This window comes from Adiantum capillus-veneris, chromosome 8, assembly GCF_014529385.1.
Source record: "Adiantum capillus-veneris isolate H3 chromosome 8, ASM1452938v2, whole genome shotgun sequence".
Taxonomy (NCBI): domain Eukaryota; kingdom Viridiplantae; phylum Streptophyta; class Polypodiopsida; order Polypodiales; family Pteridaceae; genus Adiantum; species Adiantum capillus-veneris.
In genome coordinates this window covers 44331856-44403944 of record NC_140938.1, presented here as the reverse complement: position 1 = coordinate 44403944, position 72089 = coordinate 44331856, and the positions used below count along the sequence as shown (strand labels likewise).

The 72089-nt window shown below is 44.5% G+C and overlaps 1 protein-coding gene across 1 annotated transcript; it reads right to left on the bottom strand.

Moving 5' to 3' along the window:
- Positions 1-19660: 19660 nt before the first annotated feature.
- Positions 19661-48766, bottom strand: MED21 (mediator 21). Its single transcript, XM_086518874.1, has 4 exons — positions 48329-48766; positions 21508-21585; positions 20147-20198; positions 19661-20059 (listed from the first exon to the last, which is right to left on the bottom strand). The coding sequence occupies exons 1-4, from the start codon at positions 48536-48538 to the stop codon at positions 19983-19985; spliced, it is 417 nt and encodes a 138-aa protein (XP_086375000.1). The 5' UTR covers positions 48539-48766; the 3' UTR covers positions 19661-19982.
- Positions 48767-72089: the final 23323 nt, after the last annotated feature.

Here is a 72089-nt window from a genome sequence, read left to right as displayed (position 1 = left end):
TAAACGACTTCCTAATCAGTATATTCCATCTCTTGCAAGACCCTCCACGGGAGGTTTCAAGGCGTTCCAACCAAATGCTAAAGTATATATACCTGCAAATGTTATGAATATAGATCATGTTCTTCCAGTCAATTCATTCTAATATTAAAAAATGCATATATAGGTTTAGGAAATAAACACCAAATGAACATATAATTTTGAATACATGATAACTAGCACAACCTGTTCTAAGTAGGTACATGTGCACCTACCTGATGGACATTTCGCTTTGAGAATCAGAGTCGGATATAGTAGACTACTTTCTTCAAAATCAGGTTGTGATGGCATCACGTTCCGTGTGTGCTTCCATCAGCTTCCATATGCATTCTTGATTTGTTTACTGAGCCGATGTGATTACTCCAATTGCCTACCTTTGTCAGAGTCACAAAGTGCATGTACTCATCTGTGTGCGAATGTGTATCGCAAGCCATGAAGGAACAGATTGAGAATCGATATGTATTATGACCTGAGGAAGCGTCGATACCTGACTGTGCAATGCCATGATAAGTTTATCTTGCAAGCAAGTCTTCATGCCAAGAGAAACATCAGCAATTCTGAGATCATGCCAAGAGGCACAACAGCAAAGGTGTGGTATCACCTATGGGTGTGAGATAAGGGAGACAAAAAATGTGCATCTGTGACATCCTATATTTACGGTATTTATGCATGTGTGTGTGTGTGTGTGTGAGCTCATGTGTGTGTGTGTGTGTGTGTGTGTGTGTGTGTGTGTGTGTGTGTGTGTGTGTGTGTGTGTGTGTGTGTGTGTGTGTGTGTGTGTGTGTGTGTGTGAAATTTCCCCTTCCAAGCGAAAAATGCAAAGTCAATCCATAGGATTGCCTAGTGCATACCATTCCTAGCATGGCATGCGAGCTGAGCGAGAAGGATAGAACATGTGTGTGTGTGTGTGTGTGTGTGTGTGTGTGTGTGTGTGTGTGTGTGTGTGTGTGTGTGTGTGTGTGTGTGAAGGGAAGGGAGGGAAAGGTTTTCGAGACTGCTTGCACAGAAACATACCTGCGATCTAATACGAGCAAATCATTGGGAAATTATTCTCTCACAAAGGTATGCCGATGATTGCATGAGGGGAAATCCAGTGTGTAGGTCGCTCCATGGAGCAGCAAATGCAAGGCGCAGCTGGTATTCTGCAAGGTGAAGCCAGTATGGCTGAAGAACAGTGTGCATCCCACAAGGCCTATCGAACAAGCTAAAACTTGAAGGGTTGGGGTTGCCTAGAAACCATACCCTCACCATGTACGAGTGGACACGACTGGCAAAGATAAGCCGAGCAAGAGATGGGCCGAGCTGGCAGAAGCAGGACCACATTGAAGTATGCGACAAAAGGCCAGAGGGATTCAAATAACCCCACATCCTTAGTTGTCTATTTTTACCAAAGCTTGGTATATATCCCTTGCTCAATACTTTGCTCATGTGCTACAAGTTCAATGATACATCCACTGCAAGTTAAGTGCATGTATGGTGAACCTATGTTTTCCTCTATTATACATGTTATCACATGGGGCACAACTACACCCACTTGGAATTGCCAATCCATCAAAAATGTGACCCTTTGATTCTATTTTGGACCTTGACTTCCAAAGTCAGTTTTAAGAAAAAATCTTTTTCGTCTTGCAATAGTCAGAGATTGTGAGAACACCTGAGGAGTATCCTAGTATGCACCCGATCATCGGAGGAGCTCATATGGAAAGTCCAGTTGGGTTAGTATGGATTGTATCTCGCGGTCGAGTAGGTAAAAATCTACCTCCGAGACATGAGCACAAAAAAAGTACCGAGAGATAGACAAAGGGAATCTCCTTAATCTTGAGATAAGGCCAATTAATAAAAAAAGGGTATATTGCCATGCAGTTGAGCAAATAATCAGCCTAGAAGATATTTATATGTAGTGTGGGGCAAATTTTGAAGGATTTACCTGTTTAAATGTGTGTATGTGTGTGTGTGTGTGTGTGTGTGTGTGTGTGAACCAGATAGCGAGAGCGAGATTACCAAAGAGGAAAGAGGTTAGCCAAGGGTTAGTCAAGGAATTGTCAACTAGATAAGTGTGTGTGTGTGTGTGTGTGTGTGTGTGTGTGTGTGTGTGTGTGTGTAAGAGAGACACACACACGGAAAAACACACACACCTACACACACACATAGATTTAAAAATCCCTTTATTGTCTAAATGTAGTAGAATGGTCATCAAAATTCCCTTCTAAGGAAAAGGTCCAACATTTGCGATTTATTGAAGGTAGAACTTCTTTTCTTCTTCTCTCTTTCCCACTATCTATCTATCTATCTATGCGTGTAGTTGACCCACTTTTTCATCGCAAGTAAAATCCTAGTTATCAGCTTTTCCAAGAACTGAGGATACTTTGACATGAACAGTTATTGAAAATCAATCTCTCTCTAATTTTTGCATCTCTCTTTCTCCCTCCCCCTATCTTCCTTTAATTGATATGCACCTCTTTGATCTCTCTCTCTCTCTCTCTCTCTCTCTCTCTCTCTCTCTCTCTCTCTCTCTCTCTCTCTCTCTCTCTCCCCTTGAGCTACATCTAGAACTAGCCCATGGATGGCACAACTTTGTCATAAGCAGGCAAGCGCCGCTCTCTTCCTGAAAACATACTCAACGTTTGAGTTTTCATTAGTGTTTTTCATGTGTGTGCACATACATACATGCACTCAATGAAGACTCCGCGAAATGGGGGGAGCAGATGTGCTCCTTCCAAATCTCACAGTGGCCTATCCATGAATCTCCTCTCTCTCTCTCTCTCTCTCTCTCTCTCTCTCTCTCTCTCTCTCTCTCCCTCCATACTTATTACTTCAAACATTGTCCTTTTTTCTATTATATTTATGCGCTTGGATCCGCATTCAGAATGCCTCCTATAATGGAGAAAGCATTTTTTTGAGATTACTTTGTGAGCATAGAAGGTGAACTTAATTGATTGGAGAAACATAAACAAAGTACTTAAATAACTTGGCATGAACAATACTTTTGCAAGTGAGAGAGTTTAGAGAGCTTGACAACAATTGAGGACCGGATTTATGTGGAGTTGGGTCCCCCCTCCAATAGGCATTTGTATTATAGTTTCTCTCATTACAAGGGAGACTTGGTACGATACAATATTTGTGTTCCTTGTGACCTAGGTGATGCAATGAAGATGGAAAGCTTCATGCATCACGAGCATAACATAAACTCATGAGAGAAATGGCCTCCTACAAGACCCACATGCACTTGTTCCAAGATAGGAAGGTACTCCTCTTCATTGGCACACAGTCTAAGTCATTGGTTCTTTCCTCGTTGATAGAGTTGATCCCCAATCATTGCATAGATGGCTGCTTCAGTCTCTATTGCTCTTCCTCCGTCGTTTAGTCATATCTTCAAGGATTGTTCTGTCAGTCAGATATTCCTCTAAATATCTACTCCAATGTGGTATCATTGAAGTTTGGAATAGGGTGGCATGGGGTATGGCTGCCTTTTCCTTACATTGAGGGAAACTATTCATGTAATCATGAACGTTTTTCTTCATGGTATGCCAATAAACCCCTAGCCAAGTCAGTCATCGTAGGGTTTGGTCTTTTGCAAAATGGAGTCCCACCACTGTATTATGAGCTTGACTCAAGTAGGTTTCTTGTTCATCTAGGTTAATGCACAAAAGCAGAATTTCATCCTTGTTTTTACGATATAATCTTCCAGCCAACAATTGATATAAAGCGGATTGCTCTATCAATTGTGGTGTAATAGAAAGTAGTATTTGGGAATCTACTTGCGCTATAGTCATTAGGGACACTAAATCTTCTGACCATCTAGGAATCATTTCCACAAAGAACGGATAAGCATTTGATAAATCGTCGTTGCTTCCCCTAAGGTGAACATTGACAAGTGATCCACTCTTTGGTATGTGGTGCTATTTTTGACTACCACTGTGACGTCAAATTCAAGTAGGATGATGAACCATCTTATTATTCCTCTTGTATTTCACGGCTTCTTCACCAAATAGAGTAAGGCTTGATGATCCACAAAAAAGAAAAACTTGTTGGCTAAAAAGTAATATCTAAATTTTTTGATTGCATACACCATTCCAAGAACTTCCCTTTCAGTAGTTGTGTAATTTTTTTCTGTTAGGATTAGCTCTCTGCTGGTATATGATATAGGAAAATCCATAGTCCTCTCTCTTGGCTGAGCTAATATAAAACCAATAGCAAAACTTGAAGCATCATACACATGGCCACACACACCAATATCTGCACCAAAATACCCAAAGCGCCCAAATAGCTGGGAAAATGTGACCTCCAAAATGTGACCTCTCATGTCACATGCTTAGAAAATGCCCCATGTCCATCACATGCTGCTTCTTTCATTAACTCTATCACTGGAGAATTGAATGCTTGCAAGTCTTTGCTTTAACCTTCATCTTGGTCTTTGACTTAACGTTCATCTTGGTCTTTGACTTGATCCTTTCTTTGTTGCCGGAAAATTTGGTTGTATTCTTTGTTGCCGGAAAATTGTATTCTTTGACTTGCTCCTTTCTTTGTTGCCTGAAAATTGTATTCATTGGTTGAGCCTTCATGTGATTTGCTGCCTCTATTGGAGCTTGAGCAACAGCTTTTTAGAATGCAAGAAATACTTTCAAGTCCACCAACTGCAGTGCTTCTTGCAAGACCACCAACACTTTCAAAACTTGCAGCATTTTAAAATGCCATGCTCATATTAGTTTGCCATCCTCAACCTTTGTTGCAATCTCTATCGAGCCGTGTTTTAGAATGCTTTTGTTGCACCAATTCTTGCTTCCAATAAGACGATCAAGGGACCCACCGACCTAGCACTCTGATACCACTATTAGGGGCATGGCTATGGTGGGTGGAAGTGACGCTTAGCCATGAGAGGAGGGTGAGCACAAGAAATAGAATGATAGATAGATAGATAGATAGATAGATAGAGAGAGAGAGAGAGGCCGATTGCAAAGAAAATAACACACTATATTTTTCTTGATGAACCATTTACAATATATAACAACTAAAATTAGCTACTCCAACTTGCATGCATGGATCACAAAAGGAGTGGTGTGTATATATATATATCTATCACAAGACTGTTTCCCACGGGCTATACCCAATAGCTCAAAGAAAATCACACACTATATTTTTCTTGATGAATCATTTACATTATGTAACGACTAAAAGTAGCTACTCCAACTTGCATACATGAATCACAAAAGGAGTGGTGTGTATATCGATATATCACAAGAGTATTTCCCATGGTGTAGACCCAATAGTAAGATCTTGAAACCCAACAAGGGGGGTTCTTAGTTTTAGCCTTTCCTTTTTCTAATGTTATTAGGTACAGAGTTATGTGCTCTAGGTGTAGTGCAAAAGTGAGAAGGTTTTTTTATCACTGTTAGGTAAAGAGTTCTATGCTCTAGGTGTAGTTGAAGATTGAGAGAAGATGAGTTGTGGTTCTTACCATTGTTCTTACCGCTCTGCTAAGGTTGTTTGTTCTATAAGATACTTGACTTGTTCTCCTTCGATTTACCTTTGTTGTGCTTCATTTCTTGATTAAGAGTTATCCTGACAATTGCATTGTGATCAGTAGGGTCTAAGACTTCTACATCGTATTTGATGTACTTGTCCAAGCCAAAGAGGAAAGCCTCTTAGCAATCCTCATTTGAATTTCACACGAATCTACAAAATACGGCAATAAAAAGACATAACAGAAATCCCATTTTGCTTGAGGCCTTGTCAATCCTCTTTCAAGAGATCAAGGTATTGAGGTGGCATAAAATGAGCCTTGAGCTTGTCTTTGAACTCAACCCAGCTATTAAATAGTGGCTTTCCATCCACGGCATGCTCATAGTGCCCGGCAATCTATGCCTCATTCTAGGCTTGATACCAATTCATGTCATCCAAGTGTAGTGATGTCCAAAAGCACCGGTTTATAAGCACCCCTACCAATGTTGTATGGCCACACACACCAATATCTACATCAAAAGACCCAAAGCACCCAAATAGCTAGGAAAAGGTGACCTCTCATGTCGCATGCTTAGCCAATGCCCCACGTCCATCACATGCTGCTTCTTTCATTGACTCTGCCTCACTGGAGAATCGAATGATTGCAAGTCTTTGACTTATCCTTCATCTTGGTCTTTGACTTGATCCTTTTATCGTTGGTGGAAAATTGTATTCATTGGTTGAGCCTTCATGTGTTTCTTCTATTTCTTGCACTTCTGCTTCTCCTTGGAAGACGCTTTCCCCGTTGACTTGGACAGTGGCTTGTCCGATGGGTGAGTCATGGAGCATGAATGCACAAGCGTACCATTTTAGAGCAACCCCAGTCCCATTTCTTGTTGTGGCTCACTTGCCACATCTTCTCGTTGCCCATAGCGCCTCTTTGATCTCTCTCTCTCTCTCTCTCTCTCTCTCTCTCTCTCTCTCTCTCCATGACATACTTGAGCTACATCATGGATGGCACAACTTTGCCGTAAGCGAGAAAGCACCCCTCTCTTCTTGAAAACATACTCAACGTTTGAGTTTTCATTAGTGTTTTTCATGTGTGTGCACGTACATACATGCACTCAATGAAGTACTCCGCGAAATGGGGGGAGCAGATGTGCTCCTTCCACATCTAACAGCGGCCTATTCATGAATCTCCCCTCTCTCTCTCTCTCTCTCTCTCTCTCTCTCTCTCTTCCCCCCCCTGACATACTTGAGTTACATCTAGAGCTAGCCTATGGATGGCCCAACTTTTTCATAAGTAGGCCAGCCCCCCTCTCTTCATGAAAACATACTCAATGTTTGAGTTTTCATTAGTGTCTGCCATGTGCATGCACGTATGTACACACACTCAATGAAGTAATCGATGAATGGGAGGGGAGGTACCTCATGTCAACAATTTTTCAAGCACTTTAAGAAAAGGTATAGAAGCGTCTCTTTATAGTTATTTTTTAAATTTAAAAATATAAACTCGCACAATTTTTTAAAAAATATGAATATTGGTCCTTTAAAAATCCCTTTAAAAATACAAAGAAAAATATATCTTCAAAAATAAGATTTTCATCAAGGTCCATCAAAATCTCCATCAAAATTAACCATTTTTTGTTATGTGCACTTAAGCTGGTACATTTACTTTATGTACACTGTAAAGGAGAAAGTTTTTTGACTTGCCACTACCAAGTCTTTTCAATTCCTCCCATGTTACCACTCACTTTTGCATTTTACATCTTCTTAGCATTTGAAACGAAAGGTTTTGTAAAGTTCTCTTTTACGTCAACCAACGCATGACACAAGGATGCCCTCTCCTTCCTTAAAATTTTAAGCTGCATTATATATAGGATAGATTTTGTACAAGCAAGGTCAACCACCGTGTTTGAGCATTGACCTTAAGAAAACATTTTTGCTTTTGTACCTTGGAGGCTTCAGAGACGTTGCCCCGAGGGAAAGCGGTGTCAAGCAGCCTCGAACGCTTTGGTCTTCTTTTTCTTCTTTTTCAAGTTGTCAAATTGAGTAGCTCTCATGAAGTGGTTTCGCTTTTTACCATAATTGGCCCCACCCAAGGTACGAGTGCTTGTCCACATAAAAGGAAGTTTGACCACCATTGTTGTGCTTGCCGCTTCAGAAAAGAAGCAGCTTTCATAACTTTGGGATCTTACGTAGAATTTCTTTGTGATAAACTTTATCAAATTGCTGAATAAAAGCTTAGTTTTCCTTGCACCTCAAAGCCCAGAAAGCGTATCACTTGTCAGACCTCTGGCCTCCTTCCTTTAAGTCCTTTTGGTCATCCAAGGCATCAAATGATCATACATACTCAAGCTAATAAGGTGGTTATCCTCACTATCAAAAGATGTCCCAAAGATTGGAGGCATCCCTTCATCATGCACTTAAGACATACCTTATATAGAGTATCCTTAACATGCATGGCATAGCCCCTTATAATCCCTAACATGGGCCCTTTCATCCTCGCTCCATTGGCATCACCATCCAAGTCTCGTAATGTCCAAAAGCACCAGTCCATAAGCACCGGTCCATAAGCAACCCTACCAATGTTGTACGGCCACACACACCAATATCTGCACCAAAATACCCAAAGCGCCCAAATAGCTAGGAAAAGATGACCTCTCATGTTGCATGCTTAGACAATGCCCCATGTCCATCACATGCTGCTACATTCATTAACTCTGTCACGTGCTTGCAAGTCTTTGCTTTAACCTTCATTGTGGTCTTTGACTTAACCTTCATCTTGGTCTTTGACTTGATCCTTTTTTCGTTGCCGGAAAATTGTATTCATTGGTTGAGCCTTCATGTGATTTGCTGCCTCTATTGGAGCTTGAGCAATAGCTTTATGTACTTGTCCAAACCAAAGAGGAAAGCCTCTTAGCAATCCTCATTTGAATTTCACACGAATCTACAACATACGGCAATAAAAAGACATAACAGAAATCCCATTTTGCTTGAGGCCTTGTCAATCCTCTTTCAAGCGATCAAGGTATTGCGGTGGCATAAAATGAGCCTTCAGCTTGTCTTTGAACTCAACCCAGCTATTAGATAGTGGCTTTCCATCCACGGCATGCTCATAGTGCCCGGCCATCTATGCCTCATGCCAAGCTTGATACCAATTCATGTCATCCAAGTGTAGTGGTGTCCGAAAGCACCGGTTTATATGCACCCCTACCAATGTTGTACGACCACACACACCAATATCTGCATCAAAAGACAGAAAGCGTCCAAATAGCTGGCAAAAGGTGACCTCTCATGTCGCATGCTTAGACAATGCCCCACGTCCATCACATGCTGCTTCTTTCATTGACTTTGTCACTGGAGAATTGAATGATTTCAAGTCTTTGACTTATCCTTCATCATGGTCTTTGACTTGATCCTTTTTTCGTTGCCGGAAAATTGTATTCATTGGTTGAGCCTTCATGTGTTTCTTGCACTTCTTCTTCTCCTTGGAAGACTCTTTCCCCGTTGACTTGAACAGTGGCTTGTCCGATGGGTAAGTCAAGGAGCCTGAAAAATGCATGGAGATACTATCATTTGTGTGTTCCATGAGCTTCTGGATACTCTTGCATCTCCAAACCTCTTTAGACAATCCGCTACAAAATCCCTCCAGAAAAGGGAGAAGCAATAGGAAAAAAAGTGTCGTTGACAATTCATAGCCAGGGTATCGTCTTTCCGCATCCTTAGATGTTTCCAAGGACGTCGTGCTCATAGTGCTCAGTCAACCATGCCAAAGTAAACGCTCTCTTGAACTTTACTCACGTTTTTAGAGTTTTACTATGGTCAACCACCATGTGTGAGCATTGCCCTGGAGAAAAGACGTTGCGTTTTGTACCTTGCAGGCTGGACAGAAGTTGCCCCCAAAGAAAGCGGTGTCAAACTGTTGTATGCAAGAGCTCGATGGGAATCCTTGAAGCCCAAACCAAAAAAGTGTCACACCGTATTGCTTGACCCCCATCCTTCCAACTCTTCTTTTCCAAGTTGTCAAATTTAGTGGCTCTCATGAAGTGGCTCTGCTCCTCTTCCTCTTGGTCTTCGAGTTGAGGTTGATTGATCCTTTTTCGGTTGCCGGGAAAAATGGAGCAGGTGTTCCCTTAGCGATCGAGCCTATGCAAGATCAGGTTGTGCCTCAAGCTGCGCAGTAGGCCCGGCCTTGTCACCTCCTTCCTCTTCATGTGCCAACTCCTCATCTTTTTTGATTCGGAGTCGTGAGGTGTCGCTACGTCCATGGCCGATTGCTGCAAAATTGGAATCCTACCCTCCACGAAAGATGCAGCGACAACGGAATGTTGCCAGGATAGCGCAGACTTAAAACTTCAAAGCTCAGTGGAAACCTGCAGAGCAAACGCGCGATGAATTTCACTCAAGATTGAAATGTTCGCGCGGCCCCCGCTGCCACAAATTATGACGTGCACTCTCCCGCAGAGGGGAGATGCAGTGCAATGAAGGGGCGTTCGCGCGGCCCCCGCTGCCACAAATTATGACGTGCATCTCCCCTCTGGGTGTGGCCCGTCCGCAGTGCAATGAAGGGGCCGACCCTAGGCCATCGGCCTTCTTGCTCACCGATTGACCTCTCACCTTCTCTTCTGCTTCCTTTCTCACGTTCGTTGTCGTAGTATATCCACCAATTCCTTCTCACGCTTATGGCCTAATGCATATCACTAGGTGCCTAACCCTCCCACCAATCGGTACCTAATGCTTTTGCCTAAACCCTCCCACCAATCGGTACCTAAGGCTCAAGCTTTAGTTTGTCGTTGACATTCTTTTTTAACAGTCGCGGAACCTCCTTAAACTCAACAATGCAATAGTAAATGGGGAGCCACTATAGCTCAAGTTCCTAGGATGTACCATATCATATCATATCATATCAGCTCAGCAAAGGTCATGGCAAAACAAGCATACCTTGCACCAACCGATTTCAAAAGTTTACAAAGTTCTCTTGGTTTGGTCACTTTATCATTGGGATTCTTCCCTCATTTAGCAGCACCTCTAACAAAACTAAAGGTGTTAAGTACCAATGGGACACAGCTTGTGAGGATAGTTTTACAAAGTTGAAAATACCAATACAAAGGCCTACCATGTTCGCTTATGCAGGTTTTCAAAAGCCATTTTTAGTACAGACTAATGCTACTGCAACAAGATGAAGAAAACAGGTAGGAACCGGTCTCTTTTATTAGTCGCGCTCCCACCAAGCCTGGACTAAACTACTCCACCACAGAGAAAGAGCTCCTAGCAATTGTATGGGCGTTTGCAAAATTCCACATGCACCTTCATGGTAATTCAATCCAGGTCAAAGCTGACTACTAGCCAATCATTCCTTTGCTAAACAAATCACACCCACCTACTAGCTGGCTTTTAGCACTACAAGAGTGGGGTTTCACTATCAAATATCGAAGGGCATCACTAACTATGTCGTTGCTTGCTTATGCATGGCATATACATCATAGGAAGCCACCTTACAACAACAAGATAAAGGAGACTTTTGGGAGCTTACAGGCACAGTCACATCACCCTCGTCACCAACCTCCAAGAATCTGCGTACCCTAATACGTTCTTGGGATAAAAGAGAAATGCTAATAAAATGCAACTTAGCAATGGATCTCTTGGAAGAGCAATGCAAAGCTTGGGAAAGCCAAAAGTCATACAAAAAAATTGCAAGCTCCTAAGCAGTGTTCTAGGATTTTGACAAGGCTCGTGGGATCAATTTTCCTCCTACAATGTTTATACTTTGCTTCTTCTTCTTCTCCTCCTCCCTTTTGTTTCTATCCCTCCCCAGGTGGTATAGAACCATTGGATCTAGCCCGCACACTTAATTTGTAAATGCGAGGCTAGTGACCAAATGATTAGCTATGGTATTTTCACTCTTCTACAAAAATCAGAGAAAGTGAGCAGGCGTGTGGTGCTGGAGCTGCTGGCGACTAAGCTCCAGAGGACGCAACCTGCTCTGGTACCAATTGTTGGAATTAGGGGTTGCAAGGAAAAACACACAACTTGGAGAAGACGAAGGAAGCTCAAATCACACAATAGAGAGTAGTATTACTTAGTGTGTAATGGAAAGATAAGATAGCCCTAGAGTGGTGGACGTGTATACAATGCATTGGGGGAAAAAACCTCCTAGTGAGGGAATCACAAGTCAGTAGATTTATGTATAGCCGGGGTCTAAGCATTGGTAGACTGTCAAGCGGATCTTTCGCTACTTGAGTGGCACTTTACATCTTGGGTTGTTTTATCCCAATGGGAGGATCATTGCTGCAAGTTTACATGCTTTTTTGGACTCATATTGGGTTGGTTGTTTTGACACGCGAGTGTCCACGAGTGGTAGTTCATGCATATCATGGTTAAGAAAGAAGCAACATACTGTGGCCACTTCTAGTTGTGAAGTTGAGTACAGGGCAGTCTTCACAGCTACGATTGAGTGTGTATGGTTCAAACGCCTTATGGTTGATTTGAATGTTGGATGAAACACTCCCAATATCATATACATTGACAATCAGAGCGCATTGACAGTTGCGAAGAACCCAGTTTTTCGATTTCGCACAAACACATTGAGGTGCATTATCATTATGTCACAGAGAGACTCTCGGCAGGAGAGATCAGCTTGGCTTATGTGCCAACAGAGGACAACCTTGCAAAAGTTCGAAGCTTTTCGCAAAGCTTTGGGCTTGCTCCCCTTTGTGGACTGATCATGTCCTCAGGGCATGGCACTTCCCTATACTCTATGTCCCAACTCTCGTTCATCACATCACTCCCAGGGGGGATTTGTAACCATATTCATGTGATGGTGATGTGTGTGAACACACTTAGGACCCTCATGGCATTTTTTCCCTCAATAGGAGGTTTTTTTCCCGTGCATTGTATGTGCATTGTATATACGTCCATTGTATATATGCTCAGATTTTTGATTTGGGCTCATTTCGGCCTCCGTTTCAACTACAGGCAGTACTGCACAAGCTATTTCCTCATTTTGTGCAGAATTTTTGTCAGTGCCGTTTTCTGCATAACACGTGCCTTATAGTCTTCTACGGTTTGTGCTATATAGGACAGGTTGTTCCCACTCCGTTTCTCCTATTTTCGGGCAGTTTTCACATCAGGTGCAGCATTTATCCTGGTTGACAACAACAACAAACCTGTGTTCAAGATGTTTGTTGCTGAGGACAGGTTGGATGGGGACAACTACCCTATGTGGGCTTATATGATGCAACATGTTCTTGTGTCAAAGGGTATCTGGAACATTGTGCAGGGCATTGATGTACGTCTTGGTTCTGAGGATGTAGGCGATGTTGAGGATGTTGCAGGTCTTGCTGCAAGGATTGCAACTGTTAGAGTTGTTTTGCCTACGGCAGAACAAGCTCGTTGGGATGTTAAGGATGCGCAGGCTCATGCATTGATTGCGTTGTCTGTGAAGCGCACCATTGTTCCTCACATTCGTTCAGCAAAATCTGCAAAACAGGCTTGGGATATTCTGGCTGGTCTTTATGCAAGCCGCAATGAGGCTAAAATTTCTTTGCTACGTAAAGAGCTGAAGTCGAAGATTATGCATGAGGAAGATGATATGGACACTTCCTTTGCTAGTGTCAAGGATATCAATGAGCAACTTATTTCTGCAAGTGAAGTTATTTCAGACAGTTCCCTTGTGCAGACTGTTCTTGATGCCTTACCAGATTCTTACCAGACTTTTGCTAGTGCTTGGAGACTTATGACCCAAGGAAATCCAGAAGTTGTCAAGTTTGATGTATTATGCACATTGCTGTTACAAGAGTCACTTTCCAAGAAAAACGGGACTAGGCAGCGTGCAGTTGAACAGGCTTTTATTGTTTCTCAAAGAAAAGGTGGTAACAGCAATGCAACCACTTCTTATGGTTCTGCTGCGAGAGTGGCAAAACTTCTGTTCCTAATGCTTCTGTTGGCAGCACTTCGTCTGGCAATTCTGGTGATAAGGGCAAAAAGAAGATGCGTTGCCATTATTGTAAAGCTAATGAACACTTGATCAAGTCGTGTCCTAAGTTAAAGGCAAAAGAGGCTAAGAAGAAAGAGGGTGGTTCCAATGCAAATGCTCGTTCCACTACAAATGCAGCCATTGTTGAGTCTTCTGTAAAAGGAGATTGTAATGCTGATTTTGATGCAGAATGGGCTTTTAGCGTAGAGTGCACTTACAATCCTATTGTCCATGATGCATGCTTGTCAGTTGCTGCAGATTCACATGTGTGGTATTTCGATAGTGGTGCTACAAAGCACATTACCTCACATCGTGAATTGTTTACCTCTCTCGAGTCTGTCCCTCATGGGAATTCTGTCACTTGTGCCAACAACGCCTCTTATCCAATTCAGGGAGTTGGAAAGATTGTCCTCACTGCTGCTCAGTTCCTTCACACTTGTTGATTCACTTTATGTGCGTGGGATCAAGAAGAATCTCTTGTCTGTATCCGCACTTGCTAGACTTGGACTTGTAGTCAAATTTGTGGATGACAGATATACAGTTCATGATCTGAGTTTTGGTGATGAAATTGTTGCATCTGGGCTTTTGTGCTGTGGGCTGTATAAGCTCACTCTGTATGAGAAGTGTGGACAAAATTTTGCAAATGTTGTTGCAGATTCAAGGGCTATTTCAGATGCAAAACTTTGGCATGCACTTTTTGGTCATCTGAATTTTGTCAGTTTGTTGTGTTTGCAGAAATCTGATATGGTTGCTTCTGTGCCGCCTCTTGAAGCACCGGTCAAACATGTTTGTGAAGGTTGTATTTTTGGTAAGATGCAGCGTTCTAAGTTTCCAAAGGATGGTTCAGTTCGGGCCACATGCAGGTTGTAGCTTGTGCATAGTGATGTTTGTGGGCCCATGCAAACTCCGTCCTTGGGCAATTACCTGTACTTCGTGACTTTCATTGATGATTACTCCAGGCATGCATGGGTATTTCCGCTTAAAGCGAAGTCCGAAGTTTTTATGTGCTTCAAACAACTTCTGGCTATGGCTGAAAATGTCTCGAAATGTACTATGGGTACCCTCCGTTCCGATCCAGGGGGGGAGTATATGTCTCATGAATTTAATGCATTTCTGGCTAGTCGTGGGATAAAACACCAATGTACAGTGCCTTATACACCTCAGCAAAATGGTGTTGCTGAGAGGAAAAACAGGTCACTAACAGAAATGGCAAGATGTATGGTCAAAAGTCAAGCTTTGCCGCATTCTTTTTGGCTTGAGTCCATCATGTGTGCCACTTATATACTTAACAGGTGTCCTACGAAAGCTTTGCAGTCTATTACTCCATATGAAGCATGGCATGATAGAAAGCCTTCTATTGAGCACATGCGTGTTTTTGGCTGTTTGGCATATGCTTTGGTGCCACAAGTGCAGCGCAGAAAATTGGATGATAAGGCTGTCAAATGTAGTTTTGTTGGTTATAGTGCTGAAAGCAAAGGTTACAGGTTGTATCATCCGCAAACAAAACGTATTCTGGTTTCTCGGGATGTAGTGTTTGTGGAAGATTTTGTTCAGCCCTTGTTGTCATGTACTAGAGACAGTAATGTAAGCTCACAAGACATTTATGACACTTTGTTGCCTCTTTTCAGTGGTGGAAATACGAATGTAAGTTCCAATGAGGCAAATGTACAGCCTATGGGGGTTTCTGAAAATGTTTTGGATCAGCCTATTACTGATGCAGATGTACATGATGTACTTGATGAGGAAAGGGCTGAAAATGAGCAGGCTAGAGGTATGCCAAAATGGCTGGTGCACACTTTGCGTGACAGTAAATTGGATGCACCTTTGTCTAGTCGTACTCGTTCAGGCTCTCGCCATGCATCTTATGCATCAGATTGTTATGCTTTGGCTCTGTCTAGCTTACATGATGTTGAGGAGCCTCTGTCTTTTGATGAAGCACAGAATTCAAAAAATTGGATAGTCTATCCCTTTTTGCTTTTCATAACCTTTTGCAACAACAATTCGAGCCTTATGGCGATCGATCTCACCATCCGGCTTGTGTTTCAACTTGTAAACCCACTTCGTACCTATGGGCTTTTTGCCATGAGGCAAATCACATAAAGTCCATGTGTCATTTTCTATAAGTGCATCATATTCTGATTGCATGGCAGCCATGAAGAGACTTTTGCTCCCACTTGTCGTATGACTGCTATACGTTTTCTTTGTGCATTGGCAGCTCCTTTTGGTTGGGATGTACATCAATCAGACATTGTTACTGGTTTCTTGAATGGTGACATATTTGAGGAAGTTTATGTAACGCAACCTCGAGGTTTTGTCATAAAAGGACAATAGGACAAAGTGTGCAGATGTAAGAAGGCTTTGTATGGGTTCAAGCAATCTCCTCGTGCTTGGTATGAGAAAGCTGACACTCATTTGGTTAAACGAGGCGTTCGTAACACTCCAACAGAAAGCACATTGTATGTAAAGCGTAAGGGTGATGTACTTCTCATTGTGGTTCTTTATGTTGATGATTTGTTGATCACTGGACCAAATGAGAGACATATTGCTGAATTTAAGGCTGATTTGAATGCTACTTTCAAGATGAAAGATTTGGGGCTGTTGCATCATTACTTGGGTATACAGTTTAAGCAGTGTGATGGTGGTATTGCCTTGTGTCAGAAAAGTTACATAGAGACATTTCTATGTAAGTTTGGACTTGAGGATTGCAAACCTATTGCCACTCCCATTGAAACAGGTTTGAAGTTGAGTCTACATAATGTTGGCGATCCTGCTGATGTCACTCTTTACCAAACTACTGTTGGCTGCCTCATTTATGTATGCAACACGAGGCCAGATATTCAGTTTGTAGTCTCACAGGTCAGCAGATTTATGCATAGCCCAAGGTCTAAGCATTGGCATGCTGTCAAGAGGATTTTCCGCTACCTTAGTGGCACTTTACATCTTGGCTTGTTTTATCCCAAGGGGGGATCATTGCCGCCAGACTTACATGCTTTTTCGGACTCAGATTTGGCTGGTTGTTTTGACACTTGAGTGTCCACAAGTGGTATTTGTTTCATGCTTTGCAGTTCATGTATATCATGGTTGAGCAAGAAGCAACCTACTGTGGCCACTTCGAGTTGTGAGGCTGAGTACAGGGCAGTCTTCACAGCTACGGTTGTGTGTATGGCTCAGATGCCTTATGGCTGATTTGGGTGTTGGACAGGACACTGCCAACACTATCTACACTGACAGTCAGAGCGCATTGGCAGTTGCGAGGAACCCAGTTTTTCATGCTCGCACAAAGCACATTGAGGTGCATTACCACTATGTCAGGGAGAGGCTCTCAGCAGGAGAGATCAGCTTGGCTTATGTGCCAACACAGGACAACCTTGCAGATCTTTTCACAAAGGCATTGTCTCGTGAGAAGCTTGAAGCTTTCCGCAAAGCTTTGGGCTTACTCCCCTTTGTGGACTGATCATGTCCTCAGGGCATGGCACTTCCCTTGACTCATGTGCCAGCTCTCATTCACCGCATCACTCCAGGGGGGATTTGTTACCATATACATGTGGTAGTGATGTGTGTGAACACACTAGGACCGCCGGGGCATTTTTTCCCTCTTTAGGAGGTTTTTTCCCCCGAGCATTGTATATACGCCCATCACTCTAGGGCTATGAATCTTTCCATTGTACACTAAGTAATACACTCTCTATTGTGTGCCTTGAGCTTCCTTCGTCTTCTCCAAGCTGTGTGTGTTTCTCTGCAACCCTAATTCCAACATAAAACAGATACCATCCATTTCAAACAAATTCCAAATAGGATCAACAAACAAGTTTCGAAACAAACTTCAAAAAACTCCTAAATCAAACTGAAAAAGCATTCTCGATATCAGTCGAGCTCAAAAGTCGACAAGTCTTCCGTTCAAAAACCTGCACCAAAATTAGGGGTAGATTTCTTCCATAAGGTCGGTAGCCGACCACACCATGGTCCATAAGATCTTGGACAGAGAGTGCTCCTATAGTGTTCATGGTAGTCCCAAGACATAGCAATCACACTGGACCCCAAGGGTATCAGCTCAAGAAGAGACACTTGTTGAAAGATGTCGAGAAATTTCAAATTGTAGTCATCTAGGGTTTATGTGGCAAGCATTTCAGGATACCCCTCTTTGCCAGAAGCTGCACTTCAAAGAAAGATTTCTCAAGGCAACTTGGGCAAAGATTTTCTTGAAAGCTTGCCAAGTCCTTGGAGTGTGCAGCTTGGTAGCTATAGACTTCCACAACTTCATGGCAATACCTCTAAAAACAGCAGCTCAAAAAAAAAATTATGTTTCTCTTACAAGTGATATTTATTGCTTATAACCTGTAAGACGGAGCGATGAAGACGGGAGCGTGCCAGATGCGCGATGGAGTAAGGGTGGGAGTGGCTAATAAATCTGAGGTCGGGATGGAGAGTCCTTAGAGCAAAATCCGGAAGTGTCGGTTTGCTCTGTCTGCTCTTTCATGGAACCAATATGCTTTCAAAAAAGCACTCGCCTAAAGCTCTGATACCACCAACACATTTTACAAAAATCAATACACTTGCTACGTAAGCATTGTCATCACATTTTTTTGGAATCCGTAGAGCTGCCACGTCATAAGTTCTCCACGTAATTCTTCTGTGTGTGTGAGTGGTGGGAACTCGTCTTTAAAAGCACGCCGCTCGACAAGACTTTGCAAGTTGGTTAAACTTCTTATGCTGCTTCTTCTAGGGTAGGCCCCTTCGGCGAGATGTGTAGGTTGGCTATGTCTACAGGTTGGATACCTACGGGGGCTCCGGCTACGAATTACCGAGGGGACTGTACAACGTAGCAAGGTAAGGAAAGCAAGTAATGCAAGTAAGGTAGCAGTAGGGCGATTCTGCACAATTCAGGTGCATGCCATGGTCTACATGGTGATGACTATGGGCAAACGAGGGGAGCACGAGAAATCTAAGAATTAGAATAGAGCCAATAAGTATAAGTAATGTCTGTTTAATTCTAAAAAAGGCAATTAAGAATCTCGTTTAGATTCTGTTTTGAAAGAAAATGAAGCGCAGACTTGAGCTCTCATGTCTCTCTCTCTCTCTCTCTCTCTCTCTCTCTCTCTCTCTCTGTGGCTGGTAGCAGTCGCAATACTGGCATGGTAGACGAGACTCAGTGCAAGGGAAGGTAGTGAAGAGAGGCGCAGATGGCTACGCGCAGACAGGGCGAGGGATCCGCACACGGTCGGGGAGGATTCTACCGATCAAGCTAGTACTAAACCATCATGATTCATAATACAAGCTACAACCGGTCTTCACTCCTTGTAATGAGTGTTTTCTAAGGTTTATCTCTGTAATGAGTGCCTTCTCTCGCAACCAACCAATCATAAAATTATACATTTTTGAAGAACAACCTTCCCTTCTTCATTAGGAAAAAGGGAAGGCATCACTAAGGCCTTACCCCTTTGAGGCATGCCAAAAAAAAAAAGGTGTGATTATACCTTAGTTGAGGATCATCTGTTTACATGTAAGGATGTGGCCACGCGTATGTTATTGATGCAAGTATGCCAAAATCATATAGTTACAAATATACTTGCAAATAAGACACACAGCAGGTGCATGTATGACGATGCATGGGACGCAATTGATTCAAAAAGTAGTTGAGGACTAAGCATCATGGGACCATTGACTAACAAACCAGAAACAGAAGACTGCTATTAAAGCCTCCCAATGAATGCAAATGTCAGCCTCACATGTTCTGCCTCATAAACATGCTCCTGATCTGAAAGCAAATGCTTCTAAAAGGTTTCTTTGCAACATTTTAAAAGTAGCCTTTATCTCTGCGATAAGAAATCAAAACTCTTTGTGATGGCTTACTATCTATTATTTTACTCATTCAACACATGTAGAGTTAACTTACAGGTTAGGATTGACTTAGTTGTCTGAAACCATTTGATAATCATATCAACAGAAATTAAAAGTACTTCCTCAGTTACCGACACAAGTGTCTAAAAACACCCCCTTGTGGAGCTTTAGAGAACCAGAAGTGTCATACCACACTACCTCTTGTTTACTGCCAAGATGCCCCTACAAAATGACAGGAGCTCAATATTCTCATTCTGATCTTCTATATCTATATATGCTCGATGTGCGACAATAGCAGCAGGCAGGTTTTCAAGCTGCTCAATTATCTGTATGCACAAGCGGGTCAAGACCACCACTTACTCAAAGAGCAATACAGAAATCATCTTGATTACAGAATAACTTCACGTAGCACTATCATGAGCATTGCTGACTACATGTATGTACACATTATGAGATTCAAATTAAAAAAGGATTGAGCAAACCTAGCTCTGGCTTTCTTTTACAGCATGACACAACTCATAAGCATGTGTTGCATACAACCAGGCTTCTACACATAGCCATGCTTAAATTCTATGCTCTGAATGCACCTTCATAGGACAATACTTTGTGAATTCCGAGAAGGGTAGCTTCACATTTGTGTGCATGTTACAGCAAAGCATTTAAAGACGATGCTTCTTGCTGCCATTAGAAGCTACTGCGGTGGATTCAAACGCAGGCAATTGTCCGCTGCTGTATGAAACAGCTCTCTAACATGCATTAGTTCTGCATCTGAAATGCAATAGCAAAAGAATCAGTTTCTTAACCATGAAAATAAGGCACCAAATCCGACAGCCTACTGTGAATATGTTACCATACCTGCAGCTTCAAGCTCCTTTTGCAGCTCTTGACCTACCTCTTCATTTTCTGCCTGTCACAAGCATGCAAGTCAGAATTAATACGAAGTACAGCCATGACTCAGCCGTTGGTACTGAAAACTTGGAAACCGTGAAAAAGGTGCGGTGCCTCTATAGAATTCATAACTGACAGCTTGCACCATCACTACATGACGGGTATTCAATCAAGGAGATTTCGTCTGCAAGCTGAGGCATCACTACCGATCTAACTCAATGATATTTTATCTCATGTGAGCATTGTCTTAACTGTGATCTCATTCAAGTATTCTGTCATTTGTGTGAGGTTGATACCCCCTAATGGCTCCTAATGTGTGAGGTTGATACCCCCAAATGGCTCCTAATCCTGAAAAAATCATAACTCTTAACAAACCTAACCCAATCAAGATTTTTCCTCCATATAATTTCTTCTGAAGTGGCAAACAAAATTCTGATGGAGTCACATTTGTGTCCACTTTTCACATCAGCATCGTCTAATAACAACTCTGAGACATATCGTGTGTTCCGTAAGTTCGACGAGAAAGGACTAAGTAATGGGTATTCTTGATGCGCCACATGGTGGGTGAAGGGAGCATCAGATAGGGAATATTTCATAGTCAGGAGGGATTCTAAACTGAACCAGAGTTGTGTACAAAAAATGAGACAAGCACTTGAATGAAAAAGGGTTCTGCGTAAACTTTGAGGAAATGCAGCTGCTTTTTGAAAAGCGGGTTGCTTTTTGAGTGTTTTCCGGGAAAGCAGATGCTTTCCCATAAAGGAGTCCATGTTAGCATTGCATCTGTGCATGAGACTGCATCCAGGGATACCTCGGTTGTGATTGTGCAAGGTTGATTTTCAGCTTATAAGTTTTTACTCAGTTTTTGGCAGGTACTTTGGTAGGTTCATGCCATTTTTTAAGTTGGTTAACCGCCCACTAAATACGTGGGCAGCCAGGTGCAGATTTAGAAACCAAAAAGCTGGCGCCCCCTCTTCTCTGCTTTATCCGGCAGTAACCGATCGCTTTGAGGTTTCCCACTTGTAAATTAATCAAAGCAGATTTACAAAAAAGTGTGTGTGTGTGTGTGTGTGTGTGTGTGTGTGTGTGTGTGTGAGTGAGAGAGAGAGAGAGAGAGAGAGAGAGAGAGAGAGAGAGAGAGAACACAGAATTCCCTTATGATAGAGTATCCTAAAGAAAACAATGGCATTTAAAGGCTTTCTTGAATAATGCAATATGCTTTATACCAAAAATCTTCCAAACTCTAAGGTCTCCCTAGGGAGACACACCAAAAACTTGAATATTCAACTTGCAAATCAAGCATAGATGCCTCTACTATTTTTCCTGCTAACCTGTAGCATCGCTATAACCTTCAATTGTGCTTCTTCCCCTCCCTCTGTTATTGGCAACGCAGCAATCAAGGCATCAAACTGCAGCAAGGTAAAAGCATGCATTAGTAGACTTCAATTATCTGTAGACTGCAGGGACAAATAGGATAATGCACAAAAGTGATGCATGTCAAAACCACAACACACATATTACGAAGAAAAAACAATCTTGTTCTTTGTTACTTTCTGTATTTTTTTCCCCTTAAAAGAGATATAGCTGAAAATTACAAGATGCTGCTGGATATCAAACCTGAGTCTTTAGGCATCCAAACACCCACCTTAACCACTAGGCTCTTGTTATGGTGGCTCCAGTACCTCCCTAGAGCACATTAAGTAAGGCCTCTTTTGTGGGTGTGCCCGGCCGTACTTGAGGTAGACATACCTTCTCAACGGTGTCATCCACATGTGCCCACCCGGTAGGCTGGCATGAGGCAGGACCCATGTTCCTAGGGTTTCCAAGGGTCAGAATCTCTAGTAATCTGCAGTTTCCCTTTTTATGTGCGCAATCTATTATCACTTTTAAAATTAATGCACATTTATTAGGCTCTCCCATTTATTCCAAATCGTAGGGGCTGGATTTGTAAGCAGGACACTTTTGGGGAGTCCCTATATAGGGACCCCACCCCCTATGTACTCAGTCATATTGTCATTAGCAGGTTTGCCAGCATTTTAGGTAAAACTCTCTAGCTCTCTCTCTCTCTCTCTCTCTCTCTCTCTCTCTCTCTCTCTCTGTGCACCCCCCTCCCCTTTCTGCACGTGCTCTTGCAAGGGTTGCATTTGAAGCCCGTATGGTGGGCGGTCAACATGCGAAGGACGTACCCGAGGAAATCCGTCGCAATAGATCCAAGATCCATTGGCTACCCCGTAGCAATGTCCAAGGAGGGTCATTTGACACGCTATTATGGTCTGTCCTCTAGACCCTAATAATGCGTTCATGGAAATTGATGACACAAGAACTAAAAGTGGATTCATCCTAGAAATGGTCACAAGGGTTTGAGATAGCCAATGTCCCACCTGCTTGTAAACAGTCTATACTTAACCCTCAGAATCGGCACCATTTGGACATTCTAAGGGATTTTTCGAGTAGCAGAAATCAACTCCCTTTTTTCTCCAGAGAGAGAGAGAGAGAGCGAGAGAGAGAGAGAGAGAGAGAGAGAGAGAGAGAGAGAGAGAGAGAGAGAGAGAGAGAGACCCTACGATGGATATCTCTTGTCGGCAACGCTTTCTTCCCAGCAGTCATCGTTGCTCTTGTAAACGAAGGATGCCCTGCACCAAGAGGAGTCTTGTGTGTTGCCTGGCCTCCCCTCTAGGCTACTGCTATTCTCACTCTCAGCTTGCATAATTGTTGTTGAGCCTTTCTTGCCCACACAGCTCAGCCAAGCCGCTTTCCTTTGCCGTGTTTCTAGGTTGAGGTCGCACTGAAGCCGCTTGAAATCTTCTCCATTCACTCTCCTGGTGCTACGGGTTGGCATTGTAGGTGCTCTCCCATAGATGGCCCCAAATGGTTCTCCCTTATAGCTCCCACCACTTGGAAGGGCTCCCCAATCCCACTTGTCGAGCCTTCAGTGACCCTTACAAGATTCGAAGCCCTACATCAAGACGTGTTTGTTGGTCCTCACAGTGTTGGAAATGCATAGAAAGCTGTAGGGACCGGGAGGATGGGCGCAATTAAGCTCAAGGGCATTTGAAGGCTAGAGCATCCATAGCTACACACACAGTAGACAGATAGAGAAAGAGAGAGAGAGAGAGAGGGGGGGGGGAAGGTTTACACTCAATATACAATACAATATCTTTTGAGCATAGCATAAAATATGTACATGGCGGCATTTGCACACGAACTAGCGCGCTCGCTACTGCTGTTCGCCCCCCCCCCCCCCCCCCCCCCCCCCCCCCCCCGCCCTCCTTTTTCCTTGAAGCCTCCTGCAAATTGGCTCTTGCAGCATTGTCTTTTTGGGCAGTGCTCGGTGCGCTCGTTTGCAGATTCTCTCCACCACCCGTTTTTTCGCCACAGCAGTAGACACAGATGGAGGCTCTAGCTCCGCCACAGAGGGACTCGTCCGAAGCCCCCTCGCCCGACACCACTGAGCCCACCATTCGACTTGCTCTTTCGCCGACAGAGCAAGCGAGCCTTGCCACAGAGGTAGAGCGATTGCAGGCGACTTCTGTCATCTGCAAGATTCTCGGCACCCGACCTAGCATAGGAGAGCTGCGTGACCTTCTCCAGGCCCGCCTTCTCGCAGAGGTGGGCAAGATCTTGGACGTACAGATACTCGGACGAGGTTACTATCAGATCGAGTTTGAGACCTCCGAGATGGCGTCCAAGGTCATCGCCATGAGTCCACTAACCATCCAAGCAGCACACGCCCACTTTCGCCCCCCCCAGAGTTCCCCCCTCTTCCTCATCCTCCCCCCCACCTCCTGCTCCCGCCGCCTCTTTCCCCTGCCCCTCTACCTCTGCCGCTCCCTCCCGCCCCTCTTCTCCATCGCTCCCCCCAGCTCCTTCTCCCCCCCCCCCCTCCTGCTTCAGTTCCACAATCGACCCAGGGGGCAGGGTCTTCTCTGGCGGCTAGGAGATCTCTTGGCAACGCCTTTGCCACGAGTCGCTTAGCGAGAGAGGGACAACCTTTCTTGCGACCCCCTTTGCAGGTACAGACATCTCCCCTTGCAGCTATCCCTCGTGGTCTGACGAGCATTGACATCCGGCGCCGATGGGACTTCTTCGACTATGGCTTCACTCGTTTTCTCGATGACCCCTCAGCAGACCATGAGGCAGCTTGCTTCAGGGTCCATGTTCTGTTCCTTGCCGCTAGGGGGACAGAGGCCTTGGACTCAGCAGTTGGCTTCTCCTTCCCCCTTTGCGGCAAGGACCAGACAGAGTGGACTCTCGACTCAGTGTTCGGATGGTTGCACACACAGGTCCTAGAGTTCTCTCACCACATGGGAGAACTAGGAGTTACAGACATGGTCCAGACTTTGTGGCCATTGGCCAAGTTTGCGGTGACACCTCCAGACTCAGCAGGATGTAGACACATTGTGGTTTACTTCTTTGCCGATACACAGTGCTTACCATGCTATGTATACATTCATGAGGACTCCTAGACAGAGGAGGTTGCTTTACGTACGGCTTGCTCTGCTTGGGCTTGGGCCAGGCACTCGTTGCAGTCACGCCTATCTAGAGGACGCTCGGATGCGGATTACTCCCCATCCAAGCCAGCCTCAAAGATAGCCCGTCTAGCTGCTGCAGCAGCATCTGTTCTCTCTCGCTCCCCATGAGGATCGTCTCATGGAACGTGCAGGGACTAGGTGGGCCCCAGTTTCAGCGTCGACGGGGCCGACTGCGTCAGGAGCTTCAGCGTTGCCTTGTGGGAGGAGAGATTGATCTCCTTATGCTTCAGGAGCACCATCTATGTGAGAGCCGCATTAGATGTTGTGGTCAGCTCTTACGTGGACGATATGATGCTTTTTGGTCAACTGCTTTTGGACCTGGAGGGATCCAGGGTGGGGTATGTATGACTATTGCGGACTCTTTGCAACAGGCCATTGTGGGCAGAGGGATTATTGTGCCAGGCAGGGCTCAGTGGATTACTATGCAGGTTCAGGGTGGCCTAGTGGGGTTCCTGAACATCTATGCGCCCAATGTGGCGAGTGCTCGTGCAGAGTTTTGGTCACAGATAGTTGAGTCTCTGCCAGGCAGAACACTGGTGCATAGGAGGGGACTTCAACATGTTGGAGGACCCTTCTGATAGGATTGGTGGTAGCCATGCTACTGTGCATGGAGTTGAGCTCGCAGCTTGGGAGAGGTTTTGTATGACTCTGAGGGTTTCGGATGTTTGGCAGCACTCTGGTTTTGTGAGGCCCCCAGACAGCCTTGCCTTCTCTCGGTAGGAACCGCAGAGTGGGAGGAGTGAATCTATCGCGGACAGATCGCTTCTACACTAGTGACCACTTCAGTGACTTGGGAGGGACAGTGGGCATTCTGGCAGGGACCTCCTTCTTGGACCATGCACCACTGATCCTCACAATGGCAGACAGGCAGAGGAGTGGGAGCACGATGCTTTGCATCCCAGAGAGGTTCTTGTTGGACTCAGCACTCAGATAGCGGGTAGAGGCTCTCTGGACAGAGAGCTTGGACAGGCAAGATTCTCCTGCTGACAGAGTGGCCTCAGGCCTAGCCCAGATTAGCCGCTTTTTTCTCCAGGAGTCTCTGACTCGCCGGGCTGCAGTGAGAGAGGAGGAGCAGCGTCTCAGACGGGCAATTGCTTCGTTACAGAGGATATAGGAGCAGCATCCAGACAATCCTTGGTTGGAGGAGCAGTTACAGGCAGGCTCGACAGGAGCTTGCTAGCACAGAGGAGAGGGGACATGAGTTTGCTTTCCACCGACAGGCATCTCAGTGGACACAGGTGGGCGACAGAGTGACTGGTGCTTTCTTTGAGGTAGTGGGACCTCGGCACTCGCATGCCAAGGTCAGTCAGTTGAGGAGGCCGACGGGTCAGTTGCTTCTGAGCCCAAGGATATGCGTGCAATTGCTACTGACTTTTACCGTGAGTTACTGTCTACAGGGTCCCAGTCAGAGCGTCAGGATGCATGCAGGGAGCAGGTTTGGGCACAGATGCCTTGTCTTGTGACTGAGGAGATGTGTCAGAGGCTTGAGCTGCCACTTCAGCTTGAGGAGCTGCACACAGCTCTTAGGGCCCTTCCCCGTGGTAGCTGTCCAGGTGAGGATGGATTGCCTCCCAGTTTTTTCTTCGAGTAGTTTTTTCTTGGAGTACTGGGACCTGCTTGGCCCAGATCTCTGTAGTGCTTTTCAGTACATTTCGCACACAGGAGTGATGCCTAACAGCACGAGTGAGGGCCTGATCTACCTCATTTCCAAGGAGGGTGGCTCCTTGGATGAGATTCGACAGTGGCGCCCCATCACCATCCTCAACTCAGCCTACAAAATTCTTGCCAAGGCTCTGAGTTTGAGGATTCAGCCACTTCTAGAGAGCCTTATACATGGGACAGACAGGTTTTGTCAAGGAACGCAGTATCCTTGACAACATCTTTACTTTTTCCGAGGCTTCTGCCCTGGCACGGCTCCATGGTGAGAACCTCGTGATTCTTCTTCTCGATTTTGAGAAGGCATACGACAGAGTTGACTGGGACTTTCTAGAGGGCACTCTACGCAAGATGGGCTTCTCAGATGCTTGGATCAGAGGGGTGTCAGCTTTGTACAGACAGGCTCATAGTCAGGTACTCTTGGCAGGAGGTAGAGGTGATCGCTTCATGCTTACACGCTCGGTCAGACAGGGCTGTCCTCTTGCCCCCTTCCTCTTTCTGTTCTATGCGGAGGCGATGAGCAGGTTTTTGGTGTCGCAGCAGGTTGGTCTACGGGGCTTAGCACTCCCTATTCGGGGAGATGAGCTACTGGACGCTGAGTTTGCCGACGACTCAGCCTTGTACTTAGATGGCCAGGAGGCCAACCTTCACAGGTGTGAGCAAGCTCTAGAGACCTTCTATTGTGCATCGGGCGCACTGATCAACTGGAGAAAGACAGTGGCTTTCTCGGTTGGTAGTGCTCCCGTGCCCGATTGGATGCCAGGAGAGGGTTTTAGGTGGATTCCCCCAGGGATTGCAGTTCGGTACTTGGGCTGTCAGGTGGGTTTGGACTTGTCTCCCTAGCAGCAGATTGCTCCCCTTCTCCTGTCTATCAAGAGAAAGTTGTTACATTGGAGCTCAGCACGACTTTCTTTGGCTGGCAGAGTAGTAGTTGCCAACCAGGTGTTGTTGGCGACTATGTGGTACATCACTTCTTGCTAGATCTTTTCGAGTTCTTGTATCAGCCAAGTAGAGAGGCTGATCAAGAACTTCCTTTGGTCAGGACGTGACACTCAGATAGCCCGAGCCAAAGTGGCTTGGCAGGTCATCACTCTTCCTTGTTCACAGGGAGGGCTTGGGATCATTGATCCAGCACAGCAACGCAGAGTCCTTCTTGGGAAGTTCATCGTCAGAGGACTTCTTCCAGGTGAGGAGCCCTGGAAGGAGTTCTTGCTACAGCGGCTTCATGCTAGGGTGCGTCAAGCAGGAGGCCCTTGGCAACCTTCGACCAGATGGATCTTTACAGAGATGCGCAGAGTTGGTTTGAGCAGGAGACTGGAGGACCGCTTCGCTGTGAGTTTGCTTCGATCTTGGGAGCTCTTGCGCCGTGGCTTGGAGCAGAGACAACCTACGTGCACGGAGGAGCGCCTACGGCAGCCCCTCATCTGGAACCCCATGGTTAGCACTCAGAGAGGCCACTTGGTTGGTAGTCGGCCTCATGTTTCCTGGGGTCCCATGGCAGCGGGTCCAGCGCGCTCTTTAGGTGACTGGCTAGATTTCACAGGTTTGTCAGAGGAGGTGCAAGGTCTCCAGCTACAGGGCATGAGAGGGGTGCAGAGCATGTGCCAGGATATCTCAGAGTCAGTTCCAGCTCAGTGGCTCACGCCTCTCAAGCCAGTAGCACCCCGATGGATGGGAGCCTTCACACGATTGCCACGTGGACATGCTTCATCGACTTCCAAAGTCAGTTTTTCCCTTCTTTCTAGATAGGAGTGTCTAGAATCCTAGGAGGATTAGTATTGACAATTTTGTGAGCCTGTTCGTAGGACCTTCATGTCTGGACGAGTCCATTAGGTTAGGTTTTCCAGTTTTGGAACCTTCTTGCATAAATGGTTTGTATTCGCGTTTTGACAGATGTCATTACACTACGGTCGGCATCTAGCATGACGTGCATGTAGTTCTAAGTAAGGTAAACTCACCGAACCATTCCCCTCATCCATCAGATTCCCGGGTGGGCAGATGTGCGACAGTTTCACCCAAACTGGAACCCCCTGACCAAACTTATTAATAAATCAATTTATTGATTTATTTGTTGGGTCTGGTGGACAGTTTGCCCTATCCAAGCCTTGATAAATTTATAAGGCCTATTCCTCACCAATAAAGGGAGCATGAAGCCAGTGTTTGCAACTGTAATGTACAGCGGAAGTGAATAATGGTGTATGGTTAGGATGAGTGCTCGATATGTGCTAAAGGTTCCTTTTACTAAAGGGAAGGGAGAGCCTTTCTTTACTTAATGAGAGATTGTGAGAGATTGTGCAATGGACCAAAACAAAGAGAATGGAAAATTGTGAGAGAAAATGTTGGGCCGCTTGCTCCACGGCAAGCTTCTCTTTGTCAAGGAGGGTGGTGCGAAGCCTCTCCAATGAAGGTGGCACATAAGAGGGGCCATATTCCCCTATTTTCGTAACCATGGTTCGAAAGTATGGAGACCTATCGACACAAAATAGAGCATGTTGTGTTAGTATAGAGAGTCGAGACCCCATAATGAAATACAAAATGGGAGATTGCAATGTGCATATGCCATAAGTCACAATGGAAACTCACTGCGAAGCATGGAAGGCAATGTGGTCGTGGAAGAAGAATCGGGCAACCGACCTATCCACCTCCTCCTTCAATTTAGGATTTCAATTTTGACGGTGCTTTGGTGATGCGCAATGGAAGCCCCCGATGTAGATGCATTTGTGTTGAACTCTTGAGAGGTGGAGCCAAGGTTGGCTTGCCTTTGCTCTTGCGGTGTCGCCGTGGCGTAGGAATCAACGACAACAAAACGGCCCCTCACGGCCACTTCCACGACCTCATACACCGCGAGCTTAAGAAGCTTCAACCTCGTCTTGGGAGTAATGCATGGGTAAAACTTCACCTCGTGACCGGGTTCATGAAGAAGATGGGCTCGCACTTTGTTTGCACCACCCGTTCTCTTGTACGAGCATAGCTTGCATGTCCATGGTTTTGCACCGCCACCTTGACCACACGTGGTAGAGTCGACTTCATCCCACCACGACCATGTTTGCACGGCGGGCCTCCTTCGAGAAGAGCCGGCCTAAGAAGTGGAGTTAACTTGAGATGACATGATGGTGGAGAGAGAGTAGAGGAGAGCTTCAAAGTTGAGAGGGTAGAGGAGGGAGAGAGTGGATAGAGAGACTCAAGGGTAGAGTGTCACAAGACGGGCACCACGTGCCAATAGAAAAGAACAGACTGAACAGACTTTTAGCACTTTAATAACAACTGAACTGAAGACAGAGACGACACACGACACGGAGTGGCGGAATTCCACCCCAGAGAGTATTGGCCCCAAACCTTGGCGCCCCTTTCGGTATGTCTTTATATTACATCAACAGTACAAGCCGGTACTCGAGACTCTGCACCTTCTCCAAGAAGCATGCCAGAGAATGAGCCCTAGCCATAGTTACCAGGAACGGGAAACCGGAACGGGAACGCGGAACGGGAACACCGAACAAAATGCCATTCCCCGTTACAGGTACTCACGTTTGAAACACGGAACGGGGATTCGGAACGGGAGCTTGGAATGGGAACGGGGAACGGAGACCTGAAAACAGCCATTCCCTGTTACTATGGCCCTAGCCTCATATTTAAAGGCCCTTGGCCTGAAGAGCAGTTACAGTAAAAAGCCTTTAAAACTCAAAAGCTTCTGGTCCAAAAAGCAATGCCAAAGACTGCCAGCGTAATTTACAGAAATCCATACACGTCATCTGCCAGCGGAAAACACGAAAATTCGTACAGCCTGCCACGTCATCATGCCAGCTTAATTTTCAGAAATCTACCACGTCATCAGTTTTTGCGTGTGTCCAGATCCTGCTTTATTTTCTTCCTTTATGTCACTTGGGGCCCCATCGAATGGAGTCCCCATAACTTGGTAGGACTTCTTCTGTTACTTGTTCTTCTTAGGGTTTAGGCCCCTCGGCCACATCTGTAAGTTGTCTCCATTCTTTAGGCTTTGACACGTCAGCAGTTTGTTACATCTCCCCTTCTTGAAAGAGAGTAATCGTCCACAATTACAGCATATCTGCAAAACAACTCAAGTTAGCTCAAAAAAATTTCCGAGGGACAATCAATTTGCTCTTTTTATTAAGGAGTTAGCTTCTCCTTTCTGCTCTTTTGATCAAGGAGTTGGCTTCTTCTTTCAGTTGTTTTGATCAAGGAGTTAACTTCTCCTGCTCTTTTGATCAAGGAGTTAGCTTCTCCTTTCGGCTGTTTTGATCAAGGAGTTAGCTTCTCCTTTCTGCTCTTTTGATCAAGGAGTTAGCTTCTTAACTCTTGATATTCCGGCGTAGTAAAATTAGCCATCACACCCAGACCGTACTGATCTTCCACGAGTGTCTTGATGCACTAAAATTACATACCCAGGCAATCTCATCCAATTAGGAATATTCAGTAATTGGCACATCACAATGCAACACAAATGCTTACATATGCATGTTACAAGACACAACAAACAGCGCCGTTGAGCACTCCCCCGACACAAACGGTCTACGGTATGAAGCTACTCAACGACTACCTCGTCACCTCCCCCCGCAAATAACCTAAAAAGGTCCGGGCCATGAGCTCAGAGGACTGTACAACCAAACGCTCCCCAGACCGCAGTCTGCGTCGCTTGGAGGTTCAAGCATACAACCAAACGCTCCCCAAGCATCGGCCTGTGTCGTTTAGAGGTTTTCTAGCATACAACGAAACGCTCCCCAAGCATCGGCCTACGTCGTTCCGAGGTTTTCAAACATACAACGAAACGCTCCCCAAGCATCATCCTGCGTCGTTCCGAGGTTCAAACAATACCAAAACAGTATTTCTCACTTCTCCATCCGGGAGTAAAATCACCAATCATTGAAACCAGTATCAAACCAGAGTCAAACAACTCAAATCGGCACCAAAACAGGTTCAAAACAGATACCATCCATTTCAAACAAATTCCAAACAGGATCACCAAACAAGATCAAACAGAACTCAAACTTAAAAAGCAATCTCGACATCAGTCGAGCTTGAAAAGTCGACTGACTTTCCATCCCGAAACCTGCATCAAAAATTAGGGTTAGGTTCCTTCCATAAGGTCGTAGAGAACCACAGCATGGTCCATCAGCTCTTGGACAGACAGTGTTCGTCTGGGGGCGATGGTAGTCCCAAGACATAGCAATCGCACCTAACCTCCAAGGTTATCAATTCAAGAAGAGACATCTATTGAGAGATGTCGAGAAATTTCAAGATATAAATCTGCTAGGGTTTCCATGGCAAGCATTTCAAGATTTCCCACTCTGCCAGAAGTTGCACTCCGAAGGACGATGTCAGAAACCATATAACTTCAGGTAAAAATTTTCTTGAAAGCTTGCCAAGTCCTTGGAAGTGTGCGGCTTGGTAGCTGACAAGCTGTAGACATCAACATATGCATGGCACTATCTCTGGGAAAAACAGCAACTCGAAACAAATCTTGGATCCTTCTCTTGCAAGTGATCTTAATGGCTTATGCCCTGTAAGACATGAGCGGTGAAGACGGGAGCGCGCCCGATGCGCGATGAAGTAAGGGTGGGAGTGGCTAATAAGTCCGGGTTGGAGGGTCCGGGTTGGAGGGCAAAGATACCTCAAATAAAATTCCAATAGCTCTGTCTGCTCTTTTGTAGGACCGGTATGCTTTCAGAAAAGCACATGCCTGATGCTCTGATACCACTGTCACAAGACGGGCACCACGTGCCAATAGAAAAGAACAGACTGAACAGACTTTTAGCACTTTAATAACAACTGAACTGAAGACAGAGACGACACGCGATACAGAGTGGCGGAATTCCACCCCAGAGAGAGTATTGGCCCCAAACCTTGGCGCCCCTTTCAATATTTCTTTATATTGCATCAACACAGTACAAGCTGGTACTTGAGACTCTGCACCTTCTCCAGGAAGCATGCCAGAGAATGAGCCCTAGCCTCATATTTAAAGGCCCTTGGCCTGAAGCAATTACAGTAAAAAGCCTTTAAAACTCAAAAGCTTCTAGTCCAAAAAGCAATGCCAAAAGCTGCCAACGTAATTTACGGAAATCCGTACAGCCTGCCGCATCATCAGCCAGTGCAAAATGCGAAAATCCGTACATCCTGCCATGTCATCATGCCAGCGCAATTTTCGGAAATCTGCCACATCATCAATTTTTGCATGTGTCTAGATCCTGCTTTATTTTCTTCCTTTATGTCACTTGGGGCCCCATCGAACGGGGTCCCCATATGTTGGTAGGACTTCTTCTGTTACTTGTTCTTCTTAGGGTTTAGGCCCCTCGGCCACATCTGTAAGTTGGCTCCATTCTTTAGGCTTTGACACGTCAACAGTTTGTTACATAGAGCTTGAGCATAGAGAGACTCAAGGGTAGAGAGACTCAAGGGTAGAGTTGCCAAAGGTAGACCATAGAGAGGAGAGGCTTGAGCCTTGAGCAATTGCCAATCCTGAAGAGACCCAAAGGGTGCTTTTATAGCCTGCCCCCAAAAATAGACATTGGGCTGCCTTGCTGACCGTTTCAAACGACTAAAAATTTGACCGTTCCCTGTAGGCCATTTTCCGTCTTGCGCCCAGTTGGACGTTCCCAGCCATCCAGCCCATCCCCAACCCAGTTACGGCCGTCCCCTGCCCCTAAGCCCCGTCCCCTGTAACTATGACTTGGGTACTCGGGTTCTTGGGGTACTCAAGTACTTGGGGTTCTTGGGTACTTGGGTTCTTGGTACTTGGGTACTTGATATTGCTTGCAATCTGCGTTTAAGAAGGTTTTTCTCTTACCCAATCTCACCTCCTTCCTGCGGGTGCACCCCTTGGCAGCCGTGCGCTCCCACCAAGGTTGCTTTTTCCCACCTCATGTCGATTGGCCTGCCGTCAAGTGCAAGGTCCTCTCTCAATGAGTGGAAAAGAGGAACGAGGGGAGGCTGGACAAGCCCTTCTTTTCTAGGTTACCTCCCACTCTTCAACAACACAGATTAGAGATTGACACGCCCAAGTGGTCTTGGGTTACGTGCGATCACAAGAAGCGAAAAAAACTTATGTGGTTCTTTGTGCTTCTTTCCTTGAGTGATGATACCGAACACTGCCAAAAAGCTCTCATACCAATGTAATGTGCAGCGGAAGTGAATGATAATGTATGCTCAAGATGAGTGCTCAATACGTACTCAAGGTTCCTTTTACTAAAGGGAAGGGAGAGCCTTCCTTTACTTAATGAGAGATTGTGCAATGAACCAAAACAAAGAGAAAGGAAAACTGTGAGAGAAAGTGATGTGAGTGATAGAGAGAAAAAGAAAAAGATTGACACCAGATGGGGTCCCAAACCCCCCTCCAAGGGCCCCCCTCTCTATTGCTAGAGAGGTATTTGCTTCAGATTGCACAAAGTCTGGTACAATAGTTCTAAATGCTGAGATGCTTGACAACCATGACGATGACGGCGACGATGATGATGCTTGCCGTCAAGGTTGAGACTACGAGGCTAATGGGCTGAAAGCTGAAAACGCTAGGGATGCTGATGGGATTCTGCAAGTGCGGCGAGGCTAAGGGCTGATCTCCAGTCCTCGATGACAATAATGGCTGAAAACTGAAAAACGCTGACTGTTCTGAGGGCTGAAAACTGAAAACGCTGAAGGGAATACGGCGAGGACTGCGACCGCGACAATGCTATGGGCTGACTGCTCAGGATCTGCTGCGGAACAGGTACTGAGTGCTGATCTGAAAAACGCTGGTGGCTGATCTGGAAAATGCTGGTGTTTGGGCTGAAAAACGTTGGTGTTGGTCCACCAAGTGCTTGGTACTGTTGGTTCTGGAGAGGCTCCTTTCACTGCTCCTCTGCCTTTCTCTAGCACCCAAGGGCCTGCATATATAGGTGCAATTGACTAGGTCAAGCAGCCTCCATTATGTCCCCACGATTTGGGAATTTGAAAGGTCATTTTAATTAAATGAAAGCCTATAAAAGGTGGTTCCCGTGCAGATCCAAAAACGGTCGCTTGCGGTAAAAAAATGTTCATGCTTGGTGCTAGGTACTGATGCTAATGCTAATGGGTTGTGCAATCAGAGGGTGTGCACCTACTCTAAGTGCCTGGACATGCACGTCATGCGTACAAGCTCACATAGGTGCCAGAACACTTCCTAGGCTGACCTAAAACCTAGAAGTAGGTACAGCCTGTCCACATGCACAAAGGGTTAGTTGTGCACGTGACAGTAGCAGATTAAGGAACCGCTAGAGAGGGAGCAGAATCAGCCCCAGCGTTTTTGCCCAGCCTAACATTCTAGAGAGTTGCAGATCCCTCAGTGTTTTTGCAGCCCTTGGCTTTGCAATCAGATCAGCCAGCATTTTCAGCTCTCAACCCATCCCATCGCGGAAGGTGTGAGATATGCTAACATAGCCCATTCCAGATGCGGTCCGGTACTTTGGCAGCCCATTGAGCCTCCCCTCGGCCATTCCCTCGCCGGTATCGAGTGCTCCATTGCTACCCATCATCGATGTCATCTAGATCTGCATTTTCAGCCCTGCTCTACGCGAGAGATCTACTGTGCTTTACGTCGCAGATCTACGTTTTTGCAGCCAGCTTTCAGCCCTTCATTCCTCTCATATCAGGAGCGCAATTCAACCCCAAATCTTCCTCTTGGTGGCCATCTGCAATCCCACATCCAGAAGGGTCCAAAGGTGCATCAAATCAGCCCCGGAGGTGCCTTGTCTTGAGGAGTTATGTCACGTGACACATCCCAACCCTATGTGTCCATGGACAAGCTACACCACAGCAGGGTTCAGTCAGTTCAGTCAGTTTAGATTAGCAATGATAAGGCACTTTTGTGAGTCTATTCGTAGACCGTGCATGCCCAGTCACTTAGCATAGATGCATATCCTCCGGTTGCACACAGCATGATCATCAAAATTCCCATCAGAATCCATTAGCATCAGTTAGGGGAATTTTCCACTGCATTTAGCCTATTTTACTATTTATTGGTATTTTCACTTATTATTTTTAAGTGACTTTCCAACAAAAGTAGGTAGGGCAATTTTGCTAAGTTAATATATAAGCAAACCCAAGTTAGCACTTTCTGGCAAAAGAGGCTGTTACCATATACATGTGGTAGTGATGTGTGTAAACACATTAGGACCGCCGGGGCATTTTTTCCCTCTTTAGGAGGTTTTTTCCCCCGAGCATTGTATATACGCCCATCACTCTAGGGCTATCTATCTTTCCATTGCACACTAAGTTATACACTCTATATTGTGTGCCTTGAGCTTCCTTCGTCTTCTCCAAGCTGTGTGTGTTTCTCTGTAACCCTAATTCCAACAATTAATATCAGAGCAGGTTGCGTCATCCCGGACTTAGTCATCAATTGCTCCAGTACACGCCTGCTCACTTTCTCCGATTTCAGTGAGCTTTGGCGAGCTTTGTAGGTCTGCTCAGATTTTCGATTTGGGCTCATTTCGGCCTCCGTTTCCACTACAGGCAGGTCCGCACAGGCAATTTCGTCATTTTGTGGAGAAATTCTGTCAGTGTCGTTTTCTACATAACAGGTGCCTTATAGTCTTCTACGGTTTGTGCTATATAGCACGTATTATTCCCGCTCCGTTTCTCCTATTTTCGGGCAGTTTTCACATCAGGTGCAGCATTTACCATAGCTGACAACAACACAGATGTGTTCAAGATGTTTGCTGCTGAGGACAGGTTGGATAGGGACAACTACCCTATGTGGTCTTATATGATGCAACATGTTCTTGTGTCAAAGGGTGTCTGGAACATTGTGCAAGGCATTGATGTACGTCCTGGTTCTGAGGATGTAGGCGATGTTGAGGATGTTGCAGGTCTTGCTGCAAGGATTGCTGTTGTTAGAGTTGTTTTGCCTACAACAAAACAAGCTCGTTGGGATGTTAAGGATGCGCAGGCTCATGCATTGATTGCGTTGTCTATGAAGCGCACCATTGTTTCTCACATCCGTTCAGCAAAATCTGCAAAACAGGCTTGGGATATTTTGGCTGGTCTTTATGCAAGTCGCAATGAGGCTAAAATTGCTTTGCTGCGTACAGAGCTGGAGTCGAAGATTATGCATGAGGAAGATGATATGGACACTTTCCTTGCTGGTGTCAAGGATATCAATGAGCAACTTATTTCTGTAGGTGAAGTCATTTCAGACAGTTCCCTTGTGCAGACTGTTCTTGATGCCTTACCAGATTCTTACCAGACTTTTGCTAGTACTTGGAGACTTATGACCCAAGGAAATCCAGAAGCTGTCAAGTTTGATGTATTATGCACATTGCTGTTACAAGAGTCACTTTCCAGAAAAAACGGGACTAGGCAGCGTGCAGTTGAACAGGCTTTTATTGTTTCTCAAACAAAAGGTGGTAACAGCAATGCAATCACTTCTTATGGTTCTGCTGCGAGAGTGGCAAAACTTCTGTTTTCCTAATGCTTCGGCTGGCAGCACTTCGTCTGGCAATTCTGGTGATAAGGGCAAAAAGAAGATGCGTTGCCATTATTGTAAAGCTAATGATCACTTGATCAAGGCGTGTCCTAAGTTGAAGGCCAAAGAGGCTACGAAGAAAGAGGATCGTTCCACTGCAAATGCTGGTTCCACTACAAATGCAGCCATTGTTGAGTCTTCTGTGAAAGGAGACTGTAATGCTGATGTTGATGCAGAATGGGCTTTTAGTACAGAGTGCACTTACAATCCTGTTGTCCATGATGCATGCTTGTCAGTTGCTACAGATTCACATGTGTGGTATTTCGACAGTGGTGCGACAAAGCACATTACCTCACATCGTAAATTGTTTACGTCTCTCGAGTCTGTCCCTCATGGGAATTCTGTCACTTGTGCCAACAATGCCTCTTATCCGGTTTAGGGAGTTGGAAAGATTGTGCTTACTGCTGCAAATGGCAGTTCCTTGACACTTGTTGATGCACTTTATCTACCTGGGATCAAGAAGAATCTCTTGTCTCTATCCACACTTGCTAGACTCGGACTTGTAGTCAAATTTGTGGATGACAGATGTACAGTTCATGATCTCAGTTTTGGTGATGAAATTGTTGCATCTGCCCTTTTGGGCCGTGGGCTATATAAGCTCACTTTGTATGACAAGTGTGGACAAAATTTTGGAAATGCTGTTGCAAATTCAAGGGCTATTTCAGATGCAAAACTTTGGCATGCACGTTTTGCCAGTTTGCTGCGTTTCAAAAAATCTGATATGGATGCTTCTTTGCCGCCTCTTGAAGCACCTGTCAAACATGTTTGTGAAGGCTGTATTTTGGGTAAGATGCAACGTTCTAAGTTTCCAAAGGATGGTTTAGTTCGGGCCACATGCAAGTTGCAGCTTGTGCATAGTGATGTTTGTGGGCCCATGCAAACTTCGTCCTTGGGCAATTACCTGTACTTCGTGACTTTCATTGATGATTACTCCAAGCATGCATGGGTATTTCCGCTTAAAGCAAACTCCGAAGTTTTTATGTGCTTCAAACAATTTCTAGCTATGGCTGAAAATGTCTCGAAATGTACTATGGGCACCCTCCATTCCGATCCAGGGAGGGAGTATATGTCTCTTGAATTTAATGCATTTCTGGCTAGTCGTGGGATAAAACACCAATGTACAGTGCCTTATACACCTCAGCAAAATGGTGTTGCTGAGAGGAAAAACAGGTCACTGACGGAAATGGCACGATGTATGGTCAAAAGTCAAGCTTTGCCGCATTCTTTTTGGCTTGAGGCCATCATGTGTGCCACTTATGAACTTAACAGGTGTCCTACGAAAGCTTTGCAGTCTATTACTCCATATGAAGCATGGCATGATAGAAAGCCTTCTATTGAGCACATGCATGTTTTTGGTTGTTTGGCATATGCTTTGGTGCCACAAGTGCAGCGCAGAAAATTGGATAAGGCTATCAAATGTATTTTTGTTGGTTATAGTGCTGAAAGCAAAGGTTACAAGTTGTATCATCCGCAAACAAAACGTATTCTGGTTTCTCGGGATGTAGTGTTTGTGGAAGATTCTGTTCAGCCCTTGTTGTCATATACTAGAGACAGTAATGTAAGCTCACAGGACATTTATGACACTTTGTTGCCTCTTTTCAGTGGTGGAAATACGAATGTAAGTTCCAATGAGGCAAATGTACAGCCTATGGGGATTTCTGAAAATGTTCTAGATCAGCCTATTACTGATGCAGATGTACATGATGTACTTGATGAGGAAAGGGCTGAAAATCAACAGGCTAGCCGTATGCCAAAATGGCTGGTGCACACTTTGCATGACAGTAAATTGGATGCACCTTTGTCTAGTCGTACTCGTTCAGGTTCTCGCCATGCATCTTATGCATCAGATTGTTATGCTTTGGCTGTGTCTAGCTTACATGATGTTGAGAAGCCTCTGTCTTTTGATGAAGCACAGAATTCAAACAATTGGATGGCTGCCATGCAATCAGAATATGATGCACTTATAGAAAATGACACATGGACTTTATGTGATTTGCCTCCTGGCAAAAAGGCCATTAATACGAAGTGGGTTTACAAGTTGAAACGCAAGCCGAATGGTGAGATCGATCGCCATAAGGCTCGACTTGTTGCAAAGGGTTATGCACAGCAAAAAGGCATTGATTATGAAGAGACTTTTGCTTCCACTTGTCGTATGACTACTGTGCGTTTTCTATGTGCATTGGCAGCTCATTTTGGTTGGGATGTACATCAATCAGACATTGTTACTGCTTTCTTGAATGGTGACATATTTGAGGAAGTTTATGTAACGCAGCCTCGCGGTTTTGTCATAAAAGGACAAGAGGACAAAGTGTGCAGATGTAAGAAGGCTTTGTATGGGTTGAAGCAATCTCCTCGTGCTTGGTATGAGAAAGCTGACACTCATTTGGTTAAACGAGGCTTTCGTAATAGTCCAACAGAAAGCACATTGTATGTAAAGCGTGAGGGTGATGTACTTCTCATTGTGGTTCTTTATGTTGATGATTTGTTGATCACTGGACCAAGTGTGAGACATATTGTTGAATTTAAGGCTGATTTAAATGCTACTTTCAAGATGAAAGATTTGGGGCTGTTGCATCATTACTTGGGTATACAGTTTAAGTAGTGTGATGGTGGTATTGCCTTGTGTCAGAAAAGTTACATAGAGACATTGCTATGTAAGTTTGGACTTGAGGATTGCAAACCTATTGCCACTCCCATGGAAACAGGTTTGAAGTTGAGTCTACATGATGCTGGCGATCCTACTGATGTCACTCTTTATCAAACTGTTGTTGGCTGCCTCATTTATGTATGCAACACGAGGCCGGATATTCAGTTTGCAGTCTTACAGGTCAACAGATTTATGCATAGCCCAGGGTCTAAGCATTGGCAGGCTGTCAAGAGGATTTTCCACTACCTTAGTGGCACATTACATCTTGGCTTGTTTTATCCCAAGGGGAGATCATTGCCGCCAAACTTACATGCTTTTTCGGACTCAGATTGGGCTGGTTGTTTTGACACGAGAGTGTCCACAAGTGGTTTTTGTTTCATGCTTGGCAGTTCATGTATATCATGGTTGAGCAAGAAGCAACCTAAGGTGGCCACTTCGAGTTGTGAGGCTGAGTACAGGGCAGTCTTCACAGCTACGGTTGAGTGTATATGGCTCAGACGCCTTATGGTTGATTTGGGTGTTGGACAGGACACTGCCAACACTATCTACACTGACAGTCAGAGCGCATTGGCAGTTGCGAGGAACCCAGTTTTTCATGCTCGCACAAAGCACATTGAGGTGCATTACCACTATGTCAGGGAGAGGCTCTCAGCAGGAGAGATCAGCTTGGCTTATGTGCCAACACAGGACAACCCTGCAGATCTTTTCACAAAGGCATTGTCTCGTGAGAAGCTTGAAGCTTTCCGCAAAGCTTTGGGCTTACTCCCCTTTGTGGACTGATCATGTCCTCAGGGCATGGCACTTCCCTTTATTCATGTGCCAGCTCTCGTTCACCGCATCACTCCAGGGGGGATTTGTTACCATATACATGTGGTAGTGATGTGTGTGAACACATTAGGACCGCCGGGGCATTTTTTCCCTCTCTAGGAGGTTTTTTCCCCCGAGCATTGTATATACGCCTATCACTCTAGGGCTATCTATCTTTCCATTGCACACTAAGTTCTACACTCTCTATTGTGTGCCTTGAGCTTCCTTCGTCTTCTCCAAGCTATGTGTTTCTCTGGAACCCTAATTCCAACAGAGGCAGTAGGAGCTTCCCACTCAATAGGAAACTTCTCAGCAGTACCCCCTCATGACCCTCTAGCGTTTTTGCATCCTCACCCCATCCTTAGCGCTCCCTTCCACAGCAGGCCATCGCCATCAATCATCAGCACCCTAGCGTTTGCAGATCCCTGCCATCACCAGCAGATTCATCAGTTTCCCTAGCGTTTTCCCAAATCAGCCCAATCAGCGTTTTTGGATTGCAGATTCAGATCAGCCTAGCGTTTTTGGCTAGCAGCAGGACCCATCAGCGTTTTTGATTTCCGCCCTAATCTGTATCAGACCACAGCGTTTTCAGCAGTTAGCAAAGTAGCAGATTCACCCCAAATTGGTTGCAGATGATCCCTCATTTTCAGCCATAAAAACGCCGCCAAACCAGTCATTTTCATCCACCGAAACAGTCCCGAAAAACAGCAGATAGAAGCCTACACATTTCAGCCATCGAGTCATCGTCGTCACCACCGTCTTCGTCATCGGCATAGTCCAAGTTGCATCAATCCATTGCATTCGCATTGTACACCTTTGTGCAATCAAAGTAGACCATTCTCGCCGATGAGAGTGGGGCCTTCGGAGGAGGGTTTTACAACCTCTCGGTGTCGTATCTCTTCTCTCTCCTTCTCTCAGTCTCATTCACTTGCAAGCACAATCCACTCACTTTTGTCGTGATCATAGCACTCTCCATAAGACGGAAAGCTCTCTCTTTCCCTAAGAACTAAAAGGAACCTTGAGCAATAAAGATCACTAATCTTGAGAAAATACAACATTCATTCCGCTGCACCTAACATTGGTATCAGAGCTTTGGAAGTATTCTGCATTACTCAAGGAAAGAACCACAAGAACCACAAGAATTGTTTTGCTTGTTGCGATCGCACGAACCCAAGTTTACTTGGGCGTGGCAATTCCTAATCGTGTTTTGTTGAAGAGTGACAGGAATCCCAAGAAAGAAGGGCTTGTCCAACCTCCCCTTGTGTCTCTTTTCACTCATTGAGAGCGGACCGTGCACTTAGCGGCCGGCCAATCGACGTGAAGTGGAAAAAAGCAACCTTGGTGTGAGCGCAAGGCCGCCAAGGGAGCCGCCCGCAGAAAAGAGTAGAACTCGGGTGAAGAGAAGATCCTTCTCCAACGCGATTTGCAAGCGAAAGAAAACCTCAAGAACCCCAAGAACCCAAGACCCTCAAGACTCAAGAACCTCAAGAACCCAAGATTCTCACAAATCAAGGACCTCAAGAACCTCAAGACCCTCAAGAACCCAAGTTCCTCGCGAGCTTAAGACCCCAAGATCATAGTGCATGGTCGTCACCCGAAGCGGAATGGATACTTCGCATACAGGTGATGAGCATGAGAGAGGCGACGAAGACTCGTCCCCACCCGGAGATGATTTCTTCAACCCTCCCCCTTCGCCATCTACGCCACCAAGTGCACCAAACCCTATGGAGACAATGGTCAAGCATATGATGGCCATGATGGATAGACAAGAAGCAAGTCGCCTTGCTCAGGACCGTGAGCGCCTTGCTCAGGAACGTGAGCGCATTGCTCTTGCCGCAAAACAAGAAGAAAATCGACTTGCTCAGGAACGTGAGCGCATTGCTCTTGCCGCAAAACAAGAAGAACATCGACTTGCTTTCGAACGCGAGCGCGATGAACGAGAGGCTCAAAGGGAGATTCGTCATCAAGAATTTATTTCCCACATCCTAGCCTCGAAGACCGAACCACCCAAAGATCGTGGGAGTTCGTCAAGTGGCGCAAGCCACGATGCGGATTCCAACCATCCAGTTACAGAAAAGTTGACTTTCAGTAAGTATGACGGTAAGATGGATGCTACAGTTATTCATTCTTGGTTGCATCAATTTAATGCTTATTTTGCGACAACTAAGAAGATAGGAAATAGCAAACTTTTGACGGTAGCTATGTATCTTGCCGGTGATGCCATCAATTGGTACCACGCATGGCAAGAGGCACAGCTAGCCGCGCACCTAGAGGCAGCCGACGATTTCACGTCCCTCTTTTAGTTAAGCTGATTTCCAAGACAAGCTCAAGGCGTGGTTTATGCCACCTCAGTACCTTGCACGATTGAAGGACGATTGGCGCGCTCTCAAGCAACATGGTATGCCAGTTATGTCTTTTTCTAATCGTGTTTTGCAGCTAGGTACCCAATTACGCATGTCGGATGATGAGCGCAAAGAGGCTTTTCTCTTTGGATTGGACGAGTATATCAAGTACGATGTCGAGGTATTCGATCCAATCGATGTCAACAAGGCGCTAGCGATTGCTCTCGCACAGGAGATGAAGCACAACAAGGGAAAGCCTAAGGAGAACAAGACTTCCACAAGTACCTCGCAGACTTCTCAGAACCCGCAGAACGGTAAGAATGGTAAGAATGGTAAGAATGATAACTCTTCTCACCAATCTTCCAACAGTATCTCATCAAAGAATTCTTCCAATGAATCTAAGGGTAAGGCTAACACAACTGCTAAACCTAAGCTTACTCCAGATGAAAAGGTAGCACAAGGAATTGTAGGAGGATACATGACTTCGGAAAAACAAAGCACTTATTCTAAGGAAGGTCGTTGTTTTCATTGTCACATTAAGGGTCACATAAAACGAACAAGTCCTAAGCTTGAATCGAATGAATCTAAAGAACCCACAGCACCCACTACATCTGTCAATGCAATGAATGATAACACGATTGTGCCCACAGTTTCTCAGGACCCTCTCATTGAGTTTCTCAGGACCCTCTCATTGATGATTCTCTCATTAAATGTTATGGTCGTACGTCGGGGCACCGTTTTGTCATATTGTTTGACCCAGGTAGTATGCATGATGTGATCAATTCCTCCCTTGTTGAGAGAGCCCGCCTCGAAGTCGGTCTGAGATCTCCTATCAAGGTCTCTGGCTTTCGTCCCGGTATGGACGCTCTCATCACAGAGAAGTGCCTCGATATGTTGTTTGCAATTCAATAGACTACCTTCACTAGAAGATTTGTTGTTTCTCCTCTCTCATGGATGAGCACGAATGTATGTGGATTCTTCATGAAAAGTTGACAAGTTTGTATATCAAGCAGTCACATTCTATGTCTCTTCCTTGGTATGACACAGTTTCTGAACGAGCACATGATTGTATAAGCACCAAGCATGGGCATTTCCATTGTGATTTGCCACAGTTGATTGATTTCGATCAAACAGAAAAGATTCGATCGCATTGTTTGCATGTGTTTGATGAACGGGTTGTCACTCCGTCTCTATGTTCATCTACATTGCATACACAGTCTTTAGAGAAGACAATATTTTTTTCCTTCACTTTACATGGAATGGGTATGTTCATGGTTTTGTGTTGGAAATGGTTTCAGGAATTTTCAGCCATGGAGATTCTTGAAGGAGAAAGAAGCATGACTCTCGACGAAGTTGAAGCATTGAAGGAGCCACAGAAGACTTTCTGTCGCTTTCGGCGCGGCCCAAAGAAGCAAGCATTGCAGACCTTTATGAAGTTCAAGTACCGCACGACCCACACATCAGAGTGGGCCGGCGAAGAGTCCCTTCCAAGATTCCGGATGCTATTGGCGATCTCCCTCGACGCCATACAGTTCGGTACCAGTACCTCACTTTGAAAAGAAGGGGATGTCACGTGACACATCCCAACCCTATGTGTCCGTGGACAAGCTACACCACAGCAGGGTTCAGTCAGTTCAGTCAGTTTAGATTAGCAGTGATATGGCACTTTTGTGAGTCTATTCGTAGACCGTGCATGCCCAGTCACTTAGCATAGATGCATATCCTCCGGTTGCACACATCATGATCATCGGAATTCCCATCAGAATCCATTAGCACCAGTTAGGGGAATTTTCCAGTGCATTTAGCCTATTTTCCTATTTATTGGTATTTTCACTTATTATTTTTAAGTGACTTTCCAACAAAAGTAGGTAGGGCAATTTTGCGAAGTTAATATATAAGCAAACCCAAGTTAGCACTTTCTGGCAGAAGAGGCAGCAGGAGCTTCCCGCTCAACAGGCAACTTCTCAGCAGTACCCCCTCATGACCCTCTAGCGTTTTTGCATCCTCACCCCATCCTTGGCGCTCCCTTCCACAGCAGGCCATCGCCATCAATCATCAGCACCCTAGCGTTTGCAGATCCCTGCCATCGCTAGCAGATTCATCAGCTTCCCTAGCGTTTTCCCAAATCAGCCCAATCAGCGTTTTTGGATTGCAGATTCAGATCAGCCTAGCGTTTTTGGCTAGCAGCAGGACCCATCAGCGTTTTTAATTTCCGCCCTAATCTGTATCAGACCACAGCGTTTTCAGCAGTTAGCAAAGTAGCAGATTCACCCCAAATTGGTTGCAGATGATCCCTCATTTTCAGCCATAAAAACGCAGCCAAAATAGTCATTTTCAGCCACCGAAACAGTCCCGAAAAACAGCAGATAGAAGCCTACAGATTTCAGCCATCGAGTCATCGTCGTCACCACCATCTTCGTCATCGGCATAGTCCAAGTTGCATCAGTCCATTGCATTCGCATTGTACACCTTTGTGCAATCAAAGTAGACCACTCTCGCCGACGAGAGTGGGGCCTTCGGAGGAGGGTTTTACAACCTCTCGGTGTCGTATCTCTTCTCTCTCCTTCTCTCAGTCTCATGCACTTGCACGCACAATCCACTCACTTTTGTCGTGATCATAGCACTCTCCATAAGATGGAAAGCTCTCTCTTTCCCTAAGAACTAAAAGGAACCTTGAGCAATAAAGACACTGTCAAGATGGCATCACTTGGGGATGTTGAGTATATCATGCTTCATTAGCAATGTTTCACAAGTTAAGAAATCTAAATTCTTGCTTTCCAACATGTTATCGTTTCCATACTAGTATGCATATGCCAAGATTGACTTAGAGAGAGGACAACTTGAGATGGAGGTGTCAATGTACAGTGGTGATTGACAGGTGAACAATTAACTTATTATTGATTCATGTTTTAGCATACATATATTGTAAAGCCTTTGAGTTTCCACCTCCTTTTGAGTAGTGTTGACAAGTTTTTGGTATCCAATCTTCGTAAATATCCCTATTCATTCGATAGAGTCTACGCTTGAGGTATTGCATATTGTGTACATTCCATTTACGCAAATATAAAAAAATACCACATCGGCAACGGTGTGGGGGGCTGACCCTTGAGAGGGTTGATTAGGACCCTATCCGGTGTCTCTTCTCTTCTCTCCCTCTCTCTCGCCCTTTACACATCTCTACTGCATTCTCTCAACCCCTCTCTTCAGGGGAAAGTAAAAGGAACCATCATTCAAGCAAAAAGAAATCACTAACACAAGGAAAGGATTTTGTGGAAGTGTAAAACTAGATCTTCACCATTGCAATTCCGTTACCTCTCACACACACACACACACACACGCACGCACGCAATGGGACTGCATTCTGTGTACAAAAGAGACCATTAGGATGCTCAATGGCCAAACACCTAGAGGAAGTACAAAAGCGAGGTAAAAATGTGTAGGCTATGTAGACGTCAAGGTGGTATGTACGGCCATTGGGGAGGTGCATAATGCCATGTGATGTGGGCTTGATCCTTGACTAGCTCTCTCGCTCTCTCTCTCTCTCTCTCTCCCCATAGTATATATCTTTGTTTTGTACTGTTGTTAGGTTATTTTGTTACTCTGACTTTGTATCAGATCCACCACTTTGTAACTTTCGGGTCTCATAGGTCATTATGGCCTTTTGAAAACGTTAATATAACATTTCATTTCATTTCTCTCCCCCCCCCCGCCTTAACTAACATTTTATTACTTGAGCCCCGTTGGAACCGCCAATAAGATAGAGACCCCAAGAGGAAGGACAAATTGTGCATGAGACGCCCATAGCAGAGTTACCCGAAACGTGGAACGGGAACGGCGACGGGGACCCTCGCGGAACGGGGGAACGGCCAGGGGTCCGAAACGGGAACGGCGCGGAACGGGAGGCATAAAAAACACCCAAATAATGCTTGAGAAGGGAATGGGTGTGAGGGGGTGCATTTTAATTTCTGAGTCCTTGCACACTAAAAAAACACCTAATGTTCATTGCAAATTTGCAAAAAACTGCCTATTTCTTCCCATTTTTGAGAGTTGGCCGTTCCGAGGCCGTTCCGTATCAGGTGGTCACCCGGAACGGCAAAACGTTCCGGGGCGTTCCAGCTTTGCAGAGGGGGAGGGAACGGCGTTCCGGCCTTCTAGGGCCTGCGGAACGCGTTCCCCGGTAACACTGGCCCGTAGGCAAATACAAGGCCAATGGCCAAAAATATGAACTACTGAAAAAAACGCTACACGGATAACCCCCTAGTGAGGGTAAAAAGGGCCCTAGCAACTACTGATGAAAAAGGAGGGAGAGGGAGAGGGAGAGGTAGAGGGTATCCACCAAAGCGCCTCAAAAAGAAAGGCACCTCGGAACTACTGTGAAGACGAAAACCACCCAAGAAGATAACTAAGAAGCTCTAGACAGCATCCAAAGGACGCGATGAGAGGCAACCATTGCACAAGAGGGTGAATGATGGGTGAGAAAAGGCTAAAGAGGATCACCAAGACTGCTACCATGAAAGGTGCCCATCAAGGATGAAGAAAAATCGAGGAGACCGCATTTCAACCGCCAGATAGTCACTAAAAAGCAACACTGAAAGAGCCAGCATGGCAACCACCAACAAGCAAAGGCAAGCGACGAGGATGGTTGAAGGAAGAGCCACAACAATATGAGAAAACATCCCGCTCAATAGCAGGAATGGGGGCTCTCATCACAGCCAAACCCATCAAATTGTTGTCATGGAAGGAAAACACCACACCGAAGAACCTATTGCAAGCACCGCACCCCAGGAGAAACGAGAAAGAAGAAGAAGAAAGCCCCCAAAAAAAGACAAATCCCCGACCCCCGAAGAGCAGAAGAACCGGTTGTGCGGACGGTCATCGAGGGCGAAGCAACGATGCACAAAACCACCATAGGCGGCATAGCAACGGTAGCCATATTGACAATTGACACGCATCACATAGTTACCCGAAACGGGAACGGGGAACGGGAATGGGACTGTTCGGAACGGGACGGGAACGGGGAGGAGGAGGGGGGCCCGAAACGGGAACGTGGCCAGAACGGTCCACTCAAGTAAGGCTTGAATTACCTCCATTCAGCTTAGTCCCAAATCAACTCCTAAACAACCCCAAAATTGCCCCCAAATCTACCCTCAAACTGCCCCAAATATGTCCCCAAACAGCCCCAAATGCCTACCTTTCTACCCTTAAATGCCTACTTTTGCCCGTTCCGTCCTCCGTTCCGAAACACCGTTCCAATTACCCTTTTTTACGGAGCGGTGTTCCGTTCCAGACTCCGTTTCAAGAACGGGACTCGTTCGGAACGCCGTTTCGGAACATTTGGGCTCTGATCCGCCCGTTCCCTGTTACACTGACGCACCACCAAGGGAGAAGAGCTGGCGCGCTAACAATATATGTATGCAATTTGTCCAATAGGCCTACTTTACCCTCACTAGGACATCTCTCTCTCTCTCTCTCTCTCTCTCACACACACACATTCAACTCCTTGTCGGATACATCTTTAAGGTCTCTTGGGATAGTTTCCTACCACGTTAAAACTCTTCTCTTCTTCTTCTTCTTCTTCCTCTTCTTCTTCTTTTCTCTCTCTCTCTCTCTCTCTCTCTCTCTCTCTCTCAGCTCGAACCTTTACACACAACAACTGAACAAATAAATACATACACAAACCTCTTTTGCAGCTTGAACAAGTGCAGCGGCCATGGCTTTGGGGTCAGAGATAGAGGGAAGGCCGTCGGCAGAAGAAGGAGGGGGAGGGGGTTCAGGGTAGTGCTGGGAGAGGCGAGAAGAGGGCGCATCCCTCTGCAGGGGTCCTACCGTGTTACAGGCCAGAAAGGCTATCTTGTTCACTTGATCTTGTAGCTGAGAAACAATGTCCATCTTCCCACCACTACTCAGTTGCAGAATGTCGGACAGACAGGGAGAAGACGAGTAATGTCGTTGGAACAATCCCGAGATCGACAGTTTCTAACGCAAGGCCTTAACGATCTGCATTCAAATTTTGCCTCAGCAATGGGCAGCCAAAGGTGAGCTTATCCTGTGGGTACACTCTTTGTGCAGTTTAATATAACTAGTATAAACGGCGCTGCCTTCGGCGGCAGCATGGCCTCTCTTACCCTCAAACCCTTGCTTCCACTGCCTATTCAAAAAGGGTTTTGGACCACTCGCCAAAGTTATGAGATACCAAGATCAACGATGTCTTGGACTATTTTTTAAGGAGCTACCAGACAATAAGAGACACTCACAGAGGGAGATCATTGATTTCTTTAGACTACATACGTGGCGCAGGCATCACAGCAGACTTTAGAGTCCACCTACATACACACTTGCATGTGTCTATATGCAAATTTAACAGCACCATGACTAACTCAATGAGTGCTGCCAAACTCCATGTCATTAGCACCACCTTGTCAGCTTGAGATAGCAATACTGTAGGGCATAGTAGCTATGCGTCCTAGCTTCCCAACCTAAACTTGGCTGGTTCTCCCAACTTGGACACTGACCCGTAGTCACCTTGCCTTGCTAGAGAGAGAGAGAGAGAGAGAGAGAGAGTATCAATGCCCACTACCCTTTCTTGTTTTCAAACCGAAGGGCACCTCTTATATCTATATATATATATATATATATATATATATAGAGAGAGAGAGAGGAGAGAGAGAGAGAGAGGGGGGGGGGGGGGGGGGGGGGGGGGGGGGGGAAGGGACTTCAAAAGCCCTCGACCATTGCAGATGGGGGAGATGAAAAGAAGCGGGCCTTTCCTTGAATAGCAACACCTAAGAGGTTGTGAGAGGTAATTGAGAGCAATGCAAAGTGCACAATACGCACAGGTGCTAGGATAAAAAAAGATAGCGAATGTTGAAAAAACAATTGAGGTTGCATTTGTTGATGTGTGCCTCCTTCACTCCTTTTGTGGTAGCAAGACCTATCCCTTCTCTCTCTCTCTCTCTCTCTCTCTCTCTCTCTCTCTCTCTCTCTCTCTCTCTCTCTCTCTCTCTCTCAACCATTGCAGAGCGCTGAGAATTTTCTAGCATGACATGGGAGACGTCTAGTACGATTATTTACAAAGACGGACATTGACGATGCTCTTCAGTGCATCGATCTTTCTCGGACAATGCCCGGCATCGAACAATGCCCAATGCAGTGCATCCTTGGGCATTGATGATGATGATGATAATGATGTTAGTTTTTCACTTGACACACAACTGCTGGGATAAAAAAAGATAGCGAACGCTGAAAAAACAGTGGAGGTCGCATTTGTTGACGTGTGCCTCCTTCACTTCTTTTGTGGTAGCAACACATATCCCTTCTCTCTCTCTCTCTCTCTCTCTCTCTCTCTCTCTCTCTCTCTCTCTCCGTCTCCGTTGATTCATCTCTCTCCCCTCCTACCCTCCATGCTCCTACACCTGAGTCCTTTCTCTCTCTCTACATGGACACAAAGCCAATGATTTGGTGCTCATTGCAATGTGCTCTCTCTCTCTCTCTCTCTCTCTCTCTCTCTCTCTCTCTCTCTCTCTCTCTCTCTCTCTCTAAAAAACTATTTCGGTCCTATAACTTCCACAAATTGGGCTAAGGTATCCTCAACCAACGCTTTTTTCCCCCTAACAGATGTAAGGGCACAACCGCTGGTGAACTCCTCTTCCAGGTGAAGAAGTTTTCTAAACATTTTAGTGTGTAGGGATGGATAGTTACCTGACTAATCGGGCCTTGAGTTCAACTCTCCTCGTCGGCTAGATCTTTAAGGTCTCTTGGGATAGTTTCCTACGACGTTAAAACTCTGTTCTTCTTCTTCCTCCTCTCTCTCTCTCTCTCTCTCTCTCTCTCTCTCTCTCTCTCTCTCAATTCATTGCAGAGCGCTCATGACTATTCTAGCATGACATGGGAGACGTCTAGTACGACTATTTACAGAGCTGGACATTGACGATGCTCTTCAGCGATCGATGCAATACTTTCTCGGACAATGCACGGCATCGAACAATGCCCGATGCCGTGCATCACGACATCCTTGGGCATTGATGATGATGATGATAATGATTTTAGTTTTAACTTTACTTCATTTTTATTTTGTGATGAGACATTGTATTAGATCCACCAAAATTGTATGTTTTTGCGCTATGTTTGTGGCACCAAAGCATATGCCAAACATCCAAGAACACACGTGTGCTCAATAAAAGGCTTTCTATCATGCCATGCTTCATATGGAGTAATAGACTGCAAAGGTTTCGTAGGACACCTGTTATGTACATAAGTGGCACACATGATGGCCTCAAGCCAAAATGAATGCGGCAAAGTTTGACTTTTGACCATACATCGTGCCATTTCTGTAAGTGACTTGTTTTTCCTGTTAACAATACCATTATGCTAAGGCGTATAAGGAATTGTACATTGGTGTTTTATCCCACTACTAGCCAAAAATGCATTAAATTCATGAGACATATACTCCCCCCCTCGATCGGAACGAAGGGTACCCATAGTACATTTCAAGACAATTTCATCCATACCCAAAAGCTGTTCGAAGCACATAAATACTTTGGACTTTAATTTCTTTAAGCGGAAATACCCATGCATGCCAGGAGTAATCATCAATGAAAGTCACAAAGTAAAGGTAATTCCTAAGGACGGAGTTTGCATGGGCCCACAAACATCACTATGCACAAGCTGCAACTTGCATGTAGCCCTAACTGAACCATCCTTTAGAAACTTAGGATGCTGCATCTTACCCAAAATACAACCTTCACATACATGTTTGATAGATGCCTCAAGAGGCGGCAAAGAAGCAACCATATCAGGGTTTTGCAAACGCATCAGACTGGCAAAATTCAGATGACCAAAACATGCATGCCAAAGTTTTGCATCTAAAATAGCCTTTGAATCCACAACTACATTTGAAAAATTCTTTCCACACTTGTCATACAAAGTGAGCTTACACATCCCACGACATAAAGTGCAAGATGCAACAATTTCATCACCAAAATTGAGATCATGTACTGTACATATGTCATCCACAAATTTGACTACAAGTGCAAATACAGACAAAAGATTCTTCTTGATCTTAGGTATCTAAAGTGCATCAACAAGAATGAAAGAACTGCCACTTGCAGTAGTAAGCACAATCTTTCCAACTCCGTGAACCGGATAAGAGGCATTGTTGGCACAAGTAACTGAATTCCCATGAGGGACAGACTCGAGAGAGGTGAACAAAGACAATGTGAGGTAACATGCTTTGTAGCACCACTGTCAAAATACCACACATGTGAATCTGTAGTAAACTGAGATGCATGCATGTTGGAATTAGGGTTGCAGAGAAACACACACAGCTTGGAGAAGACGAAGGAAGCTCAAGGCACACAATAGAGAGTGTGTTACTTAGTGTGCAATGGAAAGATAGATAGCCCTAGAGAGTGATGGGCGTATATATAATGCACGGGGGAAAAAACCTCCTAAAGAGGGAAAAAATGCCCCGGCGGTCCTAGTGTGTTCACACACATCACTACCACATGTATATGGTAACAAATCCCCCCTGGAGTGATGCGGTGAACGAGAGCTGGCACATGAGTAAAGGGAAGTGCCATGCCCTGAGGACAGGATCAGTCCACAAAGGGGAGTAAGCCCAAAGCTTTGCGGAAAGCTTCAAGCTTCTCACGAGACAATGCCTTTGTGAAAAGATCTGCAAGGTTGTCCTGTGTTGGCACATAAGCCAAGCTGATCTCTCCTGCTGAGAGCCTCTCCCTGACATAGTGGTAATGCACCTCAATGTGCTTTGTGCGAGCATCAAAAATTGGGTTCCTCGCAACTGCCAATGCGCTCTGACTGTCAGTGTAGATAGTGTTGGTAGTGTCCTGTCCAACACCCAAGTCAGCCATAAGGCGTCTCAGCCATACACACTCAACCGTAGCTGTGAAGACTGCCCTGTACTCAGCCTCACAACTCGAAGTGGCCACAGTAGGTTGCTTCTTGCTCAACCATGATATACATGAACTGCCAAGCATGAAACAAAAACCACTTGTGGACACTCGCGTGTCAAAACAACCAGCCCAATCTGAGTCCGAAAAAGCATGTAAGTCTGGCGGAAATGATCCCCCCTTGGGATAAAACAAGCCAAGATGTAAAGTGCCACTAAGGTAGCGGAAAATCCTCTTGACAGCCTGCCAATGCTTAGACCCTGGGCTATGCATAAATCTGCTGACCTGCGAGACTGCAAACTCAATATCTGGCCTCGTGTTGCATACATAAATGAGGCAACCAACAGCAGTTTGTAAAGAGTGACATCAGCAGGATCGCCAGCATCATGTAGACTCAACTTCAAACCTGTTTCCATGGGAGTGGCAATAGGTTTGCAATCCTCAAGTCCAAACTTACATAGCAATGTCTCTATGTAACTTTTCTGACACAAGGCAATACCACCATCACACTGCTTAAACTGTATACCCAAGTAATGATGCAACAGCCCCAAATCTTTCATCTTGAAAGTAGCATTCAAATCAGCCTTAAATTCAGCAATATGTCTCTCATTTGGTCCAGTGATCAGCAAATCATCAACATAAAGAACCACAATGAGAAATACATCATCCTCACGCTTTACATACAATGTGCTTTCTGTTGGACTGTTACGAAAGCCTCGTTTAACCAAATGAGTGTCAGCTTTCTCATACCAAGCACGAGGAGATTGCTTCAACCCATACAAAGCCTTCTTACATTTGCACACTTTGTCCTCTTGTCCTTTTATGACAAAACCGCGAGGCTGCGTTACATAAACTTCCTCAAATATGTCACCATTCAAGAAAGCAGTAACAACGTCTGATTGATGTACATCCCAACCAAAATGAGCTGCCAATGCACATAGAAAACGTACAGTAGTCATACGACAAGTGGGAGCAAAAGTCTCTTCATAATCTATGCCTTTTTGTTGTGCATAACCCTTTGCAACAAGTCGAGCCTTATGGCGATCGATCTCACCATCCGGCTTGCGTTTCAACTTGTAAACCCACTTCGTACCAATGGCCTTTTTGCCAGGAGGCAAATCACATAAAGTCCATGTGTCATTCTCTATAAGTGCATCATATTTTGATTTCATGGCAGCAATCCAATTTTCTGAATTCTGTGCTTCATCAAAAGACAGAGGCTCCTCAACATCATGTAAACTAGACATAGCCAAAGCATAACAATCTGATGCATAAGATGCATGGCGAGAGCCTGAACGAGTACGACTAGATAAAGGTGCATCCAATTTACTGTCACGCAAAGTGTGCACCAGCCATTTTGGCATACCTCTAGCCTGCTCATTTTCAGCCCTTTCCTCATCAAGTACATCATGTACATCTGCATCAGTAATAGGCTGTTCTAAAACATTTTCAGAAACCCCCATAGGCTGTACATTTGCCTCATTGGAACTTACATTCGTATTTCCACCACTGAAAAGAGGCAACAAAGTGTCATAAATGTCTTGTGAGCTTACATTACTGTCTCTAGTACATGACAGCAAGGGCTGAACAGAATCTTTCACAAATACTACATCCCGTGAAACCAGAATACGTTTTGTTTGCGGATGATACAACCTGTAACCTTTGCTTTCAGCACTATAACCAACAAAAATACATTTGACAGCCTTATCATCCAATTTTCTGCGCTGCACTTGTGGCACCAAAGCATATGCCAAACAGCCAAAAACACGCATGTGCTCAATAGAAGGCTTTCTATCATGCCATGCTTCATATGGAGTAATAGACTGCAAAGCTTTCGTAGGACACCTGTTAAGTTCATAAGTGGCACACATGATGGCCTCAAGCCAAAAAGAATGCGGCAAAGCTTGACTTTTGACCATACATCGTGCCATTTCCGTTAGTGACCTGTTTTTCCTCTCAGCAACACCATTTTGCTGAGGTGTATAAGGCACTGTACATTGGTGTTTTATCCCACGACTAGCCAGAAATGCATTAAATTCATGAGACATATACTCCCCCCCTCGATCGGAACGGAGGGTGCCCATAGTACATTTTGAGACATTTTCAGCCATAGCCAAAAATTGTTTGAAGCACATAAAAACTTCGGACTTCGCTTTAAGCGGAAATACCCATGCATGCCTGGAGTAATCATCAATGAAAGTCACGAAGTACAGGTAATTGCCCAAGGACGGAGTTTGCATGGGCCCACAACCATCACTATGCACAAGCTGCAACCTGCATGTGGCCCTAACTGAACCATCCTTTGGAAACTTAGAACGCTGCATTTTACCCAGAATACAGCCTTCACAAACATGTTTGACAGGTGCTTCAAGAGGCGGCAAAGAAGCAACCATATCAGATTTCTGCAAACGTAGCAAACTGGCAAAATTCAGATGACCAAAACGTGCATGCCAAAGTTTTGCATCTGAAATAGCCCTTGAATCTGCAACAGCATTTCCAAAATTTCGTCCACACTTGTCATACAAAGTGAGCTTATACAGCCCACGGCACAAAAGCCCAGATGCAACAATTTCATCACCAAAACTGAGATCATGAACTGTACATCTGTCATCCACAAATTTGACTACAAGTCCAAGTCTAGCAAGTGCGGATACATACAAGAGATTCTTCTTGATCCCAGGTACATAAAGTGCATCAACAAGTGTGAAGGAACTGCCATTAGCAGCAGTGAGCACAATCTTTCCAACTCCCTGAACTGGATAAGAGGCGTTGTTGGCACAAGTGACTGAATTCCCATGAGGGACAGACTCGAGAGAGGTAAACAATTCACGATGTGAGGTAATGTGCTTTGTAGCACCACTGTCGAAATACCACACATGTGAATCTGCAGCAACTGACAAGCATGCATCATGGACAGCAGGATTGTAAGTGCACTCTGCGCTAAAAGCCCATTCTCCATCAACATCAGCATCACAATCTCCTTTCACAGAAGACTCAACAATGGCTGCATTTGTAGTGGAACCAGCATTTGCAGTGGAACCACCCTCTTTCTTCTTAGCCTCTTTGGCCTTCAACTTAGGACACGACTTGATCAAGTGATCATTGGCTTTACAATAATGGCAACGCATCTTCTTTTTGCCCTTATCACCAGAATTGCCAGACGAAGTGCTGCCAGCAGAAGCATTAGGAACAGAATTTTTGCCACTCGCAGCAGAACCATAAGAAGTGGCTGCATTATTGTTACCACCCTTTCTTTGAGAAGCAATAAAAGCCTGTTCAATTGCACGCTTCCTAGTCCTGTTTTTTCTAGAAAGTGACTCTTGCAACAGCAATGTGCATAATGCATCAAACTTGACAACTTCAGGATTTCCTTGGGTCATGAGTCTCCAAGTACTAGCAAAAGTCTGGTAGGAATCTGGTAAGGCATCAAGAACAGTCTGCACAAGGGAACTGTCCGAAATGACTTCACCTGCAGAAAAGAGTTGCTCATTGATATCCTTGACACTAGCAAGGAAAGTGTCCATATCATCTTCCTCATGCATAATCTTCGACTCTAGCTCTTTACGCAGCAAAGCAATTTTAGCCTCATTGCGGCTTGCATAAAGACCTGCTAGAATATCCCAAGCCTGTTTTGCAGATTTTGCTGAACGGATGTGAGGAATAATGGTGCGCTTCACAGACAACGCAATCAATGCATGAGCTTGCGCATCCTTAACATCCCAACGAGCTTGTTCTGCCGTAGGCAAAACAACTTTAATAGCTGCAATCCTTGCAGCAAGACCTGCAACATCCTCAACATCGCCTACATCTTCAGAACCAGGACGTACATCAATGCCCTGCACAATGTTCCAGACACCTTTTGACACAAGAACATGTTGCATCATATAAGCCCACATAGGGTAGTTGTCCCCATCCAACCTGTCCTCAGCAGCAAACATCTTGAACACATCTGTGTTGTTGTTGTCAGCCATGGTAAATGCTGCACCTGATGTGAAAACTGCCCGAAAATAAGAGAAATGGAGCGGGAACAACTTGTGCTATATAGCACAAACCGTAGAAGACTATAAGGCACCTGTTATGCAGAAAACGGCACTGACAGAAAATCTGCACAAAATGACGAAATAGCCTGTGCAGTACTGCCCGTAGTGGAAACGGAGGCCGAAATGAGCCCAAATCAAAATTCTGAGCAGACCAAGCTCTTCGAGCCCACCCAAAATGTTTGTCGACCTGCGAATGCTCGCCAAAGCTCACTGAAATCGGAGAAAGTGAGCAGGCGTGTGCTGGAGCAGCTGGCGACTAAGCCCGGGAGGACGTGACCTGCTCTGATACCAATTGTTGGAATTAGGGTTGCAGAGAAACACACACAGCTTGGAGAAGACGAAGGAATCTCAAGGCACACAATAGAGAGTGTGTTACTTAGTGTGCAATGGAAAGATAGATAGCCCTAGAGAGTGATGGGCGTATATATAATGCACGAGGGAAAAAACCTCCTAAAGAGGGAAAAAATGCCCCGGCGGTCCTAGTGTGTTCACACACATCACTACCACATGTATATGGTAACAATGCATCATGGACAACATGATTATAAGTGCACTCTGCACTAAAAGCCCATTTTGTATCAACATCAGCAGCACAGTCTCATTTCACAGAAGACTCAACAATAGGTGTATTTGTATTGGAACCAACATTAGTCGTGGAACCAGCCTCTTTCTTCTTAGCCTCTTTGGCCTTCAACTTAGGACACTTCTTGATCAAGTGATCGTTGGCTTCACAATAATGGCAATGCATCTTCTTTTTCCCCTTATCACTAGAAATTCCAGATGAATTGCTGCCAAAAGAAGCATTAGGAACATGTGATTTTCCACTCGTGGAGAAGAACCACGAGAAGTGGCTGCATTATTGTTACCACCTTTCTTTGAGCAACAATAAAAGCCTATTCAATTGCACACTTTCTAGCCCTATTCTTTCTGGAAAGCGACTCTTGCAATAGCAATGTGCATAATGCATCAAACTTGACAACTTCAGGATTTCCTTGGGTCATGAGTCTCCAAGTACTAGCAAAAGTCTGGTAAGAATCTGGCAAGGCATTAAGAATAGTTTGCACAATAAGGGAACTATCTAAAATGACTTCACCTATAAAAATAAATTTCTCACACTGATATCCTTGACACCAGCAAGGAAAGTGTCCATATCATCTTCCTCACGCATAATCTTTGACTCTAGCTCTTTACGCAGCAATGCAATTTTTGCCTCATTATGACTTGCATAAAGACCAGCCAGAATATCCCAAGCCTGTTTTGCAGATTTTGTTGAATGAATGTGAGGAGTAATAGTGCGCTTCACAGAACACAATCAATGCATAAGCCTGTGCATCTTTTACATCCAACGAGCTTGTTCTGTCGAAGATAAAACAACTCTAACAGCAACAATCCTTGCAGCAAGGAGACCTGCAACATCCTCAACATCGCCTACATCCTCAGAACTAGGACGTACATCAATGCCCTTCACAATATTCTAGACACCCTTTGACATAAGAACATGCTGCATCATGTAAGCCCACATAGGGTAATTGTCCCCATCCAATCTGTCCTCAACAACAAATATCTTGAACACATCTGTGTTGTTGTCAGCCATGACGAATGCCTGCACCTAATGTGAAAACTGCCCGAAAAGAAGAGAAATGAAGCGGGAACAACACATGCTATATAGCAAAAACTGTAGAAGACTGTAAGGGACCTGTTATGCAAAAAAAGGCACTAACATAAATACTACACAAAATGATGAAATAGCATGTGCAGCACTACCTGTAGTGGAAACAGAGGCCGAAATGAGCCCAAATCAAAATTCTGAACGCTCGCAGACCCAAAAAATTGTCGACCTGTGAAAGCTCGCCAAAGCTCACAAAAATTGGAGAAAGTGAGGAGGCATGTGCTGGAGCTACTGCTGGCGACTAAGCCCGGGAGGACGTAACCTGCTCTGATACCAATTGTTGGAATTGTAGGAAAACACATAGAACTTAGAGAAGACGAAGTAAGCTCAAGGCACAAATAGAGAGTGTATTACTTAGTGTGCAATGGAAAGATAGATAGCCCTAGAGTGATGGGCGTATATACAATGCACTGGGGGAAAAAACCTCCTTGTGTAGGAAAAAATGCCCCAACGGTCCTAAGTGTGTTTGCACACATCACTACCACATGTATATGGTAACAAAGGAAGCTCTGCTATTGTGGCTAATAACCTTGGTGATTACTGCATCAAAGCTTTAAGAGATCAATAACTCCATAACATAATTAGGTAATGGAATTTATTGATTTCTTATGCTTAATCAAGCTATCTTCACTCTCTTCTCTCATTCAATTGAAATCCTTTCCAATTGTTACAATACTGTCAATGCTATACTCTTATTTACTTATACTTAGCTGGGAATCTGCAATGATTAGAGCTATTCTTTGATAAGTTCTCTACATATACTCTATGGATTAATGATAATGATCGCATTGCTTGATTACAGAATCATTTGTGTTGACCATACACTCAAATTATTCATTAGTGTAATATAGATTCGTTGTCGAGATAAGCCAATCTCATTCAAAAAAATTATGCAACTAAAATGATGGGTTGTGCTTGCAAGTAAATCTATGAAACTGATCATGTGATTAGTGCACAAATGGATAATATGTATACAAGATGGTATCAATTCAAGCAAGAGTTTTACTTATTCGATCAAGGTTGTGCTGCTCTACATGCACTCCTTTGTCTTGGTATACACACACAAAAATAATCAACTAGTTGTATAGGATGGTAATGTAATTCATAACCTAAACTTGTGTATGCATCACACTTGGTGAAGATACATCATGGTCGTCTATGAATATGGGGAAGTGATATAAGTGTATGAGTAATAATACACATTTATCATAAGTCTATGACAAGATTAAGCACACTATATGTTTTGAGTAATGTGTGACATGACCATATCTTATTGGTATTAAAACATTTGCATTCGCTCACCTTACTTCCATTGGTTTCCTTATAAACTAGCTTACAATTTCTCAAGTTAATTAAGTAAATAGTAGTGAGAATTGCACCCAAGAGAACTCGTTTTGGTGGTTCGTACGATCACGAGGCTGGAACCAGTGATGGAAAAGGCAAAGGAAAGGCCTCTATGAATGATGAAGTGCCAATCATCTCACGAAGCAATGACATCACTCATGAGAAGTAGGAAGAAGCTAATCAATGTTCATTGCTTCACGAGTATTTAGGAAGGAAAAATTACCCTAGAAATATTGTGTCACTTCCAATTGGAGACTATATCATTTGAACTTGCTATTTTCTTAAGTTTGAATTATTAGGAAGAAATTGTTTGATGATGTATTGTCTGAAGTAGGAAAGAATGTTTGCTTAGAAAATACTCTCACAACTTTACTTCATTTTATTCCAATATTGATTTAGTCTGAACTCCACTTTTTTTTATCACAGGGAGGTAGCTCACGTTTCTACGCAGGAGCTGTGTATTTCTATGTACAATGCTGACCCATTAGTCGAGAAACTCTCCGCTCCCTATTTGTTTAGCAAAAGAAAAATTAAAGCCTTATTACCCCAAGAGTCGAGAAGTCTCAAATGATTCGTGCCTCTGAAAGCTATGGGGCAAAAGGCATTTGAGTTTCTCTCTTTTGGAAGATGAGATCTAGGAAATTTAAATATTCATAAGAGACCATGCTTTCCCTGCAAGATAGGACTAGGAAACCTATCTGATGGCTCAGGCTTGAGTTACCTTGTGACGGAAGCCTGTCCATTGGAATCGATACTTAGGTACCCTCTAATTGCCAAGCGGAATTGGTGATGGGATGGGGACCTCACACTTGATCCATACCGTACATGTCAGTGACGAACTTGTTCTTGCTCAGCAGAGCGAATCCATGGAGTTGACGCACGCAAGATTTGGTACAAGTCATCTAACAGGGCTTCGACCAGTTTAGGGGTCTTCCCGCCTGTTGTTCGGGTTCACACAAGCCGCCATAGCCGCGGGCCAAGTGAGAGATAGAGAATCCATGCTCACCATTGAATACCAAGAGAGCAAAATAGAGGGAGAACTTCCATGCTTCCATAGAATCCATGCCCGCCATCAAGGCTTCAGCAAGATAGTGAGAGATCGAGAATCCATGCCAGCCATCAAGGCTTCGACAAGATAGCGAGAAGAAGAAGAAGAAGAAGAAGGAGAAGAGAGTTTTAACATTGTAGGAAACTATCCCAAGATACCTTGAAGAGAGAGAGAGAGAGAGAGAGAGAGAGAGAGAGAGAGAGAGAGAGAGAGAGAGAGAGAGAGAGAGAGAGAGAGAGAGAGAGAGAGAGAGAGCGTTCCTCCTCCTCGCCCTTGAGCTCTAATACCAATGTGCAACCGTGGGGGACTGGACCATGCAACTCTCCACGCAACCATGCCATATATAGTCTTGTAATCGTCTAAATATAGCGCCCCTTGATTGCATGTCCGTCCTTGGCCTGATAGTTACGTCAAAAAACTATCTTGCGGCAATAGCTAACCACAAATCCCCTGTGGAAGTGGAGCACATCTTCTCATAAAACTTGATTCCGGCTCAATTAGCACAAAGGAACTCCAAAATTGATAGTGTTGATTATTGTGTGTTTTATATTCAATATGTCCAAAACAAATATTCTCTCTCTCACACACACACCCACACACATGCACACACACACACACACACACACACTCACAATAATGAAAGATTTTGAATGTCCCTTGGAATTGTTTCCTTCAACACAAGCTCTTCTTCTTGACAAACACACAAAAATGCTTTCAAGTGCAAAGAAATGCCATCATGTCAAAACGATCTATAAGGCTTGTGTCACACATATGCATCAAACAGGCGCAATAAAAGCCTGCGTGGCGCCTTTGGTGTCACACAACGGGCTAGACAAGTGGAATCATTAATATTTTCCTATGAATCGGCGGTACCATGTTGACAAGCGTCAACGATGGTTTGGGGAGATGTGAAGCTCGCTGTATTTCATGTGTTTCTGCATGACTGCTCAGTCTTGCGAATGGACGACGGGGTCTTGTTGGAGGGTGCTGTGCATGCTTTGACGGACAATGCCAATACTCCTTTGCCATGTAAACGTCTGGCCGAATGTGTCACAGAGAACATAATAGATCCAAAAACATCTATAAAACACTCTGTAAAGATAGCTTGGGGAGTAAAGAAATCCAAAATCTTGATGGTAAACAAGCAATGTAAAAATATTCTATTACACGCTTCTTCCTTTGGAGGTAGGTAAAGTTTGCCACAGGCGTTCCTCTGTACCTGCACATTACATATCCAAAAGATTTCTGATTGGTAGGTTTCTTCCCCGGCCTCTAACATAACTTCTACCTCTCCCTCTCCCAAAAACAGAATCACTCGAGGAGGGAGTCAAGAAAGAGGTGTATGACGTAGATGGAGAGATAAGAGTGTTGGGGCGTTTTGAGACTTGGGATTCCTCATCATCAATATTAGGCTTGACTTGGGATTCCTCAGACCATGTCTGTGTCATAGCTTATCCTATAAGCGTACAACAATGTGCTTGTACAACTCTCTCATAGAGAGAGGTAACATAAGTCACTTCTTGACCCACCTACCTTGGATGTGGTCATAATTATACCAAGGTGACTTAAAAATGACACTTTCCCTAGTGACTTATGTATCGCACTTTGCCTATAAATAAACATAAATAAAAAAATGTTTTAAGACATCAGTCACTTACCTTGTCCTTGACAAGTAGTTAGTGTTATAGTGGAAGTGTAAATAGTAATGAGATGGAATTATGTCAATCTCACTGGCATGTCATGCACGCAGAGGTGTAAGCCCTTGGCAACAATGATGGGCCTACAGATTGAGTCAATACCACAAGTGCCTTGCACAATTGGGCATGGATACATCATAATTTTCCGTTGTCATCTGTAATTGTGAAATTATATCCTCAATTGTTATTGAATGCCCAAAAATGTGTTGATTTGAAGTCAACGGTAGGATCTTGGCACAGGTTAGAAGCCTTGCTTCTCATAAATGTTGTCAAAGCACTTTGCTTTGTACAATAGGCAATCTTTGCCAACTTAAAAGTTAAAATGTAGAAAAACAAGAAAACTTGAAATTGTCTAACCTGGTTGCCCTACTCTGACCATTTGTCTTGAGTTTTTGAAAGAAAAAACTGGCTTAAATCTGGCTCCCAGCCATATTTGTTGCTCGAGTGAGTTAGTGTATGTCTCATATACACCCTCATGTGACTTAAAAACCTGTAGACATCTTGGCAATTTTCCCCAAGTTTGAATGCTATTAGCATATTCCAAACTTTGGAAACCGCTATGTCAAATGTTGAAAGGGAATCCTTGCTCCACACATGTACTCATGCATTGTTATGGTGTTCATAGATAGCACGTACTCTTGCCAACGTACAATGGCATAACAAGAGAAAGTCGACCTTGTCGAGAATTCATAAATAATTGACCTTGTCGAGTGGTACCATGTGTTGAAAAATAGAAAAATACTTGCGATATATTTGCCTCGTACCTGCTTGACTTGATTACGTAGACGAGCCTTGCTCCAATGATGTCTTGAAAAACTCGTCGCATCACACTTGTTGATTATTGGTGGATCCTGTCGTTGTCTGATTGCATTAATGACAAACAACTGGCCTAGAAGTCAAGACCTAGCAACTTTCTTGATAGATTCTTGGAATTGCAGTTAAGGGTCGGCCTTGTTGAGTACCTGTGCCTCCTTCATCAAGGCTAGCAACAGCCCCCACCAATCGTCATGAGATTTTCAAGCACTACCATGCCCTGAACTTTTCCATGAAGGGGAAGAAGCCTTTCTTGTAAACAAAGTAATTTCTCACTCAAGCCTTCCTTGATTGTGAGTGGTTGTTGCACACCGTGTGTTCAGAAACAAAAATATCATGCTTTTGGTAATATTGCCAAGCCTTGTTATAGCTTAACATAAGCTGTGCTTGTCTGAAATGATGTGCCAACATATCATACATGCATAATTCATATGTTTTTGCAATTCAAGAAATAAACAATCAATCATGCGTGCCAATCCATGAAGAGAAATGGAATTTACCAAGCTCAGTAACAACCTTGTTGTCAAGGCAATTAAGCCATGCTTGATAAATTCCAACAAACCCCTTGAGCGACAATCAGTGCCTAAGTTGGAATTGACAAACCTCAAGGAAATTCAAATGATTGCATAACCATTAGAAAATTGAAGTGGAAACTTAAACGTGAGTACCTGAAGTTTTGTCGCAATATCCATGAAGACATCATAGTTGAGGGTATCAGCTCTATCCCTTGGATATACGTGCATGCAGGTGGAAGCAATACCATCCAATGAAGTCTTACCCATAATGATAATTTCTCCATTCTTTCCATATTGGTTTGGCTCCATTTGAGCACTCCTAGCATGCCTTTTTTCAAGTCTTTTGATTCTTGTATGGCTTCTTTCCATCACTTAATTGAGATTCCAGTCTTATCTAGTCTCCAACAGTCCATCCCTTGCCAATTCGCTGTTATGCCGATTCTAGTTGCCTATGGCACCTTGCCAAATTTACCCAGGTCACGGCACCTCGCCACATTTGTTTTCGAAGTTGACCATACACGATGACCTGTTGTGGGATAGGCCCCTTAGGGTGACCTTAGGGCACCCTTGGGGGCACCCAAAAAATGTAAAACCACCTCAAAAAATATATGTCAATGGTGGCGGCATGCACCAAGGAACATAGAACCAGTAGTGTCCGCCACAGTGCCCGAATGGGGTTGGTGCAGAAATAGGACTCGCCCCTCTTGCTGTCAGGACACCGGCAAGGCCGGACTAGACAAGGGCAGCGCCGGGCTAGGCGGTGTGGAACGGGGAGTCCAACTAGGGAAAAGGGCCATGGGCTTGCCTATTAAAAGGGTGGTTGGGTGGTGGACTCTCAAAATATAGCTTCCCTTGTCTTACACTGGTATCAGAACTAGGGGAGGAGGGGGGAGGAAGGTTGCATGAGACAAGGTTGCATGCATGGTCTCTCTCTCTTTCTCTTTCGAGCTCTCTCTATCTCTCTGGCATGGTCTCTCTTCTGAGCTCTCTCTATCTCTCTCGCATGGTCTCTCTCTCTTTTGATCAAAGAACAAGGCAACCTCTCTTCCTTGTCAGGCTTGGAGTAGCACGGGCATGGCCTCTTGCAAGGCGAGTTTGACATGGCCTCTTGCAAGGAAGTTTTGATAGAGAAGTAAAGGCGTGAGAAGCACGGCTTCCCTTGGAGGGAACCGGGGGATCGACTGCTGTGGGAGCGGCCGCTTCGCAGGAGGAAGGGCCAAATTTTCACCTGCATCATACATTGCATGGAAAGCATCTACGGATGCGCGCTAGCCTGCAGAGCAAATTTCACTCCTGCTGCACGGCGTGAGATAATCATACAGGCGAAGATGATCAAGATCTTGCCTACGCAGTCGGCCGCTATGGCTGTAGGAGGTAATTCAAAAAAGAATTCTAATTGGGCACCCTAATTTTGGGGTACCCACACCTAGTTAAGGGTCAAAACCCACGGCAAGGCCGGGCACAACGGGTTAACGTCTTGGTATTTGGGGTTTTGGGCGGCAAGATTCTCATCTTCCTCCACTTCCACAACCCCGATACCGTGACAATGGCACAAATAGTATTGTTATTGATTCGCGGATCATCGAAGCATTGATCAACAAGGCTACAACCTACCGTGGTATATCCGTCAGCACCACTGGATACTCGGCGGCAGGAAACATCTGCACGGAGATGAAAAGTTTAGCATGCATGTCCATGCATCATGCAAACCTTCAACGGCACGGCAAGTCGAGTCGCATGATTAACAAGGTATACACAGATTCTTTCGTTTTTTTGGTCAATGTTTCAAATGCTGCATAGTTATATCATGCAACAGAAGTGAGCACACATCAAGCACTCCAAGCAAGAACGGCTTGTGACAGTTATTTGCAGCATTCAAATATATTTTCCCTACATTATTGGCAAGGGCCAATTATTAGTAGCAAGCCTGCATCAAGCACGGCTTGAATACACACAATCTTAATCAAAAGCATGGCTTCTCCTGAGTGCATGGATAGAGCATGCCCATCAACTGTTCATGTTTTCTTCAATGGCAAGGGCCATTTCCTGGCTATGCCTAGAACGAGTTCTAACTACAGTAAGGCAAAAGTGCTCGGCATGGCAGACCATTTGTCACCGCCTCCAAACCTGCAAAACAGTCATGAGTATCTTTGCTTGAGTTTCACAACAAGGCTTCTGTCCAGCCTTGCAGAGACTAGAGCATGGTAGTGCTGGAGAATCTCATGGCGGTCAGCACAGCCTGTTGCTAATCTTGATACAGGAGGTAGCAGGTGCTAGACAGGACCAACCATTAACGACCATTTCAGGAAGCTGTCAAGCAAATTGTTAGGGCTTGTGAACAAGGATTCGTCTCCATAATCAAGCCAAGCAGGTGCGAAGTCGACTTTCTTTTACTAGGACATTTGTCTATGAGCAAGAGTATCTGTAGCTCTTAGGCATGGTAGCATCCAAAGTGGGTCTACTGAAAAGTATCAGGCAAAGACAAGACTTTATGAGCATACAAACTTGGGACAGACTTGACAATATGCCAGCAAGTTATTTCATGAGAAACAGACGGGCATATGATACAAAAATAGATCACACTCGTATAGCAGATTTGGCTATGCGCCATTTTTAAGCGAGTTTTCTTCCACGGAATATCGGGCCAACTGGTTACAGCAATGACCAGGTTAGCCAAGTTTAAGTTTTTCTTGTTTACACTTTACTTCGCAATTACTATCATTGTGCAAAGCAAAGTACGTTGGCAATTTTATAGGAAGCACAGCTTCAGGGAACTGGCAAAATAGGGAATATCAGCTCACAGAATCCCTACCAGTATAAATTGTGCAAGGTACTTATAGTTTTGGTTCTCACGGTTGAGGCTATCACTCTCCAGAAGGTCTTATAATTCTTCATGCAAGGCATGCTAGTGAAGTGGACTCAATTCTACCGCTTCATGCATTACGCTTCCGCTAACACACTCGCAACTCTAACTACGGATGGATTGTTTAATATGATTTTTGGTTGCTATTAACACTCAACAACACTAAAAGGAACCTCAAATTTTGACTAGATACACCGGCAAGGTGCCCTATTCAAGTCATCCTCATACAGTCACGACCCATACACGATAGATGGTCAAGATTTGACTTGTGGTTTCTGTTGCCTCTCTCGATGAGAGCGTCATACAGACAGATTGTGGTATGCTTATAGGATAAGCCGCAATCCAGGCATAAGATTTCTAAGAGCACACATTCTAGGCACACCCTCTACAAATTTAAGGAAAGTTCCTTAGCCCAACATGCTCTTCTTCTCTCTCTTTTTCTTATTTCTCTCAAGAATAATGAAAACTTTCTAAGATGCTTGTTGTACATGTTTTCTTTGGGAGTCAGAATGAGCCAAGGTTCTCTAACTCTCAGCTAGAAATGGGCCAAGATGCCATTCACATTAGTTTTCATCGGCTTATCGATTGAACACTAATTGCCGTAAGAGCTAGGAGCCACACACAGGCTGGCCAAGAGCCATTGTCAGATCTTGGGTAAGACCCAACTATTGGCATTCCTTGGGTGATTGTTCTTAGGATCAAGCAGATTTTCCCAATGGAGTACACATCGAACATATCAACGTTAATGGACGAGCAAGAGTCTTGTCATTTCGGAGGATTAGGGTGTCATTTTTGCACTATATGTTTCTAGTGCGACGCTCAAGTTGAGTTTTGATACTCTTGCACTTACATCAGCTGATCTATACCATGGAGTATAGAGGCAGCAAACAGTTGAGACAGCATGGCTACTGATACGAGCTAGGCATCTCACTTGTGTGGATTTCTTGCTCTCTCTATAGCACTACGACTATCTATGGAATCACAGTCTTGGGGTACGACCCAGCGAGTGCTTACTAAATCACCCCATATGCATTGAGGATCAGAGTTTGATCTTTTATACTTTCAAGGAAAGAATTCCACAATCTACCACGCGGTAGTGGAAAAATTCAACTTTTGAAGTTGATTCTCATCATTCTGTACACGGTTAACTAGGTTGGTTACCGTTACCTGCTAGTTGCGTTCTACAAAGGGTCTTACCAAGGCATTTGACTACGTAGCTTCTACCCAACGGGTTTGGATTGCGAACGCAACACCCAAGGTTTCTAGTGCAATGTTGCTTGTTTTTTCACACATGGACGACGTGTTCCTTTGTACTTGAATACGGGTAAGAGAACATTCAGTTCAATCTCCAGGTATGCATCTATTGATTTGGTGTTATTCTAGTTTTTAGTATGCATTGCTTGGTTTCTTCAAGTCGTTTAAATACGCTTGAATATTTCAGGGCGATGCCAAGGGCATGTCGCAACAAGTATTTTGGGCCGTAGTGTCCAATGTACATTGTGTTGTTATGAATCCACTTGTAGGATTCAATTTGGCACATGTTGTCACGTTGGTTTAGGGACTCAAGGAGTTCAGTTTATCCAGTGTGGAGAAATGAATGAGGGTCCCTCTCACTCTTGTCGCAGAGTGTTTAGAGTTACCTCCACACACAAGTATATCTTGTACTTCACGGATGTTCTTTTTTATACATCCTCACATGAGACATATTCCACATGGGGAGAATATGAGTCTTTGGATTGACATTGGAGCCATTATTTCAATTATGTGTCACCACAAAGTCCAACTAAGTGCTGGTCAAATCTGTTTTCTAGACAATTTTCAGCACGACGTATCAGGAGCAATTGGCCAGAAATTGTCGCATACTTAGAATGATTTGTTCACGTACAAGTACTCCTAAACAACATTACAGATGGTTGTTTAATACATATAGCAAGGCTCTAAGTTGTTAATGAAAAATTTTCATGGTTTGTACCTAGAAGTGATCAATGTTTCACCTTCTATTATGGTTCAGACGTTTCAGCAAGGCTGGCACAAGATTGCAACTGAAAGTATTTAGTTTCTTTTCAGACCTATTTACATTCCTTTTTAATGTGTGCTACGTGCATCACATTTGCCATAAGTATTGGCAAGGATAACCATGGATATACAGGTTCATATCTGTTTTTTGCTAAATGCATGCACACTAGGTGTTATGGGCCCTAGTGTTTAGCAAAGGCTGATTTGGAACGGCATGCATATTCCTCAACTTGTTACTTATGAAGCCTTCTGCACGCGGCGTGCATTATCTCAATGAGTTTAATTTTCGGTCTAACAATCACCAATAGAGGTCATGGCTCGGTTTGGATACTTGTGGATCTTTCACGTTAACCATGAAGGTTATTCAGCCAGATTGTTGATTCCTCAGCAATGTGGTACGATATTGTGATCCCCATTTACTTGCCATCTAGAACGACTGGCTATAAACCGTGGAGGAAACACACCTCAGTACTGTCACTTATCCAAGGGGATATGCAGATTACAAAGTGTAATCTTGTGCTAAAAGGATATGGAAGTGTGTACGTTAGCACCACGCGATCCAATTAGTAAGCATTTATTTCTCTAATTGGAGTTTGCTTATAAAGTTAAAGCATGGTTGCGACTAGGTGTACTCTCTTCATGTATAAATCAAGTTCTCAACCTTGAACACTAGTGATGGTGGGGTTGTTTACTACTAAAATTGGAAAACAAGTCAAGGACTTAAACTTGGCTGATCAGTATGTTAGCAAGTTACTTTCATGGAAAGTGAAAAGAGGTACTCATTAGGGTACATCTTTGTGTGATAACTCCTTTTGAATACTCATGTGTGTTCTAAATGGAGTCTACACACAATGATCGGATAGGAATCGGTAACACAAGCTGGTTGCTAATGGACAACAAGGTGGAAAATCAAGATGTTACTCCTGGTTTCATTGAACCTCCTGCGAAGCCGTGTTCTGATCAACCAAACAGCTGGATCCATGAAGGATGCCACTTGGGAAAACATTAGTGTTCTTAAGAAGAAGTATCCCACTTTTGTTTTCAAGGACTCTTCTTAAGGGGGGAGTAATTTTAGGACACCGAAAAGGCCGGACTAGACAAGGGCAGGGCCGGGCTAGGTGGTGTGGAACGGGGAATCCAACTAGGGCAAAGGGCCAGGGGCTTGCCTATTAAAAGGGTGGTTGGGTGGTGGACTCTCAGGCTCTAGCTTCCCTTGTCTTACACTTGCTGTTGCTCACTCCTCAAGCTTAGCCTTGGTCGATTCTGTGCTGATCAACATCGTCCTTTCCTCCCTCATTAGGGTTTTTGCACACGGTCGTCTTCGACCTCGGCTACTCCTCCCCCCAAGGGATCTTGCCCATGCTCCAGTTTGTCGACCTAGAGAGAGAGAGAGAGAGAGAGAGAGAGAGAGAGAGAGAGAGAGAGAGAGAGAGAGAGAGAGAGAGAGAGATCGGAAGAGAGAGAGGCCATGCAAGTCATGACATGCATTCTTTTTTCCTTACCCTCTCCTCCATGGCTTCCCCTCTACCCGTCTCCCATGTGCTCGGATACCAGTATAATACCTAGGAGACTAAGAGGTCCGATCCACCACCCTACCACCCTATATATAGACCGACTCCTAGCCCTAGCCATATTATAGATCCCCATTCCACATTGGTCATGTCCAAGCCCCTAGCTCAGGTCCTTGACCCCCTAGGTTGAGCCTTGCTTCTTAGGATCCTTGTCCTGATAGATCATGTCTTGAGGCCGCATCAAGACGGAAACGTTCAACAGCAGTAAGCAACTCATCCCTAGATTTCTCATATTGTATGGCAAGGGCTAACATTCAAAAAATCCCTACATCTTTGAAAGTCGACCAAGCCCGCATGCATGATGCATGTATCCATAGTTTATCTTTTAAACACATCAGTATGGCATCAAACTTAGTTTGTGCACAGAATTGGAGTTCTCAAATTGAGTCTATCCACGTAAAACATCTGAAACAATGAGACTTCCTTGAGACGGGATGAAGTAAGTATCAAACTAGAGTTAAATTCTACAATTGATTTGATTGTTCAGGTGGAACGATCATGTATCTTTAACATCGATAGTAGCATGCAAAGTTGAGCTACTAAAATGTATCATGCAAAGGCAAGGCCTTACCATTGTAAGTCAATCAGTTGCAGTACAACAAGTTAAGGCAAGGCCTATTGATGGTAATGCAAAGGTGCTCGTCATGGCTGACCAATTGTTCCAGTTCAAGAAGCCGGTAGATGTTTCTCTCTCTCTCTCTCTCTCTCTCTCTCTCTCTCTCTCTCTCTCTCTCTCTCTCTCTCTCTCTCTCTCTCTCTCTCTCTCTCTCTCTCTCACACACACACACACAATTTGGGTGTGCAGTTTTTCTAGGGCAAGGCTACTAGGCAAAGACAATTTTGATGATTGGTTCAAGGATCATGGAAGCTCGAACACCCCATCCATGTAATCAACACGACAAGTTGACACGGGTAATTTATGAGGTAAGCAATAAGTTTTGATTTTGTTTTGCCAAATTCTTCAAGAACATGTTGTGTGACTATGGCATGAAACGGACATGTGTACTATCATGGATGGACGTTCTTTTGTAATTGTGAAATTTAAGCAATCTTGTCTCAGAAGAAAGGCTTGTGACAAAGAACTGCAACGGTAAGGAATGATTCTAAGAATCCATGCAAGGTATGTGATTATGTTTGGATTAAGGAGCAAGGATCCAACAAGGATAACCCATACAAGGGTTTCAATGAGGCTCCTCAACCTTGAATAAGGAAAGTTTTCCTACCAGTAAAAGCGAGTCAGACATGACTCAATGTTGGCAAGCTAGGTTTGAAAGATAATTAGCAACGGGTACATACAAAGCAGCATTGGTCAACTTAGGTACAATTGTTTTGTGCAATTAAAATTAATATTTTTATGCTTCTAGTATTGTATCCTACTCGATAGTGTCGACAATCAATAGCAATTGACAAGTAAACCACACAAAGAAATGTTATGAATTCTAGCACCAAAGGTAGCAATTCAAATAAGTTGGTAACCAAGTTATAGTTTACAATTTTGAACCAATCTTGTAGAAGTTTTTACCATGCCAATTTGACAAGAAAATGTTGCTTTGATCAAGTACAGATTGGTAGTAAGATGAAATTTGATAGCTAAGCTTCACGAGCTATCTCTTGTGCTACTGGGAAATCTCATGATTCTCAATAAGCTACATCATTTGGCAAGGTTTTTCCTCTTTGAAAGATCAACAATGTCAATTCTCTTTTGCTTTGAGATTTTTTGTGTCAATGGGAGCACTTGTTAGCTATGAGCACTCAAGTTGCATTCTGTGTCACCATTCAATGAGCTTATGTGAGGCAAGGCTTCACTTTTTAGGGCAGAGTGAATGTCAGCTTCCAAAGTATGGAATATGTTGTAACAAAATAAAGCTAATAGCATGGGTTGTAGTGGAATTAAAGTGATAGTAGTGAGCATTTCATTAAGAGAATTCCTAATGAAGAGAGAGAGAGAGAGAGAGA

What these genes read in the sequence shown, in the direction of transcription:
- MED21 (XM_086518874.1), bottom strand. Translation starts at nt 48,538, where the DNA reads ATGGACATTGTTTCTCAGCTACAAGATCAAGTGAACAAGATAGCCTTT. An exon ending in TTGTTCAAGCTGCAAAAGAG is followed by an intron (nt 21,586 to 48,328) that starts GTTTGTGTATGT and finishes ACCTTGCTGCAG; the next exon opens with TTTGATGCCTTGATTGCTGC. An exon ending in AAAGGAGCTTGAAGCTGCAG is followed by an intron (nt 20,060 to 20,146) that starts GTATGGTAACAT and finishes ATTGCATTTCAG; the next exon opens with ATGCAGAACTAATGCATGTT.